At 37.5% G+C, this 72,089-nt stretch overlaps 1 protein-coding gene across 1 annotated transcript; it reads right to left on the bottom strand.

Moving 5' to 3' along the window:
- Positions 1 to 43,183: 43,183 nt before the first annotated feature.
- On the bottom strand, positions 43,184 to 54,652 carry cxcl12b (chemokine (C-X-C motif) ligand 12b (stromal cell-derived factor 1)). The gene is made up of 4 exons (XM_038291379.1): positions 54,494 to 54,652; positions 52,238 to 52,355; positions 46,912 to 46,995; positions 43,184 to 46,282 (listed from the first exon to the last, which is right to left on the bottom strand). Exons 1-4 carry the CDS (start codon positions 54,558 to 54,560, stop codon positions 46,243 to 46,245), a joined length of 309 nt encoding a protein of 102 aa, XP_038147307.1. The 5' UTR covers positions 54,561 to 54,652; the 3' UTR covers positions 43,184 to 46,242.
- Between the last annotated feature and the right edge of the window lie 17,437 nt (positions 54,653 to 72,089).

Here is a 72,089-nt window from a genome sequence, read left to right as displayed (position 1 = left end):
ACGGCTGTTGGCCTAGTTGGTCAGAGCAGTGCGGTTGTGCTCTGAGAAAGTTGCAAGAACCTGGTTTGATCCCCACAGCCTGCGCTCTGGGTCCCTGAGCAAGACCCTCAACACCACACTGCTCCCCGTGCACCTCACAATGGCTGCCCACTGCTCCCCAAGGAGATGGATCAAATGCAGAGGTGAATTTCTACAGGGTGAGATCAATAAAGTTAAATTATTATTATTATTATTATTATTATTATTATTATTATTAAGGTGACCCTCTGCTTCTTTCTTAACATTTGCAGTATCTAAGAGATTTTCCTTGCCCTTCAGTGAAGTGGCTCCATTTATATTTCCGAAAACTCTAACATGCTTCCCAATCTGTTATCAAAGCTCTTGTTTATATACAGAGTCATGAACAGATTGCAGTTATTCTATACCTTTGTTTTACATTTTCCAATTATGGATTGAACTATAGCTCTGTGAGATGCAAGCAGGACTTTGATCTTCTTTCATTACCTAACTTCCTGACACCTTTCTCCCTGACCCGTCCGTCTAATCTTGTGGATGCAGTTTGTTCATAATTCTATCACACTTGTTGGATTATAGGAAATGTAAAAAAGGTTTCAGTTGGTATGACACCTTGTGCAAGTCTCTGTGTCAAAATGTGGGATGCAGCAGGGGAACATGTAACAAATGATTCCATGACAATGATGGCAAGCTTAATCACCAGGCTGCCGACACATATATCTGCTGGTTACATCGATATTAAGCCTTAAGGATGTTTGCTTTTTATAATTTTAGTGCCAGTTCCAGCAGACCTTATGTGGAAGGGACATTTTGCATTGCAGAACATTATACCATCGTTGTATCCTAAAATGTCCCTGCCCTGTTGTGTACGACATAGTGGCGCTTGGAGCATCTCCCTTAGGGACCACTGGCTAAGAACAACCCTCAGTCAACAAGTGTATTACATTTCCGTCAGGGCATATTGAAAAAGGACAGCAAGTGAGCCAGAGACAGTTCCTCCTTCAGATTCTCAGGCCTCAGCAAGTCTGTCTCAGAGGCAGGTTCCTGTGTTTGTGCCTGTTCCTGTCTCCCGCTGTCACCCTGAGGCGCGTCGCCATTGTTTCCGCAGCAAACGCCGCAGGTCATGGCTTCTCTCTCACTCACTTGGGCTGTTTTTCTGTCGACCTTACAGCCCGGCTGAGTGTGGGGAGCCTGAAGAAAGCAGAAGGCAAAGCTCCAAATAAAGCTGGTCCCGCCTAAACACAAGTTAAGACGCTGTCAGAGAATGAATTGGTAAGATGTTGATTCTAGTAGTGCATGTGGTGCACACAGCTCCCTCACACATGCACACGTCCACCTTTTGTTGTACCAAAGGGGGATTCCAGGTTTTCTTGTAAACACTGTGCAGGTAAACAGACTCCCTGTCTGGCACACATAGATTAGAAACGGGTCGTTTTGTTCTTTGCTATTTTCTGCTGAACTCAGATGTACTTTGCTTTTAATGTCATGTCCCCTGGGTGGGAGCATAAATAGGTACTTGATTGTTAAAGCCATATTCCAACTGAAGATCATAAGTCAATCAATCAATCAATCAATCAATCAATCAATCAATCAATCAATCAATCAATCAATCAATCAATCAATCAATCAATCAATCAATCAATCAATCAATCAATCAATCAACCTACCTATCTGCTCTAGAGAATCTTTTATATACACACTGATGAGACACAAGTCTATTTTTCAGTGCTACATGAGAACACACGCATATTGCATTTTGATACCATCCAGCCTACTTATGAGGGACCAGCTGTTCTGTCTACCTCACTTGCTGACTGCAGTATTTAAGGACATGGGGCTGGGTTTCCATGGGGAACTGTGCTGGCACCTGTCCTGTTTGCCATCTACTCTGCAGATCAACATCCCTGGCTAAAAGTCTCAGAAGTTCCCATAACACTCTGCTACAGCCAGCCTTGTTACAGGAGATTGCAGTATGAACAGTGGACACAGGACTTTTTTTTCTGGAGTGCAGGGGATGCTCGTTATGACAGTCTTTGACTCTGGTTTTATAAGCCCTCCTCTATGGCAGGGTTCATTGTCCAGTGTCCTGCATCTTTTAGACGTGTCTTTGCTTCCAAACAGCTGAATCAAATGGCTGAATTTTCTTCTCAGTTTGCAGTTAAGTTCTCAGGAGACCTGCTAATAGCCTAATTATTTGACTCAGGTGTACTCAGGGTATGCGGTAGTGGGCGAAACTACCAATCTACCTTCTACGTTGGTAAAATAGCCAATACACAAAACTTAGTGATTTTTTTTTTTGTTGACCAATTATATAACCTATTGTTTAATTATCCAAGCCCAAGCAGTTCTGTGTTTTGGGCACAGGTGGCAGTACCAATAAAAAACTCTGTAATGCCTCTTTAACTAAACAGATGAGATAATCATTTAGATGATTTCTCTGTATGCATTTTATTTTCCATTTTAAATACTAGTCACATCAAGTAAGAAACAGTTGTCATTATGTAGTCTAGTCTTAAATGACACGGCTATTTAATGACTGCCTTTTTAATGTGTATTCTGTACAAGTTCAAGAATCATTCCAAAGCATTTTTCTGAATTGCTCACTGAATTGCTTATTTTGGGTATAAAAAGATTTTGGTTGGTAAAGGACCACTGTGGCACCTGGATTTCATTTGCCGCAGAGGCTGATGGCGATAAAATGAACTTCAGACCCTCTATGTATTACATTCTTTAATTTCTGAAAAATTGAAACCATTTATTATATCCAGAATATATATCTAATTATCTTACTGATTATTTTTGGACAGATAAAAAGACACAGAACTTCTTCGAATATTTCTCTCCTAAGCTACTGAGAAAAGCTGTAAACAGAGATGCATATAAAAGTTGCTGGACACTGGACCTCAGGGATCAGAACTGAGGAGCACTCTTCTATAGTGCAGTTTGTTGGAGTAGCAGCTCATCTACCTCTGGGAGGAAAAAATTTAGATAAAGTCATCAGAAAAGGTGAGTTCTGTTCCAGGATGCACCCTGGACATGGTTTTTAGGTGGTAGAAGACACAGGGACGGGGAAAAGTAGCATCATTATTGGACAATGCCCCCTAACCCATGCATGAAGCTGCTGTACAGAAACTGTTAGATTTTATAGACACCACCGCTTTTCTAAAGCTTTTCCATTTTGAAGTCTGTTTCTGATTTTTTTTTTTTTTTTTTTTTTGCATTTCGATATACACATTTGGTTCTGTTTTTTTTCAGGTGCTTTGGTATATTTCTCAAATCAGAGCTGAGCCTCTCTAAGTGTTTATTCAAACTTGTCATTGTGTCTCTTTTTGCAAATGCTTTGGTAAATCCAGTGATCCAGGTTTTTTAACATGATCAACTAATTATTTTATGTTGATAAAAAGTATTACTATAGGAATATTAAATATTCTTACCCTCCAGCACATTTAGGCATTAGTTTATCACATACATCTTAAAATGCAGAATGGTTAAACAAGTTATCATATTTCATGCATGTTTCTATATATATCCATTCAACATTTGTTCTTTTATACATTTCCTTGAATTGGTCAATTGCTCTTAGGTGGATATTAGCTTTTTCTAACAAAGGAAAATGTGTTAAGAAGGCCTGCAAGCTGAATTTGTGCACTCATAAACACACGAGTATCCATTCTGTCAAGCTCCTGCCTAAAGTGTTCAAGACTGACCCAAAACAGGTTGCCCAGTCACCTTGCAGTATCATGGTTGGGTATATACATGGGATGAAAATTAGCTGCCAAGCCCACAGATGAGTCACATTAAACATGGCAAAGCAGATTGATGTACACAAATTAAGTTTTATTTCGATTAAAATTTGTGGCCCAACAAATAGGAACATCAGAAGATGTAGTAGGACTGTATGTACAGTTTGAGCTAAGCAGTATGTCCTATCTTCACATTATACTGTCCTATCTTCACATTATACTTTTCTTTTTAGATATTATTTATCTTTCTGGATATCTTTGAGAGGTGAACTACATATTTTAAAATGTGGAGAAGAGACTGCCTTTTGCAGATAATCCATAATGTTTTGTTATCTGTTTTGAAAACTGCACTTACACTGGTGTTTTGCAGATTTCAAGGATCATTTGAGTGATGAGTGGGTAATAAATGGTAATGAATCTCTTTATGGTATATTAAAATATCTCTATAATTACCATTAGCTAATTCCTTTCCTGCAATACACTTACTATTATTTTGTGTATGAATGGTACACTTCCTATAGTTGTCCTGGCCTCATTGTTCGGTCTTTCTAAGGCCTTTACACTGCACTACGGCACATACGTTTTCACCTCAGGGACGCATTCCTGTGGAAATTGAAAAAATAAAGTGACATTATAAGTTTAAAAAAAAGATCAGACTTAAAAAAGTTATGGTTAAATAACTTTAAGCTCCTGGTTTCCATTCATAAACTTTACTGTTGTTGTCATCTGGACAGATACTTCCCCTCATAAGAAATATCCTATTTCTTATGAGGGGAAGATTTTGGATTTTAATCAGATTACTGTACTCACTGTGTCTCAGCAGATTTGTTACATTGTCGAATTTACGCATACTGCAGAGATTTGGGCAATTTAAACTATAAATTACTATGATATTTGATCTGGCATACAAGTCTGAAAAATTCCTCGCTTTCCCAAAATAAACTGTGTGTGGTAGTCAATAGTTCATGTCTTAGTGTTTTCAAAGTAATTATCCTGATAACTGTGTTAATTGTGCATTAAATGTCGAAGGTTGTTAAACTCACCTAGTTCTATATCTTTGTGACACAAGTAACACTAGAACCTCTTTGCAGTAGGAACTGTGAAAGAATATTTCAAACCTTTTTATTTTACACATTTGTTTGTGCAAGAACAGTTTACTTACCACATTTGTTAATGTTTAGCATTCTGCTACTTCGTAAGACTCACATCTGGGAGCGGTCTGCGGCCACAGATGACTCTGTTGTTTGTGGTGATGAAACAGGTGTGGTTATTACCTCAAAGGGTCAGGTACAAACGATCACTGTTTAACAAAAAAAAAGCATTATTCCTCCCTGGCGCTAGAGAAAAACCCTTAGCTTGCTTTAAATTAATCTGTACACTCAGAGCCAAAATGAGGCAAAAACCTAAGTGAAGGTCTGCCAAGATAATGCCAAAACCACCCCCATTTTCTCCATTCTCTGTGAAGAATCAGTTTTTATACCAGATTATTGCACCTATTATAATTCCTGCTGCCAACTACCACAGTAAGAGGAATTTATTCACGTAAACCTAAGAGTTAATAGGAGACACTCTGTGATACTTTTCCAAAACATTCCTATTAAACATTTTCAGCTGGGAAGATTGTCTAAAAGTTGGCTTTCTTCTACAGATCTTTTGGGGTGATAAAAAGGCCAAAACAGAGCCGCAGTGCTGAAAAAAAAAATCTGTGGATAAGGATCACAGTTGTTGCAATGCATTCTGTTTATAATTTTATACTGTGTTGCATGACTGCAAAATGGAAAAAGTGAGCAGAAATTTCAAATGTGATTTTAGTTGAGGGATGTAGTTTGAAACAAACAAGTTGGCATATAATGCTGTTTGCTGTTGAGGTTTTAGAATATTAATCAAGGCTGTAAAATATCTTCCGTTACCCAGAGTAAAGGAAGAGTGGTGCTTCATACAATAAACATAGATGTAGTCAGAAATTAACATCAGAATCAGAATTCTTTATTTGTCATTGTTACTAAAGGGTAGTGTAAAAGTACTGCAAAACAATATAAAACAAAACAGTGCAGACAAATAGTGAAATAAAAAAATATCTATCTATCTATCTATCTATCTATCTATCTATCTATCTATCTATCTATCTATCTATCTGTCTGTCTGTCTGTCTGTCTGTCTGTCTGTCTGTCTGTCTGTCTGTCTGTCTGTCTGTCTGTCTGTCTGTCCGTCTGTCCGTCGGTCCGTCGGTCCGTCCGTCGGTCCGTCGGTCCGTCCGTCCGTCCGTCCGTCCGTCCGTCCGTCCGTCCGTCCGTCCGTCCGTCCGTCCGTCCGTCCGTCTGTCTGTCTGTCTATCTATCTATCTATCTATCTATCTATCTATCTATCTATCTATCAAGACTGTGTATCTACAGAAGCAAAATATATCAGAATATTGTACACATAAATTGCGGTATTGCACATGACAATATTGCACTACTACCGTATTGTAGAAAATGCACAGAGTGTATTGACTTTTTATGTGATTGTTTAGTTACAGTGTATATGAGGCATTCAGGGCAACAACAAAGCTTTTACTTAGTCTGTTTGTTTTATTCTTTATTGCCTTGAAATGCCTTCCAGAGGGGGACAGTTGGAAAAGATGGTGAATCACATAGAATTAGGGTGATGGAATGAGCCTCACATTACCAATAGCTGTGATCTGCTTTAAGAGGAAATAAGACATCAAAACTCTGGCAAGAAAAATTTCCAGCAATGAACTGGAAGCCTGTTTTTTGTATGACACTAATGTCCATGGTGATGAGTCCATTAAATACCTCCATTCCAAACTGTAAAACAGTCCAGTATTTAGAAATCATACATATAAATAACCACCCTACAGAGTTTTCCTAATAGCCTTGAGTAATCTTCAACAATAGCCTTAGCTCTGATCGTGCTGTGGGATCACGAGAGATGCTAATTAATGTAATTCCATTGAGGGCAAATACAGATGTCAACCACTGATCTCTATTTATTCACTGGATTGCTGATAGGCTGTTGGTAGTACAGGGTGGAGTGAAGTCACCAGCCGTCATATGGGTACTCCATAGTTAGACCAGTCGGAATGTAAACAATACATACGCTACAGCATTGAACAACGATGATTTTCTCATTTTCACTGAACTTTTAAAATAAAGATAAATTCATCAATTTGACGCACACCTGCTGTTTCATAGCATAAGTAGATTATTTATTTTTTTAATTTAATGAAGTCTATAAATCCTGTTATATAACATATTATACAAATCCATAACAACAAAATGAATATGTTAATAGAGCACAATAATACAGATGTGCAAAAAGTGCTAAATGGAGGATGTACATGTAATATATATGTATTGATTACATTGTTATGATAATGACATATTACATATCATTTAAAGATTTTACATCAAGACTGAATTAGAAGTACATCTCTGTTAATGTTAACCATTAAATAACTCCACAGAGCTTCAGTTTCTACACTAGAAATATCACATAAATTGGCAAAATAACATGCGACATTTGCTCAAGAGTCACAACAAGAATCTGATAATTTCCATTTTTTATACATACAAGTATGTATGCTGACACGAACACAAACACTGATTTACTATCCAGTAAGTGAAACCTCTAATAATATAACTTACACATGTACTGTGAATTCACATTCAAATATATAACTTTTTTCATCAATATAACATGCAATATATTTCAGCGCATGACTTTTTTAAATGAGAAATACAACAACTACAAAAACATGTCATTCACTTAATAAAGAATTACTTCATTAACATTTCACAGTAAATTAATTTCTATTTACTCTACTTTCTATTTTCTATTGCTAGACAGAATGTTGATGGCTAACTCAGTCAATATCTTCGAGTCAGTCCGAGATAGCCAGACTAATGTTATGCTACAAACTATATTATGGGATGCATCAGCATATATATGGATATATTTTCTTGATTACTACATCCACTGACTGTGAAAGTACCTGTGAAACATCTTCAAAGAGCCAGTAAACAGCTTGTATTTGCAGCCAAATGCTACACACGTAGGCATTTGTTTGGCACATCTCAGTGAGATGGCGGCAAGTGACTTCACTTTTTTGAGGTTTTAGCAATCCAGCAAATAAATAGAGATCAGTGACGTCACCACACTGAGCTAGTCGCTTGATCTAAAAAGCTGAAACAACTCTATTCATATTTGTTAATCATGGCGCAGCACTGGTGGGAGGGATTTGGACAGATAAAAGAGTGCTAAAATAAAGCACATTGTTTACATTGCTGATTTATGTGGCAATGGTGAAAACATCGACGCTAACCAATCATGATGGTGTCACCAGACACGCAGCTGTGGGGGACAGAGGCCACACAGTTACCAGCGGGGGAGTCAGATTCAGCTTTTTTTGCCAATAGGAAGGGAGCCAAATGCCCATTGTTAGCAGGTGAAATTATGTTTTAAAAACCCGCACTAAATCACTTATTTCAGATAGAAAGTGGCTTAAGAAACAAACAGAAACAAAGCCAAGGGCTCTGTCAAACATATTTCCGACATCAGGCCTCTAAGCACCAACAGCCTTTATCGTCCAACATCAATCCTTTTTTAATTTTAATAATACTCCCTATGATAAATGTTGGGTTCAGCCAAGTTTCAACAATGGTACACTGCCAATAAATTATTTTAGAAAGTACAGTGTTGATGTCTTTAAATGAAATTACCTCAAAATGTAAGAGTTAGAAGGTGAAAATGATGGTGAATTACATACCCTCTGCCCTGGTTCCATTCATATCACCATTAATGCAAACAGTGAGTATAAACATCCTTTATCTGACTTTATTTTATGTGCTGTGACCCAACTTTTCTCCTCTGGCCTTATTTGCTCAGCAGGCAGAAGAGATCTGGACTCCAAACTGCATCAGCCTTCACCCTGGTGGCTTCATATGTTATGTTGATTGACATTTGAAAAGACACTTCAAAGCTCCACCTAGATGTTTCTCTTAGACGGAAAATTTAAAACAAAACAAAAAAACAACAACAAAAAGAGCCATGACAAAAAAACCTTCCCTGTGAAAACACTGCGTGGAATGCAGACATCTTTACCTATTTGGCAGAGGTCAGAAAGCATCTGTGCTGCATTCAAGTAGCAACATCTTGTATGGCGACAGATCAGGCCATGAAATTCAACATTTTCCGGCTCAGATCAAGTTCTTAACTAATCACTTGTGGCATCTGGTCCTGATGAAGAAAGGAAACACCCAGCAAGCCTTACGTAAAGGCGGTGATTTCGCTGTTCACAGTCTGTACGGGTCTGTCCAAATAGAGGCGCTGTGTTGGCGACAGATTACAGCCATGATAAGGAGCTTTGTTGACTCTATGATTTTAGGAATCTCAAAGCAGACTCCTGCTTAGCTGCACATCTTCATAAAGGTGGTAATTACTGAATTTCAGGAAAATAAACACAGATTTAAAGGATTTGGAACCTTTTTATCAAACAGAATTTTTTTTTTTTAAACTATACTGCGAGTCGAACACCTCATGCAAAACATCTGAATTATTAACAAAATGTTCAAATAATACAAAATGATTCTCTTTTGTCACTGACTTAGCAGGGATTTCTTCTTATTTATTCTAATTTAAATGCTCATTTCGTTGTTAATTTGTGTCTGTTTTGCATAGTAAGAATTTCTTCTTAACAAAAAAAAAAAAAAAAAAAAAAAAAAAAAAACAACATTGTAGATTTTAGAGCAAAAAAGAGCCACATAAAATGTGGGACTTAATTTCTTGCAGCTAGTCGTGAACATGACATATTTGCCAACTGTAGGCTTTAGTTTTTTTTAAATAAAGTGGGGTTTGCATTAACATCATGGTGCAGCTGCCCCTGAGGGATACAAGGACATTAAAATTTTTTTCTCAACCTGACTGTTTTTTTGTTTATGGAAAACAGAGTTTCCAACATTTTAAACATTTTACCTCTCTAAATTAAATCAATCTCAGAAATAGTTTATGCCTTTTTCATTTTCTGTGATTTAAATTTTTGGATCGAACCGTAAAGGTATAGTGGATGATTTTCCCGAATTTTTGAAAAGACCCGCCCTCTCCCCTTTAAAAAAATGCACATGCACAACCATGTACCTGCTCAGGAGAGGGAACGCCTATTAAATGCATGAAAGAGCATGCACAAGCCCATTTCTTCTCGTGCCCGCTCTGCTTAAAAGCTGCTGTTTGCATCGCTCAACCTCACCACCAGTAAGTGAAAGTGGGGACGAACACATAGCACAGCCTTATGTAAACATATCACCATAATGATTGATGATTAGGTGGACCACTTATTTTGATGATCCACACAGAAAAAGAACATCCTCCACTATACCTTTGAAAAAGACTGATAGTTGTGGATTTGGCTTTATTTCCAAGTGCAAAGCTCTGAAACTGTTCGTTGTTTCACATCTCTAGCTAAAAGAAAATCTCTTGTTTTCATGAACATGCAGAATGATATTACAACCAGTTGTTTTCCATTAGCAGTCCAACCTGCAGCCAGTGCAACAAGGAAAGGTTCAAGTCAAGTTCAGCAAACTAAAGAGCTCCTCTTGCTATCCAGTTTTAAAGGCACTGAACATATAGGTCTGTATGATTTATAAAGTGATATCACTTGCTTTCTTATCAGCAGTTCTAACAATTTTTGGCCAGGAAAGCCTGTTTTTAGAAACCTACACTGGCCCAAGTGTGTGGGACACCACAGTTATTCATGACAATGTCACTGTTAGGCCAAGAAAAACCTGAGTCTGATATAAATGAAAAGTATGGCCAAATACATTTTTCCATATGAATATATTGATCTGATTTTGAATATTAATGCTTAGAATGTTTTGAATAATTGTGCTTCTGATGCTTCCTGCAATATGAGCTTATACAAAATCTAAAACAATAATGTCAACCATTATGGTGTTGTAAACACACATTTGCTCTCTTACAGATTGATCTTCAGTTTTTTCTTACATATATAAATGATGATTAATCACTATACTTTTTGAGGCAGGTACAAATTGTTATTGAAATACAAAATCAGTTTAAAAAAAAGAGGATATTGCTTATCTGTTGTAAAAAAAAACAACTAACATAGACCTGTGGGAATATCAACTGTCACTCTTGTTAAAACGTTAACATTTTTTGGTAAAGCTGAGATCAAAACTGAGCTCCAAACAGTATGACAACATCAAGTGGGCTTAGATAAGAAACAAAATTACTGACATCTCTAAGTGTGTACATATAATATGAAGCCATTTCTAAGGCTTTGTGACTCCAGTAAACCACAGTGCGAGCTGGGAAAAAAATAAAATAAAATTGCCAGTCTACCTAAATTAATTTAAAAGCTTTTTTGGTAACTTATCTATGAAGCCACAAAGGAACCAATAACATCATTCATAGCACTTCAGGCCACAGTCAACTGAGCTGTGGTCAGTGTTCATCATTCAACAATAAAGCCGGGCATACACTGTATGATGTTTTTCAGTCTTTGCAGGGTAAATCTTACAAATAATAAAAATTTGTCAAAACCAAGAATTTCAGGCAGATAGACTGATGTGACTTACAATAGCATTTATTAAGAAACGCAGCAAATCTGTCAATCAGCTGCAAGGACGAAAAAGGCGGGAATCTCTGTAGAGTGGAAAACTCTGCTTAGTGATCATATAAATCTGATAGAGGGCGATCGTGAGCAAGTGAGTCATTAGCCTGGTTTTAAAGTTAAGTCTCAGCCCAGAGGAAGGATTGCAATCCAGCCTGATGTTTTCCCACAGCACACGGCAGATGCCGCCCAGAGAGTTCCAGGAGCCAAAGCCAAGAAGGCTGCTGAACTGGCTGTCAAGCATTAAGAGAACCGATGAGTGAAAGCAGGAGTTTCCAGAAGGCGAAGCCAAAGCCAGTGTCGATGAGGTGAACAGGAGTCCAGGACAGAAGATCAGAGATTCAAAGAGGTACCAAAGGGAAATCCAAGTCGGGGTCAGGAGACAGATCCAGGGTCAAAAGCGGGCAGAATCCAGCAGGAGTCCAAAGACAAGTCAGGCAAACAGATCAAAACAGGGGAAGGCAGGCTCAGAGGTCCAAAGGCAGAACTAGACAGGATCAGGCAATCAGAACAACACACAGGGTATGCTAAAAAACTCTCACTAACGGCTTGAATACTCTGGTACTGAAGACTGGAGGAAAGCATCTTAAATAGAGGCAGGAGCAGGTGGATAAGATGAACAGTGATTAGAAACTGCCTGTAGTTAGGAAGGTTAATGGAATGAACCATTAGGCCAGTCATAAGTTCAATATCATGTCAAAATCTGAATTATTCCCATAATGTTTGGGAAAATATTCTTTTCACTAACATGACAAAGGTAGGAGTTTTTGTATGGTTTGTGTCTCGTTACATGGGACATAAATCTAATGCAGTATTTCCAAAAGAAGAACATAATCAAGACATCTTTTTCTGGATAAAAAAAACCTTTAACCAAATCTTCTGTATAATCGATTGGATTGTCTCTTTAAAATACCTTGAGATTATGTTTATTTTGAATATAGCTAAACTGAATTGGAAGGATCCCTATCATCAAACATGGCGGTATGGAGTAATGGTCAGAAGCGGCTTGTCTGCTGAGGCAGCAATACTATTTAATGTAATGAAAATGATAAAATAATAATCCATTCTGAAAAAGAAGAATAGATAACTTCATCTTTTGACTTTAAATGTAAACGCACCTGTAAAGCAGCACAAAGATATGAACCACGCCAGCAAGTCCACTTCTGAGCTGCTCAAAAAAATGCATTTTTTTCAAGCTTTGAATAATAACCTGTCGATATTCTTTAGCCTTAAACAGGCTGTTCATTTTCAAAAATCTTCCAGTGTGATTGAATTTAAATAAACCTGCAAAATACAGACATCCACAGTGTTCTAATTAAAGTCAGAACCTGGCTCTAATGTGATGACCAAAATTACCAGACAAACAATAACAAAAGTCAATGAAATGTTTGTTAATACTTCAGCTGAAGTACAGAAAAAAATAACCAACCAAGAATAATTAAAGCATTATGCACCATCAGGAGATCAGTTGTTAATGGTGACCATGTTTATGTAAGAGTGAATATCAGTAGGATTTAATTTCAAAGCTAATCCAAAACCCCAGAACCATCTGCCATGTGGGGAGCAAGAGCTGCCAATAAAAGGAGCAGCAGCCTGGGAACACTGGGCCCAGGTGTTCCCATCAGGGGCCAAGACTGACTGGCTTTGGGTGTCATTAAGTTTGGAGGATAATTCTGTTTTTACATTGGACCAGGAAGGTTTGGAAAACCTGCATCCTTAAATTAATGAAATAAAATTTAATTTAATCAGATTTTTTTAATCTTTGTGTAATCTGAGAAATAGTTTTTGAGCAAATGTATTTAAGTGTTAGAAAAAAACAAAAAAAGAGAAACAATCAGGAATAATAAAACCTTTTCACATGTTCATATTAAATGTTTCAATAATTACATTTCAAAAATGATTTACTTGTCCAGAAATGAAATCTATTTCTATATCAACAAAGATAAATGAGAATCTTTAAGGACACTTCTGTTTGGAAAAATAATGCTTTATCACAGATCCTAAGTTTATTCTGCAATTATCCCATAACATTTTTTTAGATAAGATGTAGAGAAAGAATTTGTTCGAACATTTATCCTGTCTGATTCACTGATAAAAAAAAACAATTTATCATGTGAACATGTAAGTTTAAGTTGGCTTCCTCACCCAGCTGTTGTAATGGTCTGTGAGGAGAGGGTGTACTTACTTTGGCACAAGTCAGCCTTTAACAAACTGTGTCTTTTGTTTGACAGGCACTTTGTTTGGTTGCCAAATACTCCCACACACAAACAACAGCATTCTGGGAAAAATCCAGCAATTACTTTCATCAGCATTTTTACATACAGCTCCTTAGGAAAGATTTACGCTTCTTGAATGGGTTCATATTTTGCCATCTTTTGACACCTTGTGACAACAAACCTCTGTGCATTTTTATTTGGATTTCATTTGACAGACCAGCACAAAGTAGTGCATAATGGTAATGTGAAAAAAACAACAACAACAAAATCATAGATTTCAGTTGTTCCAAACTAAATGTGATGAACCAATGTGCAGATCAGAGATTGTTGCTGCTTCTCCGGCTCCAGAGGTATCTCCATTCTTTGATGGAAAATAGTTTGAGATCAGTCAGATAATAAAGAGTATTTGAACATATTTTTTCAAGTCTAGGCACAGGTTATCAATAGGATTTAGTTTTGAATGTTCACACCTCTGGCTGTATGTTTTCAGTCATTAAACTTCTCTGACAGTCTGAAGTCTTTTGGATCTTTGAATGTTTTTTTACTCCAACGATTACTTGGGTTCCACTTCCCTCCATATACCGTATTTTTCCTAACCGAAAGACAAAGTAAAAGTTGGACACAAAAGAATAAAGGGCAATTTTCAATTTAGCACAAGAACATGCAAGTTGCAGGCAGATATATATATATATATATATATATATATATATATATATATATATATATATATATATATATATATATATATATATATATATATATATATATATATATATATATATATATATATATATATATATATATATATATATATATACATATATATATATATATATATATATATATATATATATATATATATATATATATATATATATATAATTTATTAATATTATTTATCTTAACGGAAGAGGCTCATTCCTGGCGTTCACACTCTGTTTTTGTTTAAATATTAATAAATATGTAATTATGTATAAAATCATCAATGTCCCCGTTTCCTATTTTAATTTTCATAAAATGTATTTGTTTTTATGTATGAGCTGGAAAGGTCCCCATATTAGTTTGCAGAAATCTGGTCGCCTTTTTATAGCCTGGTGTGGATTATATATGTAATTTTCAATTTTTTTTAAAACAATTAGTGGGCGTGGCTTATAGTAAGGTGTGCTCTATAGTCCGGAAAATACGGTATTCCCATTCACTCAGAAAACCTCTCATATCTTTTCAGTTCAGTTCAATTTCATTCAGTTCTACTTAACTTACCACAGTTTCCTTTGGTACAGATTAGTGGATTTTATAAATAGTAGTTTATGTAGGCAGATTTTCAACCTGCATGTGAATCTCAGCACCTTCAGACCAGGGTAACGTGGACATGTCATGGGAGAATGGTGTTTGTGTCATGGTTTTTCTGTATGAGCAAATTGAGGAAAAGTCTGAGAGATAGAAAGAAAGAGCTGTTCTGTTTCTTGGTCTTTATCATGCTCTCTGTTCACTATTGTTCTCTTTATTGATTAATAATCAGATAGCCAAAGATTCTTTAAAGGAAACTTTTTACTAGGATTGCGCCGATGCCATGTTTTGGCCCCGGTTTGAAAGCCAAGGGTTTGGGAACATGTTGTGTTTTTAAATATTTTGTTGTGCTTCTGAAGATGTTGTTTCTATGAAAAGGTTGTTTTGTTCTGTTTTTGAATATGTTGTGTTGCAGAATATCTTGTGTTTTTTAATTTGTATTTTTTTTTAATTAATGTCATTGTGTTTCTCAATATGTTGTTGCTTTTTTACATTTTTAGTTTTCTTTAAAGATTTTGTTGATATTGTTTGCACTTCTGGGACACCATAGGATACAAATGCACCCCTCACTCAACCTTTTATCAGGAGTTATTCTTACTATATGGTCATATCATACATGTCAAATAAAATACACCTAACTGTAGAATTTTAAAAATCTGGATCTATATCAGCATCACAGCAAACCCTGATCTCAACTGCAGAGTTCATCCAAGGATGTCTAGAACATTTTTGAACGTTGACTTTTTCTGAATGTGTCTAACTTTCTGTTTTATTAATTGGTTAATATTAATTTGCTCTAAGCTGTCTTAGGGTCATTTTACTGTTATTAAACTGCCAGAGAAATAGAGTGAAAATGAAATTTATTTTCCTTGCATTACTGTGAATAACTTCAGTTTGTAGAAGCTGCATATTACTCCATGTGGATTGTATTGTAAATATCATGTGGTGTTTATAAAAGATTTCAAGCTGCTAGAGTTTCTCCTTCAGGAATAAAGTTGACCTTATCTTGTTCTTTCAGCAAGATAATCAGATTTTTTTGTTTTATTTTCTATATAGCGCTGAACTCTTGCTCGTACTCTTACTGCCTCTTCATAGATATTCTAATTTTTTTTCTCCGACCAAACTTTTGTCCTGATTGTCTGTATCCCCATTCATGCTGCAGTGTGTCTTCAAACAGCTTGTGTATTATCTCTACTGCTCTGTGGTTAACAGTTGCAAATAACAAGGACAGCAAATCAAGACTAATGACTTTTTAACTCCAGTTTAGTTTTCTCTTGGATCCTCCCTCTCCTGATAAAGCCTGTGTGCAGTCTGCTGTGTTGACAGAAGAGCCGACAGAGTCCTAGGCAGATATTCAACATATGGTTAGAAGTGCTTTCATGCTGGCAGTCTGATCCTTTAACACAAAGACATGCATGTACACATTTAACCCCCACGCTACACATTACTACACAACTGGTGCTATGTGTCCTGAAGACTAAGATTTGTAATTGGCCTGGGAAGCTGCAGGCCTAAAAAGCATCAGATATTTATTTGCTTTGAGTTGGTGGTGTTTGAAGTTATGTCGATGAAGCAGGAAAAACAGCTTTAAGGATAGATATTTTCACTTTAACAGATGCAAAAGAATGATGCAACCCACTGTTTTCTCTCTGCATTAGAAACCTCCCCTAACCTGAACCATGGTTTTACATGTAACTGTTAAACATCTTCCCTAACTGACAGCAAAGTCAGTATAGTTCCCAGCGGCCTCTGCTTTTTTTTCTGCTTAATCCCGTTAACAGTGTTTGCATGCTGACAAATTCAACATCATGCCTGATGATAATCTCCATGTTAACATTGCCAGGGAATCACCTCAAAGCGGGAGGGACACCCTCCAAGGATTACTCTCCTGTTCTTTTCTCACTAGACACAGAACACAAAAACATCTGGATTTTGTCTTTGGAGTCAAAAAGCTGCAATTTACTTTATTCCCCAAGTTAAAATAAGGTAATAAGGTTTTTATCAACTCCAGTGCTGATGGAAACATGATACCTTCAGCGATCAAACATTTTCCAGTCACTTTCAAGCTGGCACTAGAAAGGGAAATTCAAACTTGCCTTTTAACAGTGGTGTTTAAACATTGCACCACTTTGAGTTTACAGCCAGGAGTAAAACGTAACAGTTGCTTGTCTTTATGCTACTTTCCTCTCCTCTTATTGAATTTACAGGTTCTATTATGATATTAACTGTTTTATTGTGTTAGCATTTTTTCAATAATACAAAAATTATAATTGAGTACAGCATTAAAATAGAAAACACAGAAACTGTGATTTAATTTGTTTAGATTCAACTACAATGCTTTCCACACTATATATATATATATATATATATATATATATATACATACAGAGAGAGAGAGAGAGAGAGAGAGAGAGAAAGATGGGGAAATTAAAGAAGACAACAAATAGAGGATGTTTTAGTACAGAAGCAAAACCTCAACATGATAATTAAATAAGCTTTATCAAAACATTTATTCAACATTTACATCTATTCAATAAAATTTGTTTTTTATGTTTTATCACTTAAATCTTGATCTCTATACGTAGCGTTTTGTCAATACTTCTTGCAATCCCCTTTGGAAAAGCATTCCATAAACCTGGAGCATCATGGACGTCTTTTTGAACAATCCTCTTTGGAAAGATATATCTTCCAAATTCCTCATCTGCCTTCTATGCTTTCATCTTTTGGTTATCCTCAATGGTTTTCTCTGAGGACAGTGTCTGAACAGCCATTTCTGTAAGGATTAAGAAGTGTTTTGATGTATTATCCTGTAGAAATAAACATGTCTTAATCAGTTTTGGTTTAAAATGAGAAGAAATTGTTCATTTCTTATTTTACAGTTTACGCCAGCATGCACTTTACAGAGGTTCCCAGGGCCTCTGGATAGGAAACAGGCCCACAGGATTACAGGTCTTCCACTGTGCTTAGGAGTGAGAGCGAGATGCCTTTAAACCAATTCAATCTTTGTTTCTTATTCAAACCACCTACAGTTTATGTTGTTTAAACCATAATCACAGTCTGATTGATTATAGGATTTGTTAGGAAGGGTAAATTAAGTTTTTTGGTATTAACACTTTTTTGTTGTCCTATCGTAGGGTTGATTTCCTCTCTTAACTGATTCACTCAAATTAAAGGCTGGATTATTTTGGAGAGATGTTATGCTGCTGCTGTTTTCATAGATGTCCTTTGCTTTAAATACAGGAACTGTCATGTGTGGGATTTTACAGTGTAGGATAAATAAACCTGGAATCATGACACACTATGTATGAGGAGCGCTGTAACTCTTCTAGCTGAAACATTGAAATCATCAAAACAAGCAGAGTAAGGCTCCAGATTAACATTAGAGATATATAAATAATCCTTAGAGATAGCATAATGTTTTGGTATTAACTAAACACTAGGTTGTTAAAATAACTAACCTCTGACGCACATTTTGACACACTTGATCGGAGGAGAGTACTTTTAGATCTTTTTTAAACTGTTTCTAAGATGCACATTTTGAGACCATTGGTAACCAGAGTTAAATTAGACTCGTCTCTCTGGTTTTTGTTGTTTAAACAAAGGATTCATTGTTTCCATAACGGTGGCAGCTTTGACCTGCAATCTCATTTTGCATTCAGATATTCATCTCCGATCTCTTGTTCCAGCCTGAACTGTTCCTCCCTTGAATTCATCAGAGAGCTTTCTCAAACGCTCCAACGAAAGGCTTATGATTGCACCAGCTGTTTACAAATGACTTTCAGACCATCTATTGAGAACATAACAAGGCCTAAACAGTTGGGGGAAAACACCAACAGTCCAGTGTAGTGGCCTCCTGTGGCCTCTAAAAAATCCCCCCCATACACCCACCTCACCTCGCCTGCAGGCACCCTCCCTGCCTGTCTATTCACTATCTGAGAGATGGTTTGATAATTCTTCTGTTTATGTTTTCTAATTCTCTGCAGAGGTCTTTGTTGTATACCTGTATTGTTAAAAATACATCGGACATGTCTGAGTTTGTGTTTAAACACGTACACAGATTTAGACCACATACAGGTGCTGGTCATAAAATTAGAATATCATGAAAAAGTAGATTGATTTCAGTAATTCCATTTAAAAAGTGAAACTTGTATATTATATTCATACATTACATACAAACTCATATATTTCAGATGTTTATTTTGTTTAATTTTGATGATTACAAATGACAACAAATGAAAATCTCAAATTCATCATATCAGAAAATTAGAATATTACTGAAGACCAATAAAAACAAAGGATTTATAGAAATGTTGGCCAACTGAAAAGTATGAACATGAAAAGTATGAGCATGTACAGCACTCAGTATTTAGTTGGGCCTCCTTTGGCCTGTATTACTGCAGCAATGCGGCGTGGCATGGAGTCGATCAGTCTGTGGCACTGCTCAGGTGTTATGATAGCCCAGGTTGCTCTAATAGTGGCTTTTAGCTCTTCTGAATTGTTGGGTCTGGTGTATTGCATCTTCTTCTTCACAATACCCCATAGATTTTCTATGGGGTTAAGGTCAGGAGAGTTTGCTGGCCAATTAAGAACAGGGATACCATGGTCCTTCAACCAGGTACTGGTAGCTTTGGCACTGTGTGCAGGTGCCAAGTCCTGTTGGAAAATGAAATCTGCATCTCCAAAAAGTTGGTCAGCTGCAGGAAGCATGAAGTGCTCTAAAACTTCCTGGTATGTGGCTGCGTTGACCCTGGACCTCAGAAAACACAATGGACCAACACCAGCAGATGACATGGCACCCCAAACCATCACTGACTGTGGAAACTTTACACTGGACTTCAAGCAACGTGGATGAAGTGCCTCTCTTCTTTTCCTCCAGACTCTGGGACCTTGATTTCCAAAGGAAATGCAAAATTTACTTTCATCAGAGAACATGACTTTGGACCACTCACCAGCAGTCCAGTCCTGTTTCTCTTTAGACGCTTCTGACGCTGTCTGTGGTTCAAGAGTGGCTTGACACAAGGAATGCGACAGCAGAAACCCATGTCTTTCATACGTCTGTGTGTGGTGGTTCTTGAAGCACTCACTCCAGCTGCAGTCCACTCTTTGTGAATCTCCCCCACATTTTTGAAGGGGTTTTGTTTCACAATCCTCTCCAGGGTGCGGTTATCTCTCTTGCTTGTACACTTTTTTCAACTACATCTTTTCCTTCCCTTCGCCTCTCTATTAATGTGCTTGGACACTGAGCTCTGTGAACAGCCAGCCTCTTTAGCGATGACCTTTTGTGTCTTGCCCTCCTTGTGCAAGGTGTCGATGGTCGTCTTTTGGACAACTGTCAAGTCAGCAGTCTTCCCCATGATTGTGTAGCCTATAGAACTAGACTGAAAGACCATTTAAAGGCTTTTGCAGGTGGTTTGAGTTAATTAGCTGATTAGAGTGTGGCACCAGGGGCCATCAATTTTGAACCTTTTCACAATATTCTAATTTTCTGATATGATGAATTTGAGATTTTCATTTGTTGTCATTTGTAATCATCAAAATTAAACAAAATAAACATCTGAAATATATGAGTTTGTATGTAATGTATGAATATAATATACAAGTTTCACTTTTTAAATGGAATTACTGAAATCAATCTACTTTTTCATGATATTCTAATTTTATGACCAGCACCTGTACAGCACATGGAGCACGCTCTAAAGTTTCAGATGATGCATAACAAATCACAACGTTTCTTTTTTGCTAAATTCTGCTGATTAAAAAGAATATGAAAGTCATGGATCTCTAAGCTAAATTAACATGTATGTTTTTTACTCTCTGTGAGAGGAGACATTTTAGAGGCAACAGAAAATACTTCTGTGGTTCCTGAAGAGAAACTACGAACTGAGGGTAACTATGACGTGTCTTTTTATGTTACCAATAAAAATACATCGCATTTCATCTGTCTGTCATTTAAACATTTTAGGCTTTTTTTTAGGTCAGCTTGGGTTATGGAATTTCTATTTGCTCAAGGCCAGAAAACTGAGAGAAATATTTTTTAGGAGACATGCAGTAGTAGGCACAATAACAGAAGTTTGAAAAATAAGCTTATTATTCAGTCACTTTATCTTGATGGGATTATATTGATATCAGATAATAAAGTAAAAAAACTTGATGTTTTTTTTTTATTCTATAGTGAACAGATTTCTTGAATATCCTTCTTTGATCTCCAAAATATTGCAGAAATTAGACATAACCTGTCCAGGGGTGATGCTGAGAAACTGGTCCATGCATTTGTTACTAAGAGGCTGGACTATTGTAATTTTTTTTACTGTCAGGAACTCCACAAACTAGTTTAAAGCCTTCAGCTGATCCAAAATGCTGCAGCCAGAGTTCTGATGAAAGTTCATAAAAGTGATCTTTTTTCTTCCATCTTAGCTTCTCGCCAATGTCTTCCTGTTAAATCCAGAATAGAATTTAAAATCTTCCTTCTCACATGTAAAGCCTTAAATGGCCAAACTCTGTCTTATATCAGAGATCTGATCATTCCTTATGTTTCTAACAGAGCACTTCTTATTCATTCTGCAAGTGTACTGGTGGTTCCTATAATTTCTAAAAGTAGGAAAGAGTTTGGCCTGATAAACAGGCCAAACTCTAATCTAATGATGTTTTATATATAAGTGTAAATAGAATAGCCAAATTCTTAACAAATGTGTTTGGCTTTGATTTGAAGCAGGTAAGCTTTTAGCCTGCTTTACAGTAAGTCGCATAGGAGCTTGTTCCAGATAAGTAGTGCGTCTTAATTATTTTGTTCTACTACTTGAGGTTATGTGCATCAGCAGATCTCCCACCAGCAAGTTTTTAGAACACACCGATGTTCAGCAGCAAAACATCGGGGAAAAAAGTCGCAGAGGGATTATTTATAGATCGACAAACATGCTTCTATCTTTATGTCTGTTTTTTACTCTGCTCATTGTTCCCAAGAGGCAGATTTGCACAAAAAAACCAATCCATGCCACCCAGGGTAGTTCCCCAACCTCCGACCCTTCGTGTCACCCGTCTCTCTGTGATCCGTCTCACCACAGGAGGGAGTCACAGCTCAGTTTATTTTCAATGCAGCATTTTATTGCCCCTGCCTTTAAACCCCATGGGTCAACTGGCTGCAAATGAAACAGTCTCTGCACTCCTGTGTGATTTTCTTTCTTTGCATGTTCATAATCTGCGTATAAGTAAAAATCTATTGACATTTTTTTTATGAATACGTTAAATAAATATGTTTTATTATAAAATTACACTAGGGCTGAACAGCTGGACCAGCCACATTTCAGCCCCAGTCAACTAAATGTCTATGAGAAATATTCTCATGGATGATGGTTGTGGGACAAAAATTCATTTTTTATTTATAGCCAACTATGAATGCCATTAAAGGATCTGCTTCTGTGTTATTGTTACAAAAGAGAAAATAGCTTTTTTTTTTTTTGGTAACCATCTAGAGATAAATGAGATAATCAACAGTTTTAAAAAGAATAACATATTAAAAAGGCTTTTAATTTTCTTGCGTCAATTTAAAATATTAAATTTGATTATATAGATTTAGTGTTGAGGACATGTGTTTTAAATTGGTGCTACATGATAGAATAAAAATATTTACATGGCATATTTTATCTTTCTCTGCACTCATATTTTATGTAGTTTAGCTTTCCCACCCTTAGCTAAGCAAATTCCATTCTTCAGTGATGACAGTGAAAGTGTTTCTGAATGTTGTTATTAAAAATTATTTGAAGTAGGATTGTTATAAATAAATGGGTGTATTGTTCTGCACGATAAATATAAAAATAAACTAAACTGTATGTACTTTCACTTGACATTAACCTGAAGTGAACTTTAATTGGATTGGTTGGATCAAGTGAGAGTTGCATTTATTTTCAGTTTTATCATTCAGAACCTTCCAAAATGATTGGCACCTCTTTAAATGATGAATAAAAATAATATATCAAAATCTTAATATAAGGATCTAAAAGTAGTAATTACTTACTGTAGCTTTATTAATCTTGTCTTCAATTAGATCAAATTAATCTGTATGGAGCAAATTGTTATGTTAAGAAGTCACCTAAAATCACACAAAAATCTGGTGATGCAAATGCTGCTTACTGCTAACAATTGCTGTAAAGCTGACCAAAATGTCGAAATCTCTTACTTTGTGTTTCTAGGTTCAAATTACCATTACTCTCTCTTTAAAAATGGAAAGAGGGGAAAAAAACATCTGCAACAGAACGATAATTATAGCAAACTAATTTCAAAACAATTAAATGAGACCAATGAACAAAAAAGGTAAACAGAAAAATTATTTTGTGACAAACTATGAAAATTTTGCATGAAAGCAAGCAATACATTTTATTAAACACATATTTTTTTAATCATTATTTTCCTGTCAAAGATATATAAAAAAAAAAGAAAAGCCACTAAGGAGGAGGCTTTGGTCTGGAGCCACTGGCTGCAGACCCCACCATTAGATGCCATCCACATTTAAGCCAAAAACTTTCCGGCATATTTAGTTTTAAAAGAGTCTTTTATTTTACCTGCATGCCTTTGTATTTTATTTTATTTTATTTTTTTTGCTGAATTGAGGTAATACAAATGATTTAGAGTTGCCTGCAAACCCCTGTTTAAAATCTGATTAGCTTTACCTGTCTTTAGATCATCTGTGAAGGGAGCGTTACATTAGGGTGATGGCAAAGAGGCTTTTTAAGAAAGCAGTAGACATGCAAAAGGCTGGAAAGGAATTATATGAAGAAATCAGTTGCTCTAATATTAACAAAAACTGTTCTATTATTATTGAGAATAATACATAATAACCTTATATTGCAGAATGAAATGTTAGTAAAGAAAACTTTAATGCTCCTCAGTGTCTTTAAATAGATAACTTCTTTAAATAATTACTCATCAGAAACAAAGATCTTAATTGAATGAAATTAAAAATTCACCTAAAACCATGAGGGTCAAATTCAGGTGGAGAAAATACGTTCCACCTGCATCTGATCATGTTGTGATTCAGTGTGTGTGCACTGAGATGAAGGGCTGATCCGTGCATTTCTCTATAAAATAATGAATGTAAAATGCTGACATTACACCAGCGTCCTGTCAGTGATGGGATCAAATTGCGGGCTTCAGAATTCCAAAGGGAATTTGAAGAAATATTAAACTAAGGTAAAATAAATTGACTACAGCAAAAGGAAAGAAATCACCATTTGTGGTTACAAGAAATAAAAAACTGAAGTTTGTGAACTATCTGAATGTCAACTCGCCAAAGGTACTTGACTTTTAATGTTTGTAGACAGCCCACCTACGTTTATTGTCCAACCAGCTGTTTGTCATTCAGACATGGGTTGTGACTTTTAGCTTATGTTACCCTTTGCTCAGTTAAAGCTGAAGGAGCCATTGTGTTTGTATTTCATTTGGCATTTATCATGTTAGACTAAAACACAGGAAGGCCGTTAAAGTTTTCCATTTGATGCCAATACATCTCTGTTATATTTTTTACAGATATTTTATGGGGAATATCTTCCCCTGCATTGTTACTATAGAAATTCAATATTTGCAAAAAAAATGAGTGCACGCACTTTGGATTTAAATTACAGACTTTGATTTTTTTATTTCTTAGCTGTTGTGACTGGCAGCTACAAATTGGAAACCCATAAAAAATTGTTCAATAGCAATGACTTTTTTTTTTTAAGACTTGGAGATTGCTTCAATTGAAGGATACATTTTACAACTGTGTGCACAACCTAATAAAGGTTGATTTAATCTTTTGTAGAAAAGTAACCAGGGCCTATAAAACACATAAAAGAAGCCTGTAACTGTATGGAAGTTTTACTGAATTTCTGCTTTTTTCTTCTATGCTTTATGGTATCACCAGGGCTGCTTGTCACAACATAACAAAACAAGAACGGTAATCACAGACAACCTCCTCTTTGACGGTTGCCATATCAAACACAGAGCAGCTGCTTTCACAGCAAACACTGATCACTGACCAGCTGGGCTGTAATAGAAGGGGATTAAGAGCATTGTAGATGATGTAACTAAGAGGTTAGTCATTGTCAGCCTGCCAAACAATTTGAACCAATGACCTGACAGTTAGGCCCCGTCCACACGAAGACGTTCCCTGGCCTAAACGCACAGATTTTTCACCAAACCAGCCTCTCATCCACACGAAGCCGGCGTTTCGGGGGTCTGTAAACGATCTTTTTTTTATTCAGCCTTCAGAGTGGGAAGATTCTGAAACGCCGTTTTCGCGTTTCCATCTTTACGCTCTAACCGCATATTTTTTTTTACACGCATGCGTCATAGCGTCGCCTCTAAACACGCATGCGCGACCAGTATCACAACAACAATGGCGCCGTTGCTGCTAATGCTACTCACCCTGCTGCCGGGCTTACAACAGAATCTACTTCTTCTGGAATATCTCCAGGAAGAACAGAGCAATATCGACGACATAGTTTAGCACCTGAATTTGACTTAACCACGAAAATGGACCCGCAGGGCAACCATGTATAAATATTAGTGCGCACGCCCAACATTTCGTCGCTTATTTTTGCTTTGGCACCACAGCGCCACTTACAGGCCTGGCATACATTTTGCAGCGTTTTCATGCATTCGCATTTATTTTACGTCTCCGTCTTTACGGCAAACGTTTTGGAAAATATCAGCGTTTCGTGTTCGTTTTGACTTCGTGTGGACGGGGCCTTAATCAGAAATAACCTCTAACCACCATGATGCTGCTGCACTGTTTGAGTCAACTGACAAAAGAAGGCTAACAAAATGCACTAACATCTGCAAAGTTTACTGAGTTACAGATGTTAAGGATGAAGGTATTTATGCAATTTGGCATTTAACAGTTTTTTATGATGCCATCTTTAGTGTTATACTGTTATTCACATTCTCTGAGCTTTTCCACATTTTGTAAATTATAGCCACGCCCCTTAATGAATCATAAAGAATCCGTTGTTGGAGAGGAACTTAAAGTAGGGTCCAATAATGAAGTGGAAGGAAAATTTATTATAGGTCCATTCTTTTTTAGAAATAAATATCTAAAGATAGTTGAATGCTTATGTGAGTCTGTGCTTCTTATATCCACCGGGTAGGTGGATATAAGAAGCAACTCTGCACATCAAGAGACTGTTACCAGTCTGGCTCAAGCTCAATGAGATTGGACACAGGGTGCTGGTGAACCAAAAGGTCTCATTGTGATTTATTTTCCAGCATCAGAATGCTGGAATATTCTTTACCATAACATATTGTAGCTTAGGTTGTATGTTTAGAGTTCTGATTTCTTGTGAAAGTAATTTTCTGCCCTCGTCAATGTTTAAATTTGCAGTATTTATCAGGTTTTCTTCCAAATTTATTTCCATTTTCCATCAACTCTGTTCATTTTAAAGAAAAAGTAACAACAAACCTCTCACACCAAGTTTCTACCACCACCACATCTCGCTAAGATGAATAATCATCTCCAAGTAGCCTTTTACTCATTGGGCTTTTGTATGAGCAGAAAACCTTATTCCTTACAATTACCTACATAGCTTGAAGACAACTCCAAAAAACAGATCTAAAGGTGTTATTTTGACAAAGGCTTTTCAACAAATGCCAGATTAGTGACAAGCCCTAATAAACATTTTCCTGTCACCAAAGTCTACCCACTTAACTTATAGCATTCAATATGCTTATAGCATATTGAATACTTTGTTGTCACAGCTCTCCTTGCCTTACAGCATAGGTATACAGCATTGTCTTTCTAGGTTAACAGTTGTGCTATATTCTCAACATTACAGTACAATGGATTCAACAGTACTTTGTGAAATGTTCAAAGTTCTGAACGTTGTTTTCTAACCTTTCTAAACTTCAGGAGAATAATAACCATAGAATAACCATAGCTCTGATTATGTTGCCGTTTTTAATCTTCATCTTCACGCTGTTTGTTCTATGATGTTCTTTAAAAAACCTCTGAGAGGTTTGAAGAGAACTGAATGTGGAGGATTTTATTCAAGGGTATCTGAAGGACTTTATTGGTTAATACACATTCTAATAATACCATAAATGTATGGTTGTAATGCAGGAGAAAGTGGCCAATGGGTCTGATTATTCTTTCTTACCGGTAGTAGTTGAGGGCAGAAAGTACCCCACAGTCAGCGCTGAGAGACATGCACATGTGCTACATTAATTTGATGTGATTAAATAACTGGTATTTGTCAACTGCCTGGAACTGGTCACCACTGGGGATTTGGTTACATGTGCTTACATCTGGTCAGTTCCTCTGGTGTCCGCACAGCGTATTTAACATCACACCTCCAAAATGAGGTCTTCAGAGACAGAGGTTTATGAAACACATGTGAGGACTTCCCTTTGGCCTTTTCCCCCTGACAAAGCAAGTTCAAAAAAATCTAAAACCTCTTGGGTCAGTCCAGAAAGTCCAGTCCAATATAGCTTGATGTCTTTCTCCAGTTGCTGATCTGAAAACAAAATATTCGCTCGCTTGTTTGTCATCCACAAAGGGTCACAACTACGAAGGTCATGTGAGCAATCAGGCCTGTCATTAACCTGCTCAGATTGCTGGTTTTAATGGGGACTGACAAACGTGGAAACATTGACATGAATTTATCTTGGCTTTAAACCAAATCTATTTAAGACTAGACGGCTAAGATTTACACAGAGTTCAGTAGAATTCAATGCAGCACTAACTATTCTACTCTAAATACCATTAAAATATATGGTAGCTTTATAAAGCACATTTGAAGAAAAGAAGCGCAGTTGTTGGGAATAGATCGGGAGTCAAATATGTGCTGGCACAGAACACCTTATAGTGGCTGGTCAGCATTAAAGTGATGAAGAACTTCCTAAAGTAACAACAGTCTGTGATCTAAAAGTGCTTTAGATGTGTGAGAAAAATTCAACAGATGACACCGCAGATGGAAAATTTAACGACACACAGAGGATAATGATAAACAATGAGGAAGCTGAGAAAAAGCAGGACCCATGTAGTTTTAGACCTCAGTAGCAAGTTATGATGTGCCTCTAAGAAATGGGCAGATTAGTCTGAACCCTGCTTTGTATGGGTGATAAGACTTCAAAGGAAACACCCTCTACAAAGCAATGAATTTTAAACATTACTGCAAAAAAACATCTTTAATGTAGTTGTCTTCATGACAGAGTTCTTTGTATATAAAACATGTTATAATGTAGACATTTCAAGACAGTTTAGTGTCAAAGAGAAGTAATAGTAAACAAAACGGTAATAGCTCTCATCAGCTTCTAATCAATAAGAATAACTAATAATTAATACGTTTTTACAAAATGCACCTTTATTTATTTTATCTGAACAATTATGTGTCAATTTTTCCAGACTGTCTAATTTAACCCCCACCCCCATTGGTTGATTGATTGTGTTTTTACCATTATCCGAATATTAAACTTTTTTTTTTTTTTAGTTTTTACAGCACTAGTGGCTTGTTCTTTTGACAGGAAAGGAGGTATGAGAGAGGGTGAGAGACATGCGGCAAAGGAGCACAGGGCGGATTCAAACACGAGTCGGCTACGTCAAGGACTAAGGCCTCGGTACATGGGTAGTGCGCACTTACCACTGCACCATCTCCACGCCCCTGAATACTAAATAATAATAATAAAAAAAAATAATAAAAATTTCTAAAATTAGTATAGCACCCATTGGAGATCTAATTTTAGGAATGCAGGTCAGCCACAATCTGCATAATTAGGCCAAATATTTACCGGTAAGTCTCGAGAATGTAGGTTATTTATTGAATGAACTTTCTATTCTAGTATTTCTAATATAGCCGAAGAAATATCATTTACACTTGGGCAGTACGACAAAGAGCCTCCAAAATCATCAGTGGGATGTGTTGAATATGCCTCAACAAGCAAATTGGCTGCATTAAGACAACAAGCAGGCAATTTGTCACAACTGTTTGAAATGCGTTTTGGATCATCTTAAAATCTGGGACTAAAGTCAAATACTGATATTGATTCCCTAAAAAGTTTTTTTTTTTGCTGAATTGATGAGAAGCGAGATGAACATCTGCACCACATTAACTTGTAATTTTTTTGTTTAATTTACTTTATAAGTCATGGTTGCAAAATCTGTTTGTGTAAAATGATTAGCAGGGATGCATATACATGTATGTGGTATATAGGCTATATTAAATTATGATGTGAGTTGAGTGGTAGCATTCCAGTTAGAGAGAGCAGGGTGTTTGGATCTTGAAGAGGCTGCAAGATTGTCTGACCAAAACTCAGGCTGTCACTCTAGGTCCCTGAGCAATGCAAAGGAGAAATATCTCTGCTCCGGGACTATTAAGGGATCTTACCATTTCTTCCATTCCTTATTTGTAGATTATTTTGCAAAGAGTGGCAGCCTGGGTTAGCTTGGGGGCAACCTGGTTGAGCTACAGTTTCAAGACAATGAATCAATGCAGGATATGTATGCTGTCATAACTGTGAAATTTATTCTTTAGAGTTAAACATTTCTTTAAAAATTGTCATTTTCTGCATGAAAACAGACTTCAAAAAGTAGCTCAGGAGAAAAACAAAGTATATCAAGATTGCTCCCTGAAACCAATGCAGACAAAAATACTTTTATACAGTACTGCAGTTCAAACTTGTTAACATATAAAGACATTTGTTACTTTTCACAGTTTATATAACCTTTTAGATTGCATTTAAAATATGAAATTTGAAGTTATATTATTTCACTTGTTCAATATTGATTTGTAGGGTCCAGCTGCCTCAGATAAGTGAAAGCGGAGAAGACCTCCATTCTCTAAGTAAATGATGCTGGTCTGCTGAATGCCATCAGACAACTCTTATAACCAGGCAACAGAGACACAAGCTAACTGCTCCTGCATCACAGTAGGAAGACTCATTATAAGGGGTTTATTGTAACCCTTTTTTTAGGATGTCTTCCAAAATGGGTCTTAAATGAAAAAAAGTCTTTACGTTTTCTTTTTAGAGTTGTGTTTTTAAACAAATAATGATATCCATCTTTTTGGGTCTGCTTTCTTCTCCTGCTGTGTTTTGTCCATAAGTCGCACATAAAGGATGTCCTTGAATAGAAACTAAAATCAACGTGTTTGCAGATGTATTTGTCATCTTTTCTCATGTAAGACTAAGAAACACTGAACCCTCAATTGTGATGGATTAAGCGACATTCCGAAGGGGCCGGGAGGTAATTTCTGTCCATTAGATGCTGAAATATTGAGGTCAGCGTGGAGTTTTTGTAGCAGCAGGAATTGTGAATTGTTCCAGCCTTATTTTGTCTAAACAATGGATCTCTATTTTCCTCTCAGTTGGGGTGTTGGGCAACTACTGCTTTTATGCATGTAAAATGCAAAAAAAAAAATATTAGGACATTATTTAAAAATTATATTAATGGCACTGCTAGACTATAGAGATGTTGTTCTTTAGGTGAATGCACAACTAGAAATAAGGAAAGAAAAATACAAACCTTTCTACAGACAGTATAATGAAATATTCCATACTGCAGTTCCTATTAGTGATAGTCTGCTACAACCTACACACATAGAAAATTTGTTTATATTCCTCATTTAATGAAAGTATAAACCGCAGTGTTCACAGAAATAACTTGAATCGGACAAAAGAAATCATAAAAAAAGGTCTATTAAAATGAACGAATGCTTTTCAAAAATGCTTTAATGGAGTTTAAAAATTAGACTCATGAAACAGACCTGGACAAGAAGGGAAATGTTAGATCAAGATGTGTCAACTAATTAGCCTCACACCTATCAACAATCATATAATCAGTCAGTGGGCCTATATTTAAATAGTGCTTCTGGTTGTCACTTTGCTTTTTGGTGACATGGTGTTTACCACACTGAACGTGGACCAGAGGAAGTGGAGGAAATAGTTCTTTCAGTAGATTAGACAGATAAGGGCTGTATCACAAGAGCCCAGAAAAACTTCTCAAGAGACTAAAGGTCTGCAGGTTAGGTTGAAATCTCAAAACTATGAAGGGATTCTGGAGAGAAATTTGCTGCCCAGTGTCAGAAAGCTTGGTCTCAGTCGCAGGTCATGGCTCTTTATCGGCAAAATGACCCAAAACACACAGAGAAAAAAAAAAAAGTCTAAGAGGAAAACTATTCTGAGGTGGCCTTCTTATGAGTCCTGACCTATTGAGCATCTTTGGAAGGAGCTGAAACATAGAAAAGGCTCCCTTCATAAAGATCCACTTTTGTCCCCTCAATCTACAGGATATTTTCCTAAAAATGTTGGAGGGTGTCATCAGGATGTTTTATAAGTGTGAGATGGGCCTCTATGTTGCTTTTACTCAGCAATAATTTTTGGTTTCAGAACTCCCAATGGAGGACAATTTTTGCCTTTTCTCTCTATAGATCTTAAATCACAAACTCTGAACTTTAAAGGTCAAGTGAACCAAGCAAAGCTTTAGATGACGTTCTTTGTTCTTTTGTGACCACCTTGATTAGTCGTTGATGTGCTTTTGGTGTAATTTTGTAATTTTAGACTCCTGCGAAAGTTTGCCACTAACTGCGTATTTTGTGTAATGGCTCTAAGTGTGGTTCTCTGGTGTCTCGAAATATGATTTTGTACCCCTTTCCAAACTGACACATGTCTATAACTGTCAATTACTTTTCTCCATTTAACCAGGTTAGATTTGATAGCATTCTCTCAAAATTCTCAATATTTATTTTATTTTTATTATTATTAATATTGTTTATAATGTTTTAAATGAATTATTTATTGTTTATGAACTTTGGGTAATGGTAAAATTAGTTTGATGAACTAAAAAATGAAAATTGTATTGGAAAAAGTTGATTTCAAGCAGCTGTATGTCAGTTTTGCTTGTCTCTCTAATGGATGAGGGTAATTTATGGTGACAATTAAATAAAAACAAAATGTCAACTTACATAAAACATGATAGATATCATCTATGGCTGATGGGATTCTTATATTAGAATCTAACGGAAATAAAAATAAACCAAGTTGCTTAAATGTTGACAAGAGTCTCATGTCAAATTAAATACCTTAGATTACATTTTTGTGTATTCAGGTATAAGGATCTGGGGTGATTTAAATGCTTTCTGTTTATACTGCACTGAAACCCCAAAAATATTATCTTACATAAGCCTAATGATGTATGGGGAAGTTTTAAAGAAAATTGAACAACACTTTCAGTCCAGCATTACTTGGCTGAATAGGAATACAAAATGTAGAGCTGAAGCTGTGGAACCATAAAAATTGAGTACTAACTACTGTCTATTTGTTTTTGCTAGTTTAATCCTAGAGAAACTTCTGCAGATGTAATGTTACCTGTACCTGCCAAAGTTATGCAAGTTATTAATCTTCCAATATATTTTCCAGCTCTCTAGCAAGGCATTAAAGTGAAATAAAATGACTCCCCGCTAAAGCTTAACTTTAATCTGTCAAAGGAGCCAACATTAACTTGAGATATCTACTGACAGAGTTATATATATATGCTTAAATTCTCTTCACTGGAGACAGTCAGCAGGAATCTGAACATTGTTTTTTTTAAAGATGTTGTGTACAACAAAATAAAAGTTTACTTTGTGTTAAAAAAGTTTATATATCCCACCTTTCTAACCCCCTCTTTAACATCTGAATTTTCTCTCCAAGTCTTCTGGGACGGTTGGCTTAGAAAACTGAGATCTTTGGGTAAAATGGTAGCAGACATGTGGGGGGCTTTCAAAATCATAGGTAATAGTTGAAAGTTGTTGCAATGGAGAGGAAGCTAAGGAGTAAGGAGTGAAATGGAAGCCAGTATAAGACAATGAACACAATGTAGAGCAGCCGATGTAGAAACTCAGCAGGAAACTAATAAAAAAAGAAATAATGTCACAACAGGAACTAAATGGGAACATTTATAATATATATAAGAGTGTAAACTTATAATTACAGTGCAGAACACAAGAAAACACCAATTAACTCAAATGAAAGAAATGGAAATGGATATATCGTAGAGACAATAACATTTGAATGATCTAAATACACAGAGAGAGAGAGTCAAGAAACAAATACCTTTGGATCATGACATAAAGTTAGACTCCACCTTACGCAACAACCTTTATCTTGCTAATATGAGAAAATAAGATGGATGGATGAACCTCTGCTTAGCTTCATTTTTACTATACAATTAAATTTTAACTTCATAGAAGGTTAGTTCATATGGCTTATTAAAAGCAGGAATCAAATACATACAGTTTCATTTCCCTCTGCTGTCTAATAAGATACAAGACAGACACACATCAAGCCCCACACCACTCCATGTGGACCTGCAGTCAACATGTTTCCCATTAACTTCCATTCAGCTGGTCTGGTATTAGGCTGTTCAGAGATGAGAGTCTTAAATCACAAGATTACATTCAACCTCAAGGACCAAATCAGCTGGGCAATTTGTTGTCCAGTGTGGTTATGTTCGCTGTCCAAGGCAATTTCAGCTGAAGGGTGCTGTGTGGAGCAGGAGTTTTATCTTACGATTCCACTTGTACTGTTATCTTACAATATGGGTTCATTAAACATTTTATGTTTATCATAGTGAGGTAATCTGATCTCTTGGCCTTGAAGTTCTTATAAGAATTGAGGCATCAAAGTTTTTCAGGCCTCTTTCCTAAAACCAAATTGTCTAATTTGGATCATCTACCTGGTAAAGAACAAAACATTGTTTCAAAAATTACACATCCATCAAAATATTTGCACCATTTTATGTCTGCCAAGGTAAAAAATATATTGGATTAGGGAATTTAATGTTCAATATATCCTATAGATATTAATATACATATACCACAGTGAATTTTAAGTTTACCATAGGTCTGTAAAAAGAAGCATAAAAGATGTGATTAAGGAAACCTTTGGATCGAACCTGAACAGTAAAGAACAAACCAGCTCATTTAGACAGCAGTAAAACAGGCAATAGAATCCAACCTCAAAACAGACAAAGGGGGAAAAAAACACTAGAAAACTACAAGGTGAGCCATGCGAAATCTTGCACAGATTGAAACAATGTGAAATATTGTAAAAAGGAAAATAAAAAAACAGCAAAAGCATAAAATCCAATGGCACAAAAATCCCTTCCATATATCATCACATAGCAAAAGAATACATAAAAAATGTCATGATGGGTTCACTGAAAGCGACCCAAGAATGCAGAACACCACTGACGGATACAAGGATGAAAGATTAACAGTTTTATTAATGCACAAGCACACTGAATATACGGGTTCTGGTTCGGGGCCTGGATTCTGGTTCACCGGAGTCTGCGTGAGAGACAGTTCAGTTAGCGTTGCCAACAGAGGTTTGATTTCCAGACGTTCACTGATTGTACCTTGTAGCGCTGACCAACTGGAACAACACTGCTGCGTTGAGGCAAGGTCTGAAAACAGCTTAAGTAGTGGATCCTCTGATGATCTTGACGAGCTGCAGCTGTGCAGGAGGCTCCCTCAGAGGATCCACGGCGGACTCTGCTGGAGAAAGGTGGAATTTCTCCAGCTCCCAACAGTACCCCCGCCTCAACAACCGCCCCTTGGCGGTCCGGAAGAGGTTGATGGGCAGGAACGCTCGTACTCCTCGATAAGGGCCGGATCGAGGATGTACGAGCCTCGAACCCACTGGCGATCCTCCGGTCCGTAGCCCTCCCAGTCGACGAGGTACTGCCATCCGCGACCTCGTCGACAGGAGTCCACGATGCGACGAACCGAGAAGGCCGGATGTCCATCGACCTCCAGGGCGGGTGGTGGGAAGTCGGACGGTGGGCACAGAGGGCTCGAGGAGACAGGCTTGATCTGAGACACGTGGAAGGTGGGGTGGATCCGGAGGGACTGAGGTAATTGGAGACGGGCGGCTGAAGGATTGATGACTCGGGTGATCCTGTAGGGTCCGATGAATCTAGGGGAGAGTTTTCGAGACATCCCCTTGAGGGGGATGTCTCGAGTGGACAGCCATACCTCCTGGCCTTCGGAGTACTCAGGGGCTGGGCGTCTCCTGGCGTCGGTGAAGCGCTTAGTGGATTCTGTAGACTGGTTGAGAGTGGCGATGGTCTCCCTCCAGATCCTTTGGCAACGGCGGATGTGATGGTTGACGGACTGCACCGAAATCTCTCTCTCGTCTGCGGGAAAAAGAGGTGGTTGATAGCCGAGACTGACCTGAAAAGGGGATTGTCCAGTGGATGCAGATCTGAGGGAGTTATGGGCGTATTCTATCCATGGCAGAAATTGGCTCCAGTCCACGGGGTTGTTCGACGTGAGGCAGCGAAGGGTGGATTCCAATTGCTGATTCATACGCTCAGTCTGACCATTCGATTGGGGGTGGTAACCAGAGGTGAGAGAGGGTTTGCAGCCGAGAGCAGAACAGAAAGCCTTCCAGACCTGGGAGATGAACTGCGGGCCTCTGTCCGAGAGGATCTCTTGGGGAATGCCGTGTAACCGGAAAACATGCTTGATGAGAAGCTGGGCTGTCTGGAAGGCCGTGGGAAGTTTTCTGAGGGGAATAAGATGGCAGGACTTCGAGAAACGGTCAACAATAGTGAATATGGTGGACATACCTCGAGAGACAGGGAGACCGGTGACGAAATCGATGGCGATATGGGACCAGGGACGCGAGGGAACAGGAAGTGGTTGAAGCAGGCCAGAAGGAGGTTGGTGTGAGGCTTTGTTACGGGCACATGTGGGGCAAGCCAACACATACTCCTTTACGTCCCTGTGGAGAGTTGGCCACCAGAAGCGTCTGGAGATGAGAGTTACTGTTCTACTGACTCCTGGATGAGCAGAGAATTTGGCGGCATGCATCCACTGGATGAGACGGGACCTGACGGAAGATGGAACATAGGTACGGTTAGGGGGACCGTTACCTGGATCGGGTTCAGTGGCCAGGGCTGAGTTGATGAGGTCAGTTATTTCCCAGTTGACTACTCCCACTGTACAAGTAGCCGGAAGAACAGGTTCAGGTGTCTCGGGATGATCGACGGAGTAGAGACGAGAGAGAGAATCGGGCTTCACGTTCTTGGATCCGGGTCTGTAGGAGATGATTAGGTTAAACCGAGAAAAGAAGATTGACCACCTGGATTGGCGGGGATTAGCTTGTTTGGTTGACTGGATGTAAGCCAGGTTCTTGTGGTCTGTCCATACAAGAACCGGGTGCTCAGCTCCCTCCAGCCAATGCCTCCATTCCTCCAGCGCCAGTTTGATGGCCAGAAGTTCTCGGTCACCCACATCATAATTTTGCTCAGCGGAAGAAAGCCTACGGGAAAAGAAAGCACAGGGGTGTATCTTCTCATCTGAGTCTAGTCTCTGGGATAGGACTGCTCCAACACCGGAATCTGAAGCATCCATCTCAAGGATAAATTGCTTAGCTGGATCAGGTTGCATGAGGACTGGTGCTCTGGAAAATAATGACTTTAATTTTTCAAATGCTGCTTGAGCCTCGGGAGTCCACTGAAAACTGCGTTTGACAGAGGTCAGAGAAGTTAATGGAAGGGCGGACTGGCTGTAGTTTCTGATAAATCGACGATAGAAGTTAGCAAAACCCAAAAACCTTTGTAGTTGTTTGCGGTTCTCTGGAACTGGCCAGTCTAAAACTGCCTTAATCTTGTCCTCGGATGGTTTAACCTGGCCGCCCTCGAGCACAAACCCCAAAAAGGTGACTGAAGGTTGATGAAATTCACACTTCTCGGCTTTCACGAACAGTTTGTTCTCCAGCAGTCTCTGTAAAACAAGACGGACATGTTTCTTATGTTCTTCGAGGTCCTTGGAGTAAATGAGAATGTCATCAATGTACACGAAAACAAATACGTTGAGAAAGTCTCTTAGAACATCGTTAACGAGGGCCTGGAAGCAGGCTGGAGCGTTGGTTAGACCAAAGGGCATAACAAGATATTCGAATTGGCCCAAGGGTGTTTTGAAGGCAGTTTTCCATTCGTCGCCTTCACGGATCCTAAGGAGATGATAAGCGTTTCTTAAATCCAGTTTAGAAAATACAGTAGCTCCCTGTACGGGCTCAAAAGCAGAGGCAAGAAGAGGCAGTGGGTATTTGTTTTTAATAGTGATCTGGTTCAAACCTCGGTAGTCAATACAAGGTCTCAGGGAACCATCCTTCTTTCCCACGAAGAAGAACCCGGCGCCCAATGGAGAAGATGAAGGGCGAATTATTCCAGCAGCTAATGATTCGTTGATGTATTTTTCCATTGTTTCTCTCTCGGGCTTAGAAATGTTATACAATCTACTGCTAGGTAAAGGAGCACCAGGTAAAAGTTCAATGGCGCAATCGTATGGTCTGTGTGGAGGTAGGGACGTCGCACTGACCTTACTGAAGACAGGGGCTAGATCATGGTACTCAGAGGGAACTGAAGAAAGGTCAGGAGAGTCCATCTCCCCCCCACCTCTAGGAGACCCCACCAAGGGGGCAGCAGAACGAAGGCATGTCTCGTGGCATGAGATGGACCATGATTCCAGGTGACGTTTAGTCCAGTTAATGTGAGGATTATGCTTCTCCAACCATTCGAAACCGAGCACCAGCGGGGAACATGCAGAGGGAAAAACAAAAAATGTTATAGTCTCTCTGTGGTTACCAGACAGAAGTAGCTCGAGGGGCTGAGTTTGGTGGGTAACTTGATGGAGTCTTCTTCCGTCAATAGCGGATACACTGAGAGGTTGAGTCAGGGGAATGGTTTCAATTTGGAGTTGCTGGACGAGGTTTGAATCGATAAGGTTACATTCACAACCTGAGTCGATAAATGCTGAGAAGGAGAGGCTCTGGTTAGCACAGAAAAGTGTGGCAGGCAGCAACAGTCGAGGAGATTTCTTAGTGTTTATTTGGCCCGCCAGACTCCTCAGATCCTCTGGCGGGCCCAGGCTTTTGATTTAGCCGGGCAGGAAGCAATGAAGTGTCCACTCTCACCACAGTAGATACATAGTTTGCTTAGAAAACGCCTTTGTCTCTCCTCTGGAGTGAGCCTGGTGTGTCCCACCTGCATGGGTTTGACATCCCTTTCGCCCGAATGAGAGGCCTGAACGGGTAACGGTAGAGACTGGGGCTTAGGCCTCTGAATGGGCAGCTGCTCTGTAGAGGGAGAACAAACAGTCACGTTATGTGAGGCAGAAGAAAGTGTACCCTGCTTCTTAGAACTGTTTCTGGCTCGAATTCTATTATCTAATCTGATGGAGAGGCGAATTAAATCTTCGAGGGTAGCAGGTTCGTCGAGGGTTGCGAGTTCATCTTTAATGTGCTCGTTTAATGCCATGAAAAAGGCTCCCTTTAAGGCGCTTTGGTTCCATCCGGAAGCTGCCGCTTTAACCCGGAAGTTAATAGAAAATTCAGCCACCGAAGAGTTCCCCTGTTTAAGATTGAAAAGAGCTTTAGAATCAATAGTTTCTTGCCTGAGCCCATTCCAAGGCTCTTCCTGTTAACTGAGAGAGAATGAAGGTTATATTCTTGTGATCCGTGGAAAAACAGCCAGGGGAGTTCTGAAAAATCAACCGACATTGAAATAAAAATCCCTTGCAATCTTTCATGTTACCGGAAAATCTTTCAGGGAGACTGGGATGGAACTCTGATGACGTCACTGCTGGTGACCTCGGAGGTGGAACTGGACCCGGAAATGGTTGCTGTACTGGCGCAGCATTAGCGCTGTTCACGTAGTTAGCATAGCCTTGAATGGCTTGATTCTGTCTTTCAATGTGGGTGTTTAACTCACGTAGAGCCAGGCCGTGTCCATGAATTTGGGCAGCCTGTTCCTCTTGTCGACGGATGTAGTGATCTGCTGGGCCTTTTGTTTGGCCGCAGTGTTCTGTCATGATGGGTTCACTGAAAGCGACCCAAGAATGCAGAACACCACTGACGGACACACGGATGAAAGATTAACAGTTTTATTAATGCACAAGCACACTGAATATACGGGTTCTGGTTCGGGGCCTGGATTCTGGTTCACCGGAGTCTGCGTGAGAGACAGTTCAGTTAGCGTTGCCAACAGAGGTTTGATTTCCAGACGTTCACTGATTGTACCTTGAGGGTTCTTGAGGTTAGCTTTGGGAGAGTCACTGTTGGTTCTAGAGAAGAGTTCATCAGCAGAGTCCGTTAGCTGCTTCAGCGTCTCACGTCTAATTAGAACAGACCTTGGCTTTGGGTTTCCCAGCTCTAGTCCAGAGCTGCTTGGAGGTTCTCTGTGAATCTTCAGGTTTGGCTCAGAGGGTCGGCTCGGCAGGTTAGCTCTTCCAGAGCTTTCACAGAGGAGGCACAGGTTTCCTGGAAAACAGACACAGGGGTTAGAATCCTTGCTGGATTCAAAAGTCATCAAATTACTCTGAGGATCTAGGCTTAAGCGCTGACCAACTGGAACAACACTGCGGCGTTGAGGCAAGGTCTGAAAACAGCTTAAGTAGTGGATCCTCTGATGATCTTGACGAGCTGCAGCTGTGCAGGAGGCTCCCTCAGAGGATCCACGGCGGACTCTGCTGGAGAAAGGTGGAATTTCTCCAGCTCACAAAAGATAGTTGTTCAGATGTAATTTATTACCTTAAGTCAGCTCACAGTAATGAAAATATCTGCAGCAGAAAAAAAACTCTCTGAGATGTAAGTTTTTTATTTTAGTTTGTATGATAATAAAAGCAAGGATCCAGAAATGCCATCCAGTTATATTTAGTTTGTGTGTCTAGCCTTGTGTTTGTTACATTGTGGGGACAATTTCCCAGGAATATTCCATATATTGGGTTGAGGGTTATGTTTTTGACTAAAGTTTAGCTTAGGTTTAGTGTTATGTATGGATTGACTTTGGTTAGGGTGTCTGTGAGGCTCTGGGTTAGGCATTTGAAATTCTCGCAAAATGAATTGAAGGCAATGGAGAGTTCCTGCAAGGAAAGCAGGTATTATATGTGTGTGGGGGGTGAAGGGGTTAACATGAAGGAATGAAAAACGCATGGGGAATATTTATCTTACAGTAACACTGTAGCGACTACTGATGTAGAGAATTTACCTCAGGGAAAATTACCTTCAATAAAAAGTATTTGTCCCATAATGTTATTTTCTATGTTGTTTTTTTCATTTGTCTTTCCCAAAGGTTTGAGATCAGCAAACAAATATTTATTATAGGATAAGATAATAAGGAGTGCATTGGAAATACATCTCTGAAATAATGATTTCCTTAGTCACTGTCGCACCAAGATTTTCCACTTTAGAAAATTTTAGGTTTTTCTTTGGTTTGTTGATCTTAATCATGTGTGTGAAAAATAAAAGGTCCTGGAATAATTTGCAAAACTTGCTCCATTTAAATGATCTAGTCCCATTGAATGAATTTAAGGCCATGTTAAAATGACATGTAATTCAAAAATGTAACTGCCCTATGTGACCTGTCTTTTCCTCTACAGTATGTGAGATTTTGTCTATGTTGTATTTCTGTTTGTATTTTAACTGGTGTGCCGTCTTGGCCAGGTCTCCCTCGAAAAAGAGATTTCAATCTCAAGGGACCTCCTGCACTGCAAAAACAATCCAGAAATAAGTAAAAAATTGCTTAAATTAAGTATATTTAGCCTTAATTTGAGCAGGTAAATAAGATGATTTGCCAATGGAATGAGTATTTTCACTCTTAAAATAAGATAGTTAGATAATATTTACTTGAAATAAGAAGATAAAATTGTTTTTTCTTATTTTAAAAGGAAATTGTCTTGTTCCATTGGCAAAGTGTCTTACTTACCTCCTCAAATCAAGGAAAAACACACTTATTTTAAGAAAAAATAACTTATTGAGATTTCTATTTTTTGCAGTGTCTTAAATAAAGGTTAAATAAAAAAATAAAATAAAAAAAGAGAAAAATGGACACAAGCTTTAAGTGCAATCTTTGATGTCAATATAAAGAGTAAATTGTATATTTCTTGAAGAGAGCTAATAGGGGCAATGTTTAATATATTATTATTAATGTTTCACTAAAATTATTACAAACAGCATTTAAAAATGTAGATTAGATAGATTCCTGTATGAAGAACACTGCATGGTAGTGCAATATTATGACAGGCATGTCTGCACCAAACAGGGTACAATGACATAACCTTCAAAATAAGCCCTCCAGACAGACGTTCAAAGACTAACAGAGAAATAGAAAGTTTTCCTAGAATACACACTGCCGTCCTATGTGAGGTCCACTTTCCATTGCATCAGTTCTGTCAACATTTTCTTTGCTGCTTCATCTGTTGATCTGTCTCCTCATCAACCTTTGCTTGTATTGTTCTTGGTTGGATGGCGTACATCTCATTCAGACTCTAATAAGCCCTCTGGAAACACTTTGTTAGTCCCAACTGGCCTGTAATACTTAATTTAGCTACATTGAAAACTATTTTATTTTCTGACCCAATGCCTTATTGGGTTTGATTTCATTTTCTCGTTTTATAGGCTGGAATAACACCTCAGATTCATTAGCTTAGAAGGATCAGAGTAATGTATCCCTAAAAGCATGTTCTAATCAGCACTCTTTACATATGTCAGCCATATCCATCATGTCTCAGCTGAGTAAGCATGGTATAGAAATCCCATAATTGTTTCTGAATGTGCCCGAAAGGTCCAAACATGCCACTCTGACCCTGTTAAAAGCTTGGTGTATTTCCAAATCATGTCTCTAGCTCCTTATGCACATCCACTCAGAGGTCAGAGGAGAAAGCAGCACCATGAAATGAATCTGCTCTGTGTGGTTCCCGGGTATTGGAAGTGACACCATCAGAACGCTACTCGGGCTCCCTGGTGCTACGGATGAATACCTCTGAAACTTCAGGTGTTAAGGTTTCCGCCTGGGTTTCAAATGTGCAATACATCTGCCTTTACTCCTTTCCTCTTTACTGGGAAAATGATTTCTAAACAAGTTTCATTTTGTTTTGGATAATTTGAACTGACAGTCCTGATGATTTATTCACCAATCTGATTCTTCAAAGCAAAACTTTCCGAAATTTTAGTTATGGAGCCAAGAGTTGTTTCTGTGTAGCAGGAAGCAGGGCCTATTTATGTTCTCTCATTCTAAGTAGGGTTGAATGGTTTGACTTTCAGGTGCCTCACTGGATGAAAGATGATCTCAATGACTTTTATAACCATCAGACTGAGCAATACCAAGTGACTCCTGGTTTAAACAAAAAGTTCAAATCATAGTTTTGAATTTTCAAAGAATAAACTACTTCAGAATTTAAGCACTTATCACACACACACTACTATAATTTATATGTGACACAAAACCATAGATTCAGCGATTCTAAAGTGGGCAAATTTGGCCTCAGTAGAATTAGGTTTTTCCTTCCTATGGACCTGCTGCTCCTGACACTTTTCTTTTTCTGCTTCAACCAGTTGTTGTTCATATGGCTTGGGCTCTTGATGAAAATAATTATTTTAGTTTTTAAAATTTGGTCAATCTTTCTTCCGGTTCAGAACAATGTGGCAGTCTGTTTCACAAAATTCCAGTTAATTATGTAAAAATTAATGGCAGTAGCATGAAAAAATTTGTTTAAGTTCACTTTTGCAAAGCTTCCCCATTATATATTATATCTCCAATAATTTGTTGAACAGTAGAAGAGAGAATATATTTAGATACTGAAGCTACTTAAAGGTACAGAGGACGATCTTTAATTTTTCCGGGTGGATCATCTCAATAACTGGTCCTCCTAAGTGTTGTTTACTCTGGTGATATGTTTATGTATGGCCGTCCTATGTGCTCGTTTTCAGCTGCGTTTTCAGACAGTCATTGAAGCTCACCTCTCTTACCGCGGTTCTTTGAAGGCCTCAGAAGAGGCAGATATATCCCAGAATGCTTTGCATGGAGAGCTGTCCTTGCAAAACATTATGTAATTACGGCCCGCTGTCGCCATAGGCTGCCGCTACCCGACAACAGCGTCTAATAACAAAGATGGCGCAGGAACCGCACAGTGGAGGAGGAGTTATGTGAACAACGGGGAGCAAAAAGCAGTGATCATCTGTCAGAATGCTAAGTTAACTGAGTTTGCATTAAAGTGCACTATATAGTCCCCACTCTATATAGTGATTGAGGGATTTAGAGGTTAGATGTTCCGGATGTTCCGGCACGGTAAGCTTGTTTGAGCTATGAGAACAACAACTCTTAAACAGAGCATGCAAAAAGAGAAATTGGCTTGTGCACACTCTCGCACATGCATTTTTTTTTAAAGTGGAGAGGGAGGGTCTTTTAAAAAATTCAAGAAAATCCTCCACTATACCTTTAAACATCAGAAAATTGGCTTCAAATAGGAACAACATCAAAAACGTGTGAATTGGATAAAAGACATGCAGCTCAATTATATTTATCTTATACTTTATTGAAAAATGGGCATATATAGCATCATAATAAAAAAAAATAATACAGCCTTATGGCTTACAATGTGTGAGAAAACAGGAAGAAATCATCTAATCCACTATAAAAGAGTAAGTCAGAAGCTGCCTCATAAGAATCATTTTCACATTGTCTTGGGCTCCATAGGAAAGCTCATTTTGATTCATTAACTGATACACCAGTAGAAGCAAACATTAAAAGAAAAGTGAATTTTATCTAATAAACTCATAAGATGTATTTTCTCCATATAAAAAAAACTGACATTTTGGTTCCATTTTATATTTTCTTCAGTGACAGAAAAAGTAAAACTCAGCTTGAAATAGCTTCATGTCTATTACAACATCTAATTACATTTTTAAACAGAGACATTCTTGGTGAGAGTCTTGTTACTGTGATTCGTTTCCATAAATGCATCGCTCCCCTGGGGTCAATGTAGGTAATCTTTCATGTTAAAAGAGAGAGATTAATGTTAAAAGGATACGAAATGTTCCTTTTTTCCCCAATTTGAAGGTATTAGTGGATGGAAATACACAATGAAAAAAAAGGCATTTATTTATTATTAGCCTTGTTGAAACACTCCTTTACTGAGCAATGCGTGGATTAATGGGTAGCCAGCTCTGTCACATTTAAGAGAGAGTAATAACAAGATTATTGCACCATTTGCTGCAAACTGGCAGGGGAAAGATAGGTAACAACTACACTGTGAAAAACAGTCAAATAAACACAAAACAAAACACACAAAGAAGAACATGAAATAATGATGATAACCACCTGGATGTGGATGAATAGTTCTGAGTGAAACTGGGAAAAGAGGCTTTGGGGTGCTGGCGGCGTCCAGATTGAAAGCACATGCTGGACGCTCTGATCTAAACTGAGGTTTGGTTCTGTTTTGGCTCATTGGCTTTGTTGACACGTCATACATCAACCAAAGTTAAACAATAAAAAAATATCAAATTGTTCTGTTGGTTTGACTCTAGGGCCGAGCTGAGGGGATTTTGTATTCAAAAGCAGTGACAAAATCCCTTTATGTTTTTAGTCATGTCAGACTTAACAGATTTTGCTCAGTTCTGGGTTGTTAAGGTCTCACTCTGATTGGTGAAGCAACAACATTAAGAGGTTAAAAAAAATACACAGTTATTTTAAGCTGTCAAGCAGTGACAGTGTAGTTATTTCTTTGTAGGAACATAGAGGATTACAAAGTGTTTATGTGTGATAAAGAGGTTTAATACTGAAAACACAGCCTTCATTTAGTATTTCTTCCCTATTCTATACTTTATAAACAATTAGTAAGATTACACAAATAAAAATTATAGAAAAACACTTAAAGACATCTGATAATAAAGTGGCTCAAATATATATATATATATATAAATGTAAAAAAAGTTGATAAAAAAACTTCCCTTTTACCACCCCAAACTTTCCCTTTGTGACATTCATTACCCATCTAATTTAGAAATTAATTAGCTTTTTATTCCTACCCAGGAATGGTGTTGGTATAAAACACTAAAATTATAAGCATACAAGGGCTCAAAAAAATTTAACAAACCTTAAAATAAATTCAACTTTTATTGCAGCAACATAAACTCAACCTGAAATAATGTAAAAAATCCCAAATTTATTCTGAATAGGTTTTTTTTTATTATGAAAGGATTTATCCTATGATAAATTTTGATTGTTTATTTAACAAAAAATTGCTTTTTAAAATTATAATTCATTCTGATTTGTGTAATTGTATCGAATTGTTCAGTGTTGGATTATGCTAATGTTATAAAATATGTTTTTATTTTAGGACTTTTTACACATTTTTGATAAAGGTGGGGCAATACATGAGGACATCGCATATACAACTCTTTTCACATTAAAACTAAACCTAAGAATGATCCATTTATTTTGAAGTGGGCATGTTTTCTATTGTTTAATCCTTTTTTCTCCCATCGCTACAATAAGAACAAAATATATTTTATTCTTAGTGTGTCCTCTCATCAATAAATCCTTAAGACACATGCTTAAATCCCAGGGATTAGTAGCTATTTCCATTTTGCATGGGATAATAAAAAAAAAAACATGATATGCAGCCATGTAAATGCCTCTGATCTCTCAGTATAGCACCATGACACCAGGGTTTGTGTCCACTAGGTGTGCAGTGAGCTCAAAAGTGAGGCGGTGACTGGGTTTGGCCAGCTGTGTCCCGTGTTTCTCCCATTACCTCTCAGTCAAACATGGACGCCATGTTCACCTCTGATCAACAGAAAAGTTCTGCAGTCGTGTCCGGGAAAAAAACCACATTCCATGTAGAGAGAGGGAAAGATGGAGGCCAGAAAGGAAATGTATACGACATGGTGATGGAGAACATGCGGGTGGTTTTTATGACAAATGAAGAGGGAGGAGATGTAAGCTTGGGAATCTTTAGTGGAAGCGTGGTGTATTTAGTAGAAAATGAGTCATGTTGACTTGAATGAGTTCCCTTTGGTGTTTGCAAATTGAGCACTTCTTCATTTTAATAAAGCGCAACTGATATATCAGTGCACCAATGTCCTCTTGGAGCTTTTTTTAGTATTTGACTCAGTCAAGAGATCCGTATAACTTAAGTTCATACAGTATAATAATAATAATAAGCTGTGAATGAGGTACAGGGTGTAGAAAACAAACCCTGAATAGAAACAGGCACAGACACAAAGATCATTTAGTTTTTACACTTTCAGAAACGCTTCTGTTTTATGCATCTCCCAGAACTCAACTGAAGATATAATCCTGGTTTGCATCTTGTTGTTCCAACGTATCCTGGAATCTGGAGCTTCTGTGGATTTCTGAAGATGACTCCTCACCTAGTAGAGGGAATGACGGTGGTGCATTCAGTGCAGGTTTGGAGGTGAAGTGCTGCTTCTGCAAGCGGTCCACAGATATGGACAGGTAGGTAGCATACAGCGTGTTGGCATACATCCAAAGCAGTGTCCGGGAGGTGTAGAAGTCGACCTGGGGGTTTCAGGTATGGAGGCAGTATATTCCATACTCCTTGTCTGTGGTCTAGATTTTCTTGGCATGGCGTTTTTTGGATCTTTTCACCCTTGAGAGAAAAACAGAGGGGTAAAAATAAGGTTAAGGTTTGTGTTTCTCTTATGGATCAGATGGGAAATGTGGGTTTAGATACCATGAATACCTAAACAGATCATAAAAATAATCAGTCTAGACTTATAAAGCACCCTAGTTTGATTTGGTAATGGTATTCTTTTGTGTTTATAATAAATACGAAAACATAAATTCTATGTTCAGATGATGTCAGACATCAGAAATATGCATTTCACAGAGAGCTGAATTTGGTAGAAGAACGTTAATATTTTACTCCAAGCCAAGCATACTCTATAACATGCAGTTAGTGAAGATATAAACGTGGAAATGTTAATGACAAAGGTAAATACTGAACATCTGCTTCTGCTGTTCTATTGTAAATGGATGAAAACTTTAACAGATTTATGCATAAGAAGAAGCATGAATGGTGTTTGAAGGTGAAGTCTATTTTAACTTAGTGGTAATTACTTCTCTGATTGTCCATTTGCACGATGTAAACTGTTTCAGAGAGTAATTTTGAGCGAGAATGTGTAAAAGATGTCTTTGGTGATTTATTTCTGTCCTACAGAATATACTCTTGTGTGGGCAAAGCCACATATTTTATGTTTTCCTGAGTTTTCCTCTTACTTGTTAATGGCGTTCTTCAGGTACTGCTGCAGCCACTTGGTCTCAGGGTTGATGCAAACCTCCCTGTTGTTCTTCAGTTTAGCGCTGTGAAGGAAGAGATGGATTACATACCATGTGTCTGCAATTATTTACTTTGATTATTAACATTCGACATGCAGATGGACATTTACTTCTCAGGTTTTTGTGTTTACACGAAGAGATAGAGAGGAGCTTTTTGAGTTTGGTCCAGTCACACATAATATAAATCAGTCTCAAGGACGCTGCTAAGGGAAATTTATGCTTCAGAAGCCTTTTTTTATGCTAGGCATAAAGATTGGATCTACTAAAGACCATAAACAATAACCTAACTTCTACAAAAAAAAAAAAACCCCACAAGACTTGTTATTAAATAGATTAAAGCAGCTCTTATGTTAGAGATAATGGTAATTAAACATATACACATAAAGGGCCTTACAAAGTTACCTTCATCCCTAATGTAAAACTTATTAAAATTATGGTTTGTCAGTTGTGTTAAATTAAAAGCCAAAGGTCTGACTAAAATCCAATAATTATTTTGAGTAGGACTACGTTTTCCTGTTCGAAAGCAAAACCTATATTATAAAACAAAATCTGCAATACTGCCTATTTTAAATAACAAACACCCTACATAATAAAAAGAAAATTTTTACTTCTGAATATTAAAAAGTTTTTAAGTTGATCCCAAAGAATGAAAAATCATTTCCATTAGTTACTTATTTTATTATCCAAGCTTGTCCATACAGTTGTCTATATACAGTTGGAGCGATATTGAGATAATTTAAAATATCTAAAACTGTGACCAAAAAAAAAAAAAAAAAAAAAAAGGGTTGATGGAGACTCAAAACCATGTTATTATTTTACCGGTATTCTAAATTAATAATTAATCAGTGTCTGAATATAACTTCAAAGACTGAGATACAAATCAGGTTAAAAGTCGTTCCAAATTGTTGAAAGATTTAAAAAAAGGATATACTGCTGCTACTAGATTCCACCTTGCACTATTTCACACCAGCGAAGGGAAGCAGCTTTCTTTATCAGTTTATAAAAGACTAATATATCAAGGGTTCCAGTTCAGTTAAATAAATCAGAGGAATCAGGGGAGCTTTGGTGCTAAATTCTACATTGGATGTCATTATAATATTTCTCTTATGCTTTATGAACATTTTGATCTAAAGCACCTTGTCTGCAGCTTTTAAAGATTCTCAGCTCCTCCTGCAACACATTTAAACTCTGTGCATGATATATAACAGCCTGTTGCTGTATGTTTAGGACTAAAGGTGAAAAATCACAAGTTTCTGTTTCCAATCAGACGCAGAGGAAGAGGAAGACTCACATAGCTGAAGAGACTGAGCTTAACATGTAAAGATGTCTATGCTTCAGATCAAACCAGGTTATTATTTAGTGAGGAAACATCCTCTTGAAATTTAGATAAAAGGATTATGTTAGTTGTATGTTAGTGTCCTGATCATTGTTAGAATCCTAAATGTATGCATTTTTTAAATCTATGTACCAAAGTTACTGGTCATCCTGCAGTAGGTGAAATTGCCACGTTAATTTAAGCTATTGACTGATTTAACTGCATAACATTTGAGCTTAATTAATAACAATTCCTCCAGGCATCAAAATGTTTTTCACAGGTTTTCGTTTTACATTACAGCAGGATATTCATGTTATTTTGGACAAAACAAAAGTCTTCTTGCAATGTTAGATCTCAGCTTTCCTCCACAGCTCCTGCTGGGATTTATAGTGGGAATCATTGTTGGCCAGATTTTAAACGTCCCATCTCTTCGTCTTTAGGCACATTTCCATGTTCACATGCCTGCCGCTTTCGCCATTGGCAGCCTGCAAAAAGACTTAGCTCTGGATTCAGCTTTTTAATAGGTTACATAAATACATCGCTGTAATGTAATCGCTGATCATTTTATCTCTTTGGTCCCCTTTGAGTCTAATGACAGAAGAAGTGAAGCATACTGATAACACCGTAACTCACAAAGTTTTGTCTGGAAAAATAAGCACGCTTTAGCTTTTAATGTGGGCGCATGAGGCTTTGATTAACTTAAAGTCAATTTAATGCTAAGATATACTTCAAAAATAGGTTTATGAACTTACAGTAAGTACTAAAAACTGATCCTTAAATCACTGCCTCATGAGGCATTTCTTTTGTAATCTATTACATTATACTAATCATTAGAATATGAAAACTAATTTCCAACCTAAGACATTTAAAATATGTTTTATTATTGTAGCATAACGTGAGTGAGCCTCAGAGTTTGCTTTTTTTTACTCCTCAGTAAATTCAAAGGGGATGCAATAAACTCTGGTCCGTTTCCAGCTTTTTAAGTTGTTTCAAACCTTCAATTTGTTTTAGATAACTGTTGTGAACCGATTAATGAGAATAACTACATATCACCGTTCCATGATTTCTATCCTCTTTAGTTTTTTCTTATTTTGAAGAAAGGAAAATAGTGTCTACAATCTTCAAACTAACATTAAAAATTAACACATAAATCACAAAAATACCTGATATGTTGCTGTTGAATGTATTATCATCAAGTCCATTCATTGTTACCTTTGTGATTTTAATTTCTTTCTTTCTTTCTTTCTTTCTTTCTTTCTTTCTTTCTTTCTTTCTTTCTTTCTTTCTTTCTTTCTTTCTTTCTTTCTTTCTTTCTTTCTTTCTTTCTTTCTTTCTTTCTTTCTTTCTTTCTTTCTTTCTTTCTTTCTTTCTTTCTGTGCATGCAAAATATCAGCTGCCTGGACTTTGCCTCATGTCCCGTAGCATGTTTGGCCTTTTGCTGAAGAGGTGGTAATGAGATTAGTTTAGTTGTCTCACCCAGCTGGTAAAGTTTTAGATCTCACCGGACAATAGGGGCTTCAGCTCCTCTAAAACATGTGGTTATCGCACCTCAGTGCCGAAAGGTTATGTGTGCGAGTTAACAGCTCAGGGGTGCAGCGCCTCGCTGCTCCCCTCTCTGTTCCCTCTGTCTTTCTGTCACACAACTGTAAATTCAACGCATTCCTCTCTTCTTCAAACTGCGATCTTTTCTGCTCTTGATTCACCACTTTCCCTCCTCCTTTAACGCATTTAGCACCTAATGCACGCATTAGCAATTGAACACACAACCCCTTTGGATTAAAGAGCTCTTCCACAGCATCATCCCAAGCATCAGTGCTAAATCCCTCACACCAATATGCAAGCCAGGAGGTTGAGTGGTTCAGAAAACAGATCTCTATTTGTTTTTCCTCAAGGGATGTCCCCTCTTTCCCCCCTCATTGGGGCCTGTCAGCTCATCCATTCGGAAGCTCCCCATGGTTTGATGTGTCTCCCTTCATCCTGTTTATCTGTCCAGAGGACACTCTGAGAGCCTGAACCCTAATTGACTTGACTGGAATTTGAGCTGGAGTTCCACAAGCAGCAGGTAGTGATTACTTCACAGCAAGTTTATATCAACACCATGCTGAGAGGTCCGTGTGGATGATGGCACATGATGGGACAGATGGGGGAGTAGATTTTTTTTGTCTGTGTATAGCTTTCTTTTATCTGCCTCAATAGAGATACTCTGCAAGTTCTCCTTAATGAGTTCTTGACCCCTCTGGAAGGTAGGTTTGAGAAGTTTTTGGCCTGACCAGAGCGCAGGTTGTCCCTCTGACCTTTTGCCAGTTAGTCTGCCCTCTTTTTTTTTTACCCTCCCTCCTTCTTTTTGGCAGAAGCTCCGAAGCTTTTCGGCCTTTTGGCTTCAAAGCTTCTGCTGTCCACTCTTCTAGCCAGGAATTGATGAGACGTTTTAGCTAATATGTTCCAGACCAGTGACATTACAATCATCGTTGCCGAGCAGTTTCAGGCGGGAAATAAATAACAAAAAAGAGAGGATAAGGGACATGGGAGGTCAGCAGAATTACAAAGGTAATCTCTTTGACCCTTAATTATTGCTTCCTTTACAAAACATAAATGGTCCCCCCGTGCACAGGCTGTTAGGCCTTTCCTCTCTCCAAGTGGATTGTGTTGTTTTAATCTCTCTCTATACAGGAAAAGTCACAGGATATCACCTCCATGCCTCACATTTACCCCACACATCAACACATTGAGATTAAAAAGTTAAAACAACTGCTAACACAGAGACTGCTGTGCTAATCTCTTAACTTTAATGTCGGGTTTATGCTGTTGTGAAAGAAGTGGAGTATCTTCAGCCACACATTGGATTAAAGAGGGGATTAGAAAGTTTGTTTGGATGGACAGGAAACTGACGGCATCATCATTCCCAAGCAAACCGACTTATCTTCACAGAAAAAAACTAAACAGAAAACTGATCAGAATTCAATGAAAACCATAAACCAAGCAAGAGCTAAGATGATCAATTTCACATTAAAACTTTAAAATACATCCGTAACATCATAGAAAATGTGTCATTGTTGTTTTATATTTTGCTCTTGTAATTTCTAACTTGAAAATAAAATGAAATCCAAATATTTTAACCTATATATACCTATTAATAGGTCACATCTGAGTTATTTTAACCCAGTTTTTTACTGGCCTGCTAAATAGATAACACAAACTAGTGCAATTAATTTTTGCCATTCATTACAGTAATTTACTAAAGAATCGGTCATAAGGTCAACATTGATGTGGAAAGTATTTGCATTTTGTTTTTTGTTTTATCTTAAGTTTTCTTGCAATTTTATTAAGGTTAGTATGCAAGTTCAAAAACATTTAGCTTATACAAAAATAACGTATCCCTTCCAATAAATAACTAATGTGAATCTTTTTTGCCTCAGCCAGGCTTTAGCTTAGGTTGGCTGGAAAGCTGTGATTTGTCATAATCTAGTGAAAAACAACATTAACCTGATGTTTCTACTTGTGCTGTTTTAATATTTATGATGAAATAGAAATACATTTTTGGTAAAAGTATTGGTAAATGTGTTAAAAAACCTCATTAATCCATCTCTTACATTCCTATGAGAAAACAGCTGTCAGAATATTTTGCACATTTTCAAAGAACTCCACAGAAAAAACTAAAACATTAAAGGTCACTTAAATAACTATTTGCTGAGATTCCTAAGCTGCTTTAACCTTTTCTTCCCACAAAAAAAATCAAACGAAACAAAATTCAAAATACCATCCGTAAACACACTAAAGTATTTCAGGAGTTTAACTTTATTTTCCAGTTTAACTAATGCTTTGCTCAATTGACAGAGGAATATTGTTTAATACTATGAAATCTACTCAAATAAACCTTATTAGTGACTTGAGAGGGGAAGCATTTGTTTCACAGACAAGCACAGCTTCAAATCTTAAGACTAATTTACTTACATGACTTGGAAAGGGCAGTTGGGAGTATGGAGAAACTTGAGCTCTTTAATAGAGCGCTGAGGAACGGTGTTGAGTGTGGTACGACACCAGCAGCGCTCCACCAGACTGATGGGCTTAGCTGCAAAACACACAAGACAAACAGAAGCTCAACAAGCTGTAAACAGGCTCAATAAAACCAAAAAAATGATCAACAGGAGACAAACATTTTTACTGCAATGCCTTTTATCAAAAAAAATTCAAGCAACTCAAATGTAAAAATAAAAAGAAAATAGCACCTCTTATTTGAGCAAATTAAAAGCAAGTTAAATTGACTGTAACAAATCTTAACAAAGCACAGGAATCTACCAGTTTAGCCGCTATTTTTCCAGAACATGTTAATTAAAAAGAGATTAGCCTTTTTTGACCACTTCTTTTCTTTCTTTCATGCAACCACAGGTGCAGATTTTTAGCCTTTCATTGCAGCAGCATTTAGCCCGGCCACTCCAAAGGAAAAGGGCCCTCAGTGTTTCCAATATTCCTCCCTTTTTCTTTCTTTCTTTTCTTATAAAAAAGGGCTCTGCAGCTGAGACGGCATTAGCAGGCTGCGTGGAATCAGCTCAATAGCATTTACAAATCAGCACCGTGAATACCTGCTGAGCTCAGAAGAGAACAGGCATGCAATTCTGCAGTTGCTTTTTTTGGCTTTTAAGCTTTATATGAAAATATATATATTTTCAATTAGCATTTGACAGGTTTATTACCATTAATTCGTTTTATTTTAAACTATTGATCTGTGCTTCAATCAACAACCACTGATGTTTATAAAGAAACACCAAATGTCCTTCCACAAATGGGCAAATCCTTAGTAATATTCGCCTAATGATTCACACCCTTTCAGACTCCTTTGTCATGCAAACTAGGGAGTATTATGCTGCATGCAGCTCCGAAACCGCAAGCAAGGACCCACTGCTTTCCTCACTTCACTCGTTTTCCCTAATTACAAACTAATTATTGGAAAGCAAAGAGTGAAAGACAAATATACCCACATATATACCCAAGTCTTTGATATCCTAGAGAGGGCTCAGACTGGAGCTGAAACAACAAGCTTTAGCAGAAAATAACAGCAGCGAGCAACAATAGAGGTTACCTTGTTAGAGATTGATGTGGGGTCATCGCAAAGGCAGTATTCAAGCACATAGTGTTTTAGCCAAATATTCTTGACACATTTAGCCTGTGTATATGTATGTTTTTTTCTATATCTATATAAAAGAAAAATTTTAAATATCCTTTTATTCATTTATCATTTTATTCGTGTTCTTGATATTGTATGTTCATCACTTTAATATCCCTGTTTATATGTCTTGGATTTGAATTTTTGAAAAAGTCTTACACATCTTTTAAATCTTATTTGACAGAATCCTTGGTTAATCTGTCTGTCAAAATAAATGTATGTTTTACTTGTTGCCTACAAAACAGACTTAACTCAGATGCAACCAGATTTAGCAGAAGTGCTGTTATAAAAACAGCAAACCCAGAATTGACAAAGACTAAATAGGTGTCAAGAGGTTTTCAGAAAACTAAGACTTAGAACTTGCACAGGTCATTGCTATATTAATTCTTATTATTTAATAAATTTCAAAACAAAACACTTGAATATCTGGGATATTAAAAAAACCATGCTATCTTTTTGATAAAATACCCTGAAAGTCCTTTTTGTACTATGGGTTTACATAAAAATATAAACAGATTTAAGAAAACCTTTTTTTTACATATTATTATTCAACATGAATTGAAAATGTTTTGCTCAATGTGCTTGTTTATCACTATACTAAAAAATTTTTTTATAAAACAACAGCTGTGGTCAAAATTAAACAATTGAAGAGAAACTAATTAAATATAATATTTGAAAAGCGTTCTGCCAACATGTATGAACATAATGTTGCCTTCGTTCAAAATAAAAGAAATTATGAATATAACATTTCTTGAAATCTATTACATAAGAAAGAAAGTGCAATGCACATCCTGCAGCAATAGTTTGTTCATATAGATAACTTTAATGTATAATACGCAAAGATAATAAATTAATCAGAGTACATAAGTCATATTTGAAAGTAAAAACTCCTCCATGCAGGTAGATCAATAAATCCAAATGTCTATCAAATTAACAAGGTAAGAAAATTTTATTTCTAAAGGTTCTAATAAAAGTTAAAACAATGACCAACCCAGCAAATCTAACTACAATATCCACAAAGTTCCCTTTGTTGGAGCCAGACTCACCGTTTAAGGAGGGAACCTGCGTGGCCACGGCCAGCAGAGTCATCAATGCCAGAAACTTGATGTCCATGGCTTAAAGAGGGCTGCTCTTTCTTTCTTTCTCTGTTACGATCCAGGGCAGAACTGTGTCCTCCTGCTCCGCTCCAGCTGCTGTTAAAGCCTCAGTGGGAGGGAGCAGAAATGTAGGGGGAGTCCCTCTTTCTCAGGAGGGAGAGGCATGGGTCCCAGTAGGACAGGAGAAGAGATGAGACGAAGGGAGGAGAAAGAAAGAAGATTTCCTTGATTGTAATTGTGTTGGCTTCAAATCAAGGAGATCGTCTGAAGATGGTGTATCTTCTTTCTGTACTGTTTCTTTTTTCAGATTTCATCTTTTTGTATCTTTATTTTATCTTTTCTATCATCTGTTTCTCCGGTTTCCCTTCACCGCACACATAGAAGCTCCACACACTGAATCCAGTACGGGTGGTTCGCCACCGGTCAATCCCAGCCCATTGTGAGTAGCAGAGCTCCCTGCTGATGGACTAATAATGCTGTATATTCCAGCTGAGTGTTGTGTTATTGTTTGCTAGGACACAGAATGCTTCCCCTTTTCCTCTCCCCGTCTTCATGACTCCTCGTCCTCTGGCTCTGTTCCTGTGCTCAACGCCTGGTTCGTGTCCTTAATAGTCTCCACAGGACTTTTATTGTCCGCTCTATGATTAAACCATTATGTATCTGTTTAGAGCTTACATCTGGACAATAATTAGGATAAAGAAAAAGGAATGCTGAAAGTAAAATGAGGAAGAAATGCAGATCTCAAAAATGACTTCTGTGATATTTCAAGTCTTCTGTGTAAGCCAAAGAAAATGAATTGAGGGCTTAAATTTAGGGCTTTTGCAATCAAGACTAAGATGGTGTGTTCATTTTTCTTCAGTTTAAATGTATAGTTAAGTTTGCACAAAAACAAGAATTAGTCTTTTGTATTTTATATATACACAAGTTTAAAAAGGAAAAATGGCTGTCTGCTACAGGTTGATTTATTCTTCCCCCTTCTTGATTGGTGCTCAGCTTGAGAAAGTTTCTTCACCTTCTTGAGCAACCAGAGTGAAATAATTTTCTCTAATCTTTTCAGTATCTACCCATTTAAATGTGGTTTTGTGACTGCAGAAAATCACATCTACAGAATGTGTGGAATTGTGCAGAATGAAAGTATACATTTTACTAAAAAAAGTGTATAGATATATTTTTTATAATTTTTAATGAGTACGAAATATAAGATATTTATTGCAGGTTATGAGGCCAATATCAACATTCAATTCAGTTTATATATTGTGCGCTAATTCACAATACATGTCATCTCAACCAGATTATACGGTCAGGCTGGTTCAAATTTTTCTATCTTGGAAAAACCGGATGACTACCTTAACTCTACAGCTACGTTTACATGAACAAAATTTCTGGGATCCAATACAAATCTTGGTTCACAAAAAAATCTGTTTGCATGGACAATATATAAAATTATCCAATCATGACTTGTGTACACGTGAACCAAGCATTCAAAAACTTTCCGGAACACTTCAGTAGTAGAAGAAGAAGCTGTCTGTTTTGCAAACAAACCCGTACTAGTCGGCTCATCCTTAACTTTAGATACTCTTTGTGCCTCACCTTTCTTTTTCTTTGGTTCTTCGGTTGTTTTATGTTGATGTGTTTTTTTCCCCCACTACGGATCTTCATCACATCATGCTAGTATATTATAAGATCCAAATGGGTGTGTACATGGATGCCGATCGGAATGGTGATCAGAAAAAACAACACTCTCAATCGGAAAGAAATTTCAGAATTCGATTAGATTCTTCGGTCTGACTTGTTTACTTGAAACATTTTTGATCTGATCAGGCCTTCAATCTGAATATTTGTGTCCATATTGACTTGATAGCAGTCCCTGAAACTGAGCATACATGCAGTGACTGTGGAAAGGACAAACTCTCTTCTAACAAGAAGAGACCTCCAGAAGAACCAGGCTCAGTGTGAGCTGCCATCTGCTAAGGCGGACTCTGGTACAAGCAGAAAGAAGCAGACAGAAAACGAAGCAAAAACAAAACGATGACTTTCAACCTGCTCCAGAGACGGCCCCGTCCAGGAAACACACAGCAAACTCCCATGTCAGAAGATGAAAGAGAGCACATACAGTTAGTCATTCTAACAAATATAGGTATAGGTATTACAAAATACCTAGTAAGCCTAAGCATGTTTCAAAGGTTTTAGCATATCTTTTTTTGGCACAATGTCTCATGTCTCTTGACTTGGCTACCTGCTCTACATTCTCCGCAGCGTAGGAGGAAAGATGGGGAGTATTATGTGTTTTTTTGCATTGTTACGATTTAAAATGCTAGGTGTCATTATTACTTAATGCTTTCGAAGAAGCAAAGAGTCTAAACACAAAAGCCAATTGGAGGCTGCTGCTTTCCTTCTGACCAGTTCAGCCAATTGTTTGCTGGTATTAGTGAAGATTATAACCAGCCACTTACTGCATGGGAGGAGTCAGACATATAGCTATTAGCTCTAAATTAAAGTGACTTAACACCTTTTTATTAAAGCTCAACTTATAGAAATTATTTTAATGATTTCTGTTTTGTTTTATTCACCACAAAAAGGTCAAGGTACACTTCTTTCTTTGTCTCCAAGTTGGTGATACTATGTGACAGAAAAGATAGAATTTTAGAAATTGCTGAGTAGGACCTCTGCGGTTTAAAACAATTGATTTAGCTGGATGTGTTTTATAAGTGAGCAAACAAAGAGGACTAATGGACAGGATACAGCAGAAACAAGGCTGTAAACAAAGTTTCAAGAGACAGATGTGAGTCCTCACGTCTTCTGCTGCTCTTGACAATCTGATGGAGAACTTCCAGCCTCACATCTCAAAGAACTCCATTGAAAAAGAGCTGAGCGGGTTCAGCCGGATGTAAGGGCATGCGGGTGCTTGTATGTGGGTCTCCAAACAGCCATGTAGTTATGAACATATTGTTGCAGCATTTGTTTTGTTGCACTGAATTTATCAGATGTTAATCTAGATACGGATACTCCTTTTTCTGCCAGTATCTGTATTCTCCTTCACTCCTGCATGCACAATAAAACCTTCTGAAGCCAAAGACTGTCCATCATTTCATAAAGCACCTCCTGTGGCTTCCAGGCCCCACCACAGCAGCCTGCTGAGAGAGCCCTTCCAGATCTCAGGCCTGCAGTTGACTGTAAAGCTATGAGGCTGTTCGCTGTTAGATGAAACTGTGCAGCAAAGAGAAAAATGTCTTGTATAACTAAAATAGCACACCTTCAAAAGTATATATTTCTCTACAAATGCCTTTTCCACTCTACGGATTTAACCACCCATTGCCTTGAAAAAGTATCAATACCTCTTAAATAGGTTATGAATTACTGCATCAATCTTTGGACATTGCTAAACAGTACTGGAGTCATCGCCATATAATGGAAAAGCTATTGCACTGCAAAACAACTAAGCGCTGTCCCCACAAAATGACAAGCTGCTTAAGGAGAAAATTTAACAGGGAATCAGCCAAGAGGTTCATGGTAACACTGGTGAAGCTTCAGAGAGCCACAGCTAAAGTAAGAAAATCTGTAGACAAACATCTATATGTCGATCAACGACAAGTTCTGTTTTCCATTCACTGCTCAAAATACACTATACTGAACAAAGCTGTTTTGTTTGTGTAAGAACAAAGTGATACTATTTGACTTACATGCAAAGGCCATTTGTAGACAAAATAACACTGCTATGATTTTGAACTTGCTGATGTGCAGCATTGTAACTGCACCACAACACAGGTAGGAGGCTTTTCCTAAGAAGAGATCGTTCAGACTCTTAGAGTTGGTGGTATGATCGACCAAATATGGAGAAATCATGTAAGGAAAGCTATTAGAAATGGGTGGATGTTGACTTTCCCACAGAACAATATAAATCCAGAACTGTAATCAAGTGCATTGAAAAATCATACTAAGACTTGGGGGAAAGGCTTAATATTTTTTTTCCACAGACACCCTACAGTTAATCAAACTAACAAACAAGCCAAAACATCCATCTTCCGTCAAGCTTATCCCAAGCCAGGTCGTGAGGGGTGCTGGTGCATATCTCTGGCTGTCTACGTGCATGAGGCGGGGTACACCCTGGATAGATCACCAGGGCAGAGACAATTATTCACACACATATTCACACCTAAGGAAAATTTAGAGAAGCCTATTAAAGTAACACCTAAGAGTCATGTTTTGGAATATGGGAGGATACCAGAGTACCCAGAGAGAACCCATAAATGCACAGGGAGAACATGCAAACTCTATGCAGAAAGACCCCAGGCCAGGAATCTAACCTGGAACCTTCTTGCTGCAAGGCAGCAGTGCTACCCACTGTACCACAGAGCAGCCTATAGCCAAAACATCAATAGAATAAAAAAGCTTGTTATGAAATACCCTGGACAGGTGGATCATTGAACTACTAATTGGAAAGGGTTGGTGCAAGTAACAAGTTCAAGAAAGGCCTCAAGACATTTTTATTGTATGTATGTTATTATGTTATTTTATTGTAATGTCTCGTTTTAACTATGTATGCTGTTTTTATTGTACGGTTTTGTTTTAACTATGAATTTTGTAGCACTTTGAGATTTTGTTGAAATGTAAAGTGCAATACAAATAAAATGTAATAAAGTGCATAAAATATTGCAAAAGCTTTGAAAATCTTACACCCTCTCCCACCATTTTACAGTTGTGTGCTTGTCTTGGTCATTACAAAAAATCGTTTAGCACAGTTAAAAATGCTTGTTTTACCATTAAGACACAACCACAATAAGGAAAATTTGAAGAGCACAGAATTATTACAGAAAAGTATGGATATGTTATGAATAGATTTTTCTGAGGTCTGGCTGCATTAAACACAAGATATGTCAATAAAGTTGATTATATGACTTTAAATCAAATATAAACTATCATACATTTTTATGTGTTATAAACCAAACATTTTCTTTAATGTTGAAAATGGTTTGAAAAAATGTCTCAATCAACAGTGGTATGTGAGATATCTATTAAACGAGCCACAAATGTCAGCAGTAGCGCTAACATGCTGCACCAATGCTGTGACAGGGAATGTGTTGAGACGTTAACCACCAACCTCTGGGACACTACTGTCATTTGTATCACACATAAGGTCAAAGGTCAGTGTTTCATGTCTCTGTTTTGGGTTACAAGCTTTGAGGTTGCAGGTCTTTGTTCTGAACGGACCCTCATAGACAAGCCTGCATGAATGGGTTCCCCAATGAGGGATTTGATGGAAAGCAGACGAGTGCTGGGTCCAAACATGTAACGTCACACAGTTAGAAGAAGGCCACTGGATAAACAAAGGCCATTAGGTTAGTTATTCTGTGTCTCACATAGCAGATGTGACAGTCTCTTGTAAGATCTGTGGATGTGGTTGTTTTGGAGGTAATGGGGCTGTAAGTGAGAGTACAAAAACACTGCACTGGTCTCTTGGTTTGCTTTCATTTGTCGTTCCTCATTAATTGGTGTGATGAAAGGATTTTTGAAGGGGAAAGTATTGAATGAAACTTCAAATCTTTGTGACATACGCAACAAATAAACTGGATTTGATCCTGCCATGGAAGCTGAAGCGTTTACACAGCTTTGCATCCGCTTCATGAATCTGCTTTCAGCAGGTGTGTTACTGAACTTTAAACAAACCAAAGCTACACAAACACTTCATTAATGTCTGCTGAAACCATTACCATTAAAAATGGACCCAAATAAACCAATGCTAATCTTTCCAGTAATCTCCTCCCAGACGGCAAATCTCTGCTCCTTGTTGCAGATTGATTTTAGGTGATTGCTTGGGGTTTATTATGTTGGTTCAGCCGTTTGAGTCTGGTGATGAGTTTGATTTTATGGTAGCTGAACAAATGAAAGGTTTTCATCAGCTGGGCTTAAATAAACGGAAGTTTGTGATCAGGGCTGGGCTGAATAAGAGGATCAAAACGAGACATGTAAACAGACTTTAACCATCATAGGGAGAACATTTTAAGGGGAACAAATCCTGCATATTGTTGAATCATTAAATAAGGAGAATTTGCTGAATTAAATTACTTTTATTGATTAATGTCTGAAAATGTGTACATTATGTGGAGAATTACTTAAAATTTCATATCTTCTAGAGTTCTCTTAAGACCTTTATGTTTATGAGAAGAAGGCAAGGGTTGATCTTTGCTTTTAGTTTTATAAATATTTAAGATGTGTAAGGGAGGCTGGAGTTAGGACTATGTCTGTCAGTTGGTTTTCAAGTTGGCGCCTTGATAATTTGACACATTTAATCTGAAGGTTTGGCTTCTCAGTTGGGAAATTAAACAAATTGATTAAGCTAGATGAAGTTTCTGTTAAATCATTAATTATTCAAGTGTTCTCAATTGTCTGCAATTATCTGCTGTTTAATTATTAATAATTTGATCACAACATTTTGCACAAATTTCAGCACAGCCTCCTAATGTTCCATTACCTGGGAAGTGTTTTAGTCTGTATGGTGCTGCAGTGTGCTCCAAATGCATCCCTGAATTGCATGCAGTCTGATGTGAATTTTTAAATGTAAAATCTGGAAAGCAACTAATTGTAGATGTGTGGTTGATGTAGCTTTGCTATGCCTGCACAGAGCCATAATGGTCTGATTTGTGAAAAGGGTTGTGATGTGCACTGCTGTTGCAGTCTGATTTCTACACATCAGCACTCTCTGTTAATTCCAGCTTTCAAACGATTAATTTTTCAAATTTTACTTAGTGATTTGACATTTAAATACTGATTAAATAAAAGCAGCTGCATGTGTTTATATACCTATATGTTTTTGTGCATGTTAATTTATTTTATTTTGATTGTGATTATGTGTCTGCTACATTACTGCAGATTGCAAATTAGAGATGAATGCAATGTAACTGAATTAACTTAAATAGTATTTTACACTTTAAAAAAAAAATCATATAAGATGAAATTCAACTTTACATATAGTTCAATCAGTTAACTCTAGCTGACCTCTATAATTGAAATATTGAAAAAAAAAGCTCTCTTGAAGTGGTATATTTACAAATACAGTATGTCAGAAAATAAATGACAAATTGGCTACCCAATGTTACCAAGTGGTGGGACAAATTGAGAAACTGGGGACTATCCAACTGCATGTGATATAGTATTTTAATTGTTGTAGAAATAAAACAAGTGTTACAGACAACTCTTCAAAGGGCAATGCAATTATGGATGGATACAATGATCACTAGAAACAATATCAAATAAAAGCAAAATCAAAGATATTAGCTGAACAAATGTATCAAACAATAACTGAATTATACTATCGACAATTCTAATCCCCTTTAACATGTACAGCACATACAGTCAAAAAGCTATGGAGACCTACAGAGACCGATGTTGAATACATTTCCATTTGAATGTACTGCTGCATTTTGGCAGGAATGCACTGAATGCATTTGAAGTTTTCAGCTCTCCTTGCCGGTCATTAATGTAGAATGGCCTCTCAATGACAAACCAGCTTACTTTGTGCCCGTCTGTAGAGGAAAGAATCTGGCATGACACCAAATGCCACTCAATAGATGCTACCAAGAAGACAAAGGCAAAAAGTGGCTGCCCCTCCTCTCCTCCTCCTCTAGCCTTGTCGCCCGCTTGACGAGCACATTGAAATCTGCCCGCTCTTTCATTTATTTGTCAAGAGAGCAGTTTGTATGTGATCCTGTTGCCATAGTTTCAGCCTCTGTATAGGGAAGGACATGTGTTTACTGTATATATTAGGGGATTCCAGAAAAAAAGAGAAGGTGGACTTGAGTGCCAGTGTCCTTTGGTGTTACATTTAAGTGTGTGAGTCTGTGTGTTTTTAAGACGTTAGCAGTCCCTCTTTTTCTCAGAGAAATGCAGGGAGCAGGCAGGCCGTGTAAAGGGATATACATCACAGCGCAAACTCTAATTGGATGGGATGCACCGTGAATGCTCTCCAAAATAAGAGTCTGTTTTAACCATATAAGCGAGGTTGTGTGAATATCTGTTGCAAACATAAATTAGAGTCAAACTAATAAAAAAATTTGAAATAAATATATATCATATTTCCTTTTGGTAAATTTATGTTTTTCTAATATCATTCAGTAGCTACGTGTTTTTTTAAGGTAAATTATTTGCTCTGTCATTTGGTTTTGGTTTTATCTAATTGCTCCATAGAATACTTTCTTGAAAGTCCTGGGAATCATCAGGAGGGTTGTAAGATAGGTCTTTGTGCTCCTTCTGGTAACCGATGGTGACCTTGAAACCTTCACACAGCTCCCAGATTTTCCCAGTCTTTTTGTTTAAGCATGAACTCAGTGGTTAACACAGACAAATGAGGCCTGGGGTGACCCCCTGGATGAGTTGTTAAAGCACTTTTTAAATAATTTTGTTAGGTTGGGTGCTTGTGTCTGTTCAATATTGTCTCAAAATTTGGATAAAAATAGATAAAAGTGAAAGACCTTGAATCGCATTCCAAGACAGGTTCTATTTAAGTAATGTAATGATCCTACTGATCTGTCATGTGTGGATATAGATGATTTAAACTGAGCTTGTCAAAAAATTTTGTTAATCACTGTTAATTCATAAGTAGACAGGGGAATGGGGGATGTGACATTAGACATATGCATTTGAGCAGAAGAATTAGAAGACAAAAAAATGCAAATAGTTTTTTTCCCCCATCTATTAGAGCAAAGTAACCAGATGATGCATAATGTTGTCTGTCATACCTTTAAAGGTGCAGTACGAGATCTTTTCTGATGCTTTTATTTTTTATTTTTTACAATGTGGCTTGAATATCTTCCCTCAGCCGCTTAGCAAGCAGTGAAATAGAAGGTCTGGAAGTGAAACAAAAATAGATGGTCCCCGCCACAGTGAGAAATCAATGAATAACCTCAACCAATCACAAAAGTTGTACGTGATTGGTTTATGACATGTCTATCATGGTAATCTGCTTTCCCCTCCCCCCTGTGTTCGTACCATGACACATGAATTAATCGACCCCAATAACCCTCCAATTGCTGGACGCCATGGCTGGAGGCTAGCCACTGTTATGCTACGTTCCCACCAAAAACACACCTACTGCTCCAATTTTGATGCTTGTACAAGTTTAGTTCAGATGCGCAGCTGAAGCATCTCTGCTAGGGTGACCAGATTTAGGTTTCTGAAACAGAGGACTCTTTTTTTTTTTGGGGGGGGGGGCAGGGTTTCGACTGCTGGGCCGCTGACTGGACTACTGGCTCCCCTTTTGGACTACGTGCTGCACTGTAGTCGACCAAAATCCCGGATGATTTTGAAATTTCCCCCCCGGACATTTTTTTGGGTCTGAAAAGCAGGACATATCCAGAAAAAAGAGGAGCTCTGGTCACACTATCTTTGTTGCTCTGCCTGCGCGGTGGAAAAAATGAGTCTGATGCATGTTGGGCGGAGCTACCCTATCCTTTCTTTGCCTGTAACAATGGAAGCTATATTTGCTGTGGTCAGAGGGTAAAAATTGGTTTGAATCTATTTTTAAGTGAGAAAGTCCACCTGAAAACATGCAGTCAGTTCATCAAGATTACCATCCTGCCTACAAATATTATTTCTGTCAGAGCCGTACACCCGCAGTGCACTGTTACTAGGAATCCCATTCAACAGCAGCCTATGGCTCGGTTTTTCATGTACGTAATCCACACTGCAGGCACAAGGATAATAAAAGCAAACATTTTTCCCTTACAGATTTCGGGATTTCAAGTTAATTTAGGCTTTAATAAACTGTTTCAGTGGAGTGATCATAGTGCTCTGCATCATCACTGCTCCTGCTGCTTTAGACGCACTGCAGACAGCATGCGCATTCATGTGTCTTAAAGGCGTGGTTTCGAGGGGCGGAAGGGAAAGGCATGGTTGGGAATGTTTAAAAATATAGCTTGCTGGAACCATTTTTCCAAGATCTCCTACAGCACCTTTAAGTTTTCATTTATTTGGCTGTAATAAAAAGGAAGTAGAGGTCGCAAGATAGCATGCATCTGTAAGAGACCAAGGTTTTCAATCTGTCAAGCCATTCTTACTCTATCATCTCAGCTGGTAGTAGCTATGGTACACGCCATGGGGAGAAATCGAGAGAGAAGTGTGGATCTAAGGCTTACATTTGCAACCTGACAGAAAAAAAACGGCCGATTAGATGAGGAAAATGTTCACTGCATCAGAACTTATTTGACAAATAAGTTTCCATTTCCTGTTTAGTGGGATTATTCTCTTTTTTAAAGTAAAAATTCACTACCTTTAAAACTGCTTTAAAACTTTGTTTTGGGTGAAATTTAGAAAGTTGAATCGAGGTGTGTTGTTTCTATTAAACTCTTTTAATAAGATACTTCAAAATGCACATAGAAAAACCTGATGGAAACATGTCTTGGGTTTAGGCTACATTGAGTAGTAAAGATTAGCTAATGAGAGTGAAAATGCACAACTCTAAAGCCTAACACGTAATTCCCTTTAACTTGTCATTTATACAAATTTCAGATAGGTAATGTGAACAATATAAAAAAAATATCCTTAATAACAGTTAAGTAAATGATTTGAAAACAGAGGGACCTTGCTCAGATCAACTTATGAATTAGACCTCATTGTCCATCGATCCATCTTCTAAAACGCTTAATCAGTTGGGTCGCGAGGGGTGCTAGTGCCTATCTCCACCTGTCAATGGGCAAGAGCTGGGATACACCCTGGACAGGTCGCCAGTCTATCGCAGGTCAACACAGTGACAAACAGAACAAACAACCATTCACACACACTCACACTTAAGGACAATTTAGAGAAGCCAATTATCCTAACAGTCATGTTTTTGGTCTGTGGGAGGAAGCCAGGGTACCCGGAGAGAACCCACGCATGCTCAGGGAGAACATGAAAACTCCATGCCGAAAGACTAAGGGTCGGGGAATCAAATCCAGAACCTTCTGGCTGCAAGGCAGCAGTGCTACCCACTGCGCCACTCATCGTCTATTTGGCAATAGGTGCAGCTGTTGCTGCAATACAATAAGTAAAGTTGCTGTTGCAATCAAAGGTGTCTTTTTATTGTCTCATAACATTTTTGTCTGATGTTCTGGTCACATAGTGCTTTAGATATCGTATCAACACTCAAAGAACAACAGTGTCTTTTGTTGTGTAAGTTTTTGATAATTATTTTGTAATAATAAATTCTCTGCTTAATATTGCACTATGGTTAGCTACATCTAGTTTGATCACTATTACTAGAAGCTAAATGGTCAGGTCTTTAAATCCAGCACGGCTACACAAGCTGACAATGGGGTAAGTCAACCAACTACATATTGTTTTAATGAAAGTAAAACATTGGTTTCAATTCTTTTTAGAGTAGCCGGGGATAAACTGTACGATTTTTTGCCCTTTTCGGGCTGATTTTCCAATTGTGCGAGAATTTTTTGGATCGGGCAGAGTTTCAGCCTCATCATGAGTACTGTGTTGTGTAGTATACAGGGGGTAACAATGGGCGATCAGCCTCTCTGACCACCTCACGATCAGGAATCATACGGTCAGGAGATAATCAGACATGTTTGAAATATTGTAAGATGTTCGTGGACAAATTCTGCTGTTGAAGCAAAACTAAGAGTGTCTACGAGCCGACTTACCAGAGCCTTGAGCACCGCGCATGTGCAAACAAGGGGAATTCTTCTTCTTCCAGATTGACGAGTCCAACCAGCGTCATCTCTCAGGGCTGAGTTCGATGTGCAGTTTTTGGGCGTGCAGTTAGATCGCATCAGAGGATCGGGCAATACAGTCTAAGAACATACATCGTGAGCTGTGAACTGCGGTTTCATCGTGCAGTTTGAGCTGGAGCTGCATACAACCATTGGAAATATCATACAGTGTATGCCCGGCTTAAGGTTGACGTACTCAAAATAACAAAAAAAAAAAGAAACTTTTAAGTTGACAAAATTTTATTTTATAGTACTTTCTTAGATAAAAAAGTTCCTTTAGTTTACTCACATTTTTTTTTATGTAATTGGTTTCCAAATAACGTTTGATTTGAATTATCTTACAATGGTTTGCAGTGTGTGAAACCAAACTGTGCCAAATGAAGGTGTGAATTTCTACCTGCACCGATCTGTGCACCAGAAGGGGAGTGTGAATGAATCCTGTTATAAAAATTATTTCAATTATCTAAAGCATTTTGGTGTGAAAAAAGGAGAAACGAAAAATCTGAAAGGTAGAAAATACTTGATGTCATTTTTTATTTCAAGCTGAAATAACTCTGAATAACCTCATGTTGGTAGATGTTGTTTATCAGCTCCTTAGAGCTATTTTAGTACAATTGATTGTAAATGTATAAAAAAAATACATGTCACTCTGTTTGCAAGACATCCAAGATATTCATCATAATAAGGACAGTGAAGCTAGATAAAGAATTAACATAAATCTGCCCATTTTCTTAACAACCTCTGCTGCATAAAACAGAAAACCAAAGGAAAAAGATACTTTTACTGCCCCTCCTCCTCAGAATACCTCACAATGTGTGATCACAGGGTCACTTTTAGATTGACAAGTTTAATTTCACACCATTTTGTATCAAACCAGAGCTGAGGAAGGCCAGGGGGCTTGGCTGAAAAGAGGAGAGAATTTGTAAACACCAAATCACTGGTCCCAGAGTTAAGTACCACATGCCTCTGTTGAATGTCAGAGAGCCTGTGGATATTCACTATGAATTGGTTTCTCCAGCTCTCGCTTTTGATAGCAATAGATCCCAAAACTGGAACATTTGTTTTTCTTTCACACATTGCTCTGCTGGGGACAATCCAACGAGTTAAAACCTGCGCAGTCATGGATGCCTTCTTTGTGATGCAAATCCATGATGTGTCTCTGAGGGCTTAATAGGTTGTATGTCTGGCACATGAGGAACAAATGTGTTGGCTTTGGCCCACACAACCGCAACACACACCCACACACTCACATAACTTAATTTAAACCCCACACACGGATACTGAACAGTGCAGAGCCACTCTGAGGAGGCCAGATCTGAGGCCAAGCCGCTGTGAGATTTCTGAACCGGGACTGGGTGGAGGTCATGACCCCAGCAGATTGGACAACCAGTGTTATTATGAGACTTAAGCACTTCTTTCAGTCTGAGCAGCCCTCACACTGTGGCAGGTGGGAGGCAGACAGTTCTCTCACTCTTAGAATTGTAAAAACAACAAGGATTGACAGTGTTTGTGCTTCTATAACAAACTCAGTTCAAATCCAAAACAATTACAAGTCTTCTGTCCATTTTGAATATAAATGTTTGATGTTACACCATGGTGGGTGCCTCATGGGTACAGGCAGCACTTGTCTGATGGAAATACTGCTCTACTTCATGCAACGCTAAATATCGTTAAATAAAAAACTTAAATAAAACAATGTCTTAGATTAAAAAAATATGTTTTGTGTTTGAAAATAGCATTTGGTCCTATTTCTACATATTTGTTCCAAACTGTATTCCAAAAGCAGATTTTTTGTTAGTAGAAAAGAAGCATTCTTTAGCCTTTAAAGGTCTTCCTTAAGCCCCTGTCACACCTTGACGATTTAGATCAATGTATGCCTGACGTATTAATAATCTTGCATAAACGGTGGCATAAGTTGGATAAGTTATGGGTATGTTTTGTTTAAGTTATGAGCACTTAAGTCCACTGAAGTACACTGGCACATTTTGACAAATTATGAGCATGGTCAAATATGCCAGTGCATGCCATACGTGGGCCATAAGTTACAGGTAAATTATCTGATCGTTGACATAAATTATCCAAAACCTATGAGTAACTTGTACATATCTTATGTGTAACTTATGAAGAAGTTGTCTTCAACTCATCAACATAACTGACATGTTTCAGATGACCGCTGAACATTTTTCAAACTTCCAGCTACTATATAATGATGTATTGGCAGCATTTTGGTATAATAGGGGGTTCACAGGAGGAAACCGTCAGTTCTCGTCCAGACTTCACCCCATCGTAGAGAGCGGGATGTGAGCGTGAGGGATCCTCTCTGTATTCACACCCACGGCCACGACCACAAGCAACAAACTTCCTACCAGACATGATGCTGAATCATCTGCGACTGAAAATCTTCATTCTTTCTTTTTTCTCTTTTGATAGAGATTATCTATTGAATATCTGAGTAGTATGAGGAATTCACTTGCCTGAATTTGTTTCGCTGAGTCCATTTTGTGGCTGGATCCTTCCGTCAGGATTTGGTGGTGTTGGTTGAGGACCCAAATGCAGAAACAAGTTGGCTGAGGTGAATTTAAGAGGGTTTAATAACGTTAACAGGAGCTGAGGCAGACATCAAAAATCCAACAGGAATTACAGGTTCACAGGAACTGAGGCAGGCATCAAAAAACCAAAAAAATCAAAAAATCAAAAAATAACAAAACGAACCAGAACCAAGGAGACATCAGGGGTAAACCAAAACTCTAGGAGCCAGGGAGAGACGAGGAAGACAGGCAGATGTTAGACGAGGATCCAGAAAACAGGAACTGAAGAGGAAGGGCTTTTAAAGGGGACAGAGACAGGAAGAGGGCTAATGAGGAAATTGAAAACAGGTGATGGCTGAACAGAAAACAGAGCAGGAGAAAGAGGACACAAGAGGGCAGCAGAGGACAACAAATGGAGAACCAGGAAGACAGGAACTAATAAGAAAACAACAACAAAATAATAATAAAATAACTAGGATAAAGAAACATGGTGAAAAGAAAACTAAACAATAGAAATCAAGGAGCAAAAGAAAAACATAACAGAAACAGAGACCTAACATCTTTAGTGTATCTCTGCTCCCCTCAGGACACTGGCACCTGACATTTCATGGGCATTACACTGCTCCGCGTTGTGTAAAAGTTAGGCTGTCGTTGGACATAGGTTCTGGACTTGTTATGAATACTTTATGTATACATCCAAAATGGAGAAAATTCATAGAAAGTTCAGCGTATGCCAGCATTTCAGAAGATTCTGGGACGCCAGGCATACGGCGTCTACATTGGCATGGTTTGATAGGGCCCTAACGGCCGTAGGGTAGCAGAGGGTGTTGCTCTATTTAAAACAAAGCTTAAAAAAAAACTGTTCTTCTCAGTATAAACTTTAATTGCACTTCAATGGACATTCAAAAGCTATTCAATTTATTCTTGTTTTAATATGTCCTATTTTACAGATATTTCGATCAATTATATTTAAAATGTATGTTTTAGTTGTTAAATTTTCAGTGTTTTCATGAATTATATTAACTGTCTATTACTTACTTACACAAGTATTCATCCTAAATCTTATTATAATTTTCCAAGCTTTTTTGGAACCTCTGTAAAATTTATTGTGATATATTTGTTAGTGAAAAAAAGTCGTGAACAAAAAAAACCTCATTAGTAAATTAAGGTTGCATCTTTAAGGAACCAATATAAAATGGATGATCGATCAAAATATCTTAATACATATTTTAAACATTTTAGATTTCACTTATGAAATGGAGAAATTACGTTACAACTGAATTAAATGGGTTTTGTCAAAACATAGCCAAATATCAGCAAAAGAAAATACAAAGAAACCCTTAAGAACTTTATAATTGTTCTTCATAATCTTCATAATTATTAGAAACAAGTTTTAAAATACGGATATAAAAAAAACAACAAGAGGCAAATTTTATACCAGATATAGGAAAACCATACTTTACTTTTAAAAAATTAAGTTTTACTGAAACTTATTTTTACCTCCTGCATTCATGAAAATGTGAATGTTCTTTTTTTTTTTATAGCTGCTGTGTTTCTTTGAGTTTAAATGTTTAAAGATTCTTATTTCCTGCCAAGCTGTCGGACGTCTCGTATTCCCATTTGGTCAAATTACTTCTTCTTTCCCTCATCCAAATCTTTGAGTGTTTTTTGTCACATTTTGAGGTTCTACTAGTGTTACCAATAATTTATCAAATCCATCTTTGGGTTGCTATGTGCTTGTTTTCAGAGCACGAGAGTCTCCTCTTACTATTGGCACCGACAGGATCTACAAGAACTCAGCAGAATTTCCAACAACATACTTAGAGGAAACCGAGCAGTGAGATCAAGCAGGCCGATGTTCAGACACATTCATACACGGAGACAAACGTCTATAGATGTACTCAACCCTCAGGGTCACATATTGGTACTTCATCCCTCTGGCTCCAATGGTTCAATGATTTACCAGAAATGTGTGTCATAGCATATTTCATTACATGAAATATTATATTTTAGCTGCTGATTGTGGACAAAGCAAAGTCTGACTGTTGAAAACAAATTTAGCAACCAGAATGAATCAGTCCTGGATGTTCATCAATCTGTATCACACTGTTTTTCACAGTTTCTTAATAATAGAAAATAGAATAAATAGTGCTGAGCAAAGATTTGAAAGTTGTGCATTTTCTTATCATTCATGTCAATAACACTTTTAAATATCTATATTCTCAATGACTGGAAGATGTTCACTAAGGAAATACTTAAAGATAACTCTTGTAAAAAAGTATCAGTATAGTTTTGTTTTTCAATTTACTGCAAAATGATCCATACCCACAAATCTTTTTAATCTGAATCAGAATCAGAAATACTTAAATGATCCCAGGACAAAACAATCTTCGTTACACACTCCTGGTATACATCAACATATTTATATAGATACAACATGCCACACTAAAAATATAAATATACACATATCTAACTATATGTATATATATTTATATATATTTACATAAGTAAAATAAAGTGAAAATAATGTAATATCCTGGCATTTTAATTATTGTGATATTGTAGTAAAATTATACATCCTTTCAGTTGCCCTTTCTTTTTACCCCTTAATGTGACACAGTGTCAAAGTCAAGGAGGATTAAACACTGAACTTGAATTAAATAATATTGATAAATAAATGAACGCCTCCATCCACACTTTAGGTAAAACATAGTCTCCAACCAGTCTGTCTGTCTGTCTGTCTGTCTGTCTGTCTGTCTGTCTGTCTGTCCGTCCGTCCGTCTGTCTGTCTGTCTGTCTGTCTGTCTGTCTGTCTGTCTGTCTATCTGTCTGTCTATCTATCTATCTATCTATCTATCTATCTATCTATCTATCTATCTATCTATCTATCTATCTATCTATCTATCTATCTATCTATCTATCTATCTATCTATCTATCTATCTATCTATCTATCTATCTATCTATCTATCTATCTATCTATCTATCTATCTATCTATCTATCTATCTATCTATCTAGTCACACTTTATTAAGACATGTATAAAACAATTGTATGATGCTTCTGGTGTGCTAGCAAAAACCCCATGTGCAATGTCATTGCACATGTGGGTTGAAAGCTTATTCGTTGAGAGAAGTTATAAACCTTTCAGGCTCCCATTTCTATCCAAAACATATTTACCACTAAATCAAGGAGTTGCATCATTTATATAGGTACAGTATAGGGGAGGATTTGCCCAAAATTTTGAAAAGACCCGCCTTCTCCACTTTAAAAAGAAAAAGCACATGGACAACCCTGTACCTGGTCGTGAGAGGAAATGCCTATTAA

This window comes from Cyprinodon tularosa, unplaced genomic scaffold (genome assembly GCF_016077235.1).
Source record: "Cyprinodon tularosa strain WSP-4 unplaced genomic scaffold, ASM1607723v1 ctg108, whole genome shotgun sequence".
NCBI lineage: Eukaryota > Metazoa > Chordata > Actinopteri > Cyprinodontiformes > Cyprinodontidae > Cyprinodon > Cyprinodon tularosa.
This window is presented reverse-complemented; position numbering and strand designations above follow the sequence as displayed.

Coding starts and splice junctions, on each gene's coding strand:
- cxcl12b (XM_038291379.1), bottom strand. CDS start 54,560: ATGGACATCAAGTTTCTGGCATTGATGACTCTGCTGGCCGTGGCCACG. Junction 52,356..54,493: donor GCAGGTTCCCTCCTTAAACG/GTGAGTCTGGCT, acceptor TGTGTTTTGCAG/CTAAGCCCATCAGTCTGGTG. Junction 46,996..52,237: donor AACTGCCCTTTCCAAGTCAT/GTAAGTAAATTA, acceptor CTTCCTTCACAG/CGCTAAACTGAAGAACAACA.